The sequence below is a fragment of the Oncorhynchus masou genome, chromosome 12, assembly GCF_036934945.1.
Source record: "Oncorhynchus masou masou isolate Uvic2021 chromosome 12, UVic_Omas_1.1, whole genome shotgun sequence".
Lineage (NCBI taxonomy): Eukaryota > Metazoa > Chordata > Actinopteri > Salmoniformes > Salmonidae > Oncorhynchus > Oncorhynchus masou.
The window spans coordinates 26704025-26776113 of record NC_088223.1 but is presented as its reverse complement, the minus strand read 5'-3'; the positions used below and the strand labels follow the sequence as shown (position 1 = coordinate 26776113).

Below are 72089 nucleotides of genomic sequence, written 5' to 3'. Positions count from 1 at the left end.
CCTGGCTGGGCTTCATCTCAGTACTGGGCTTCCTCTCAGTACTGGGCTTCATCTCAGTACTGGGCTGCCCCTCAGTCCCGAGCTGCCCCTCAGTCCCGAGCTGCCCCTCAGTCCCGAGCTGCTCCTCAGTTCAGTGGGGTTCTGGGTGAGGACTATTCGGCCATGGTCGGCGGCGAGGGTGGATCATCCCAGGACGCGAAGGGGAGGAACTATAACATTTATGGAGTGGGGTCCACGTCCCGAGCCGGAACCGCCACCATGGACAGACGCCCACCCGGACCCTCCCTATGGTTTTGAGGTGCGTCCGGGAGTCCGCACCTTAGGGGGGGGTTCTGTCACGCCTTGGTCTTAGTATTTTGTGTTTTTGTTAATTAGGTGGTCAGGCCAGGGTGTGACATGGGTTTATGTTGTTGTATTTCATAGTGGGGTTTTTTAGTTATTGGGATTGCGGCTGAGTAGGGGTGTTGCATAGGTTTGGCTGCCTGAGGCGGTTCTCAATCAGTCAGGTGATTCTCGTTGTCTCTGATTGGGAACCGTATTTAGGTAGCCTGGGTTTCACTTTGTATTTCGTGGGTGATTGTTCCTGTCTCTGTGTTAGTGTTCACCAGACAGGCTGTATAGGTTTTTTCACGTTCCGTTTGTTGTTTTTGTATTTACAAGTTATTTCATGTATCGTCATTTGTTTCATTAAAGACATGAGTAACCAACACTCTGCATTTCGGTCCAACTTTCTTGCGACAAACGAAGAACGCCGTTACAGAATCACCCACCACACACGGACCGAGCAGCGTGTTAACAGGCAGCTGGAGCAGCGAAGGGAGGACGTTATGGACCGCAGAGGCTTGGAGTATACAACGTGGGAAGAAATAGACAGGTGAGCGAAGCAGAGACTGTGAAGGAGTTAATGGGGAAATTGGAAGAGAGAGTAATGAGGGAGTTGCTAGTTTGGTGCTTTAGGTACAAGATTCGGCCGACGGAGCGTGTAGGGGATTTAATGGCACCTGGGTCAGCGCTCCATACTAGTCCTGAGGTGCGTGTTAGTCGGCTGGTGAAAAATGTGACAGCCTCACGCACTAGGCCTCCTGTGTACCTACCTAGCCTTGCACGTCCTGTGCCAGTCCTGCTCTCAGGCTCTCCAGTACACCTTCACGGTCCAGTCCATCCTGTGCCACCTTCACACACCAGTCCTCCGATGGCAGCTCCCCGCACCAGGTTTCCTGTGCGTGTCCTCGATCCAGTACCACCAGTTCCAGTACCACGCACCAGGCCTTCAGTGCGCCTCGCCTGTTCAGCGCAGCCAGCGCTTTCTCCCTCTCCTGCGCTGTCGGAGTCTCCCGCCTATTCAGCGCTGTCGGAGCCTTTCTTCTCTCCTGTGCTGTTGGAGTCTCCCACCTGTTCAGCGCTATCAGAGCCTTTCTCCTCTCCAGCGCTGCCGGAGCCTCCTGCCTGTTCGGAGCAGCCTGAGCTGCCAGTCTGCAAGGAGCTGCCAGTCTGCAAGGAGCTGCCAGTCTGCAAGGAGCTGCCAGTCTGCATGGAGCTGCCAGTCTGCAAGGAGCTGCCAGTCTGCATGGAGTTTCCAGTCTGCATGGAGTTTCCAGTCTGCATGGAGTTTCCAGTCTGCAAGGAGCTGCCAGTCTGCAAGGAGCTGCCAGTCTGCAAGGAGCTGCCAGTCGCAAGGAGCTGCCAGTCTGCAAGGAGCTGCCAGTCGGCAAGGAGCTGCCAAAGCTGTTAGTCTGCATGGAACAGTCAGAGCTGTCAGTCTGCAAGAAGCCGCCAGAGCTGTCAATCTGCATGGAGCAGCCAGAGCAGCCAGTCAGCATGGAGCAGCCAGAGCCGTCAGTCAGCATGAAGCAGCCAGAGCCGTCAGTCTGCCAGGATCCGCCAGTCAGCCAGACTCTTCCAGATCTGCCAGTCAGCCAGACTCTTCCAGATCTGCCAGTCAGCCAGACTCTTCCAGATCTGCCAGTCAGCCAGACTCTTCCAGATCTGCCAGTCAGCCAGACTCTTCCAGATCTGCCAGTCAGCCAGACTCTTCCAGATCTGCCAGTCAGCCAGACTCTTCCAGATCTGCCAGTCAGCCAGACTCTTCCAGATCTGCCAGTCAGCCAGACTCTTCCAGATCTGCTAGTCAACCAGACTCTTCCAGATCCACCATTCAGCCAGGATCTGCCGGATTCAACTGCCTGGCTGGGCTTCATCTCAGTACTGGGCTTCCTCTCAGTACTGGGCTTCATCTCAGTACTGGGCTGCCCCTCAGTCCCGAGCTGCCCCTCAGTCCCGAGCTGCTCCTCAGTCCCGAGCTGCTCCTCAGTTCAGTGGGGTTCTGGGTGAGGACTATTCGGCCATGGTCGGCGGCGAGGGTGGATCATCCCAGGACGCGAAGGGGAGGAACTATGACATTTATGGAGTGGGGTCCACGTCCCGAGCCGGAACCGCCACCATGGACAGACGCCCACCCGGACCCTCCCTATGGTTTTGAGGTGCGTCCGGGAGTCCGCACCTTAGGGGGGGGGGGGTTCTGTCACGCCTTGGTCTTAGTATTTTGTGTTTTTGTTAATTAGGTGGTCAGGCCAGGGTGTGACATGGGTTTATGTTGTTGTATTTCATAGTGGGGTTTTTTAGTTATTGGGATTGCGGCTGAGTAGGGGTGTTGCATAGGTTTGGCTGCCTGAGGCTGTTCTCAATCAGAGTCAGGTGATTCTCGTTGTCTCTGATTGGGAACCGTATTTAGGTAGCCTGGGTTTCACTGTGTATTTCGTGGGTGATTGTTCCTGTCTCTGTGTTAGTGTTCACCAGACAGGCTGTATAGGTTTTTTCACGTTCCGTTTGTTGTTTTTGTATTTATAAGTTATTTCATGTATCGTCATTTGTTTCATTAAGGACATGAGTAACCAACACGCTGCATTTCGGTCCGACTTTCTTGCGACAAACGAAGAACGCCGTTACAGCCGGAAAGTAGAGCATTGCAGTAGTCGAACCTCGAATGCTGCGTTTCACTTAGCTTTGCGACAGTATCAAAAAGGATTTTGGGATTATTCTTATTTTCCTCAATTAAGTTGGAAAAATAGGATGATCAAGCAGCAGTAAGGGCTCTTCGATACTGCACGGTACTGTCTTTCCAAGCTAGTCGGAAGACTTCCAGTTTGGTGTGGCGCCATTTCCGTTCCAAGTTTCTGGAAGCTTGCTTCAGAGCTCGGTTATTTTCAGTATACCAGGGAGCTAGTTTCTTATGAGAAATGTTTTTAGTTTTTAGGGGTGTTACTGCATCTCGGATATTGCGCAAGGTTAAATTGAGTTCCTCAGTTAGGTGGTTAACTGATTTTTGTCCTCTGACGTCCTTGGGTAGACAGAGGAAGTCTGGAAGGACATCAAGGAATCTTTGTGTTGTCTGTGAATTCATAGCACGACTTTTGATGTTCCTTGGTTGGGGGCTGAGCAGATTATTTGTTGCAATTGCAAACGTAATAAAATGGTGGTCCGATAGTTCAGGACTATGAGGAAAAACATTAAGATCCACAACATTTATTCCATGGGACAAAACTAGGTCCAGAGTATGACTGTGACAGTGAGTAGGTCCAGAGACATGTTGGACAAAACCCACTGAGTCGATGATGGCTCCGAAAGCCTTTTGGAGTGGGTCTGTGGACTTTTCCATGTGAATATTAAAGTCACCAAAGTTAGAATATTATCTGCTATGACTACAAGGTACGATAGGAATTCAGGGAACTCAATGAGGAATGCTGTATATGGCCCAGGAGGCCTGTAAACAGTAGCTATAAAAAGTGATTGAGTAGGCTGCATAGATTTCATGACTAGAAGCTCAAAAGACGAAAACATCATCATTTTTTGGGGGGTGTAAATTTAAATTTGCTATCGTAAGTGTTAGCAACACCTCCGCCTTTGCGGGATGCACGGGGGATATGGTCACTAGTGTAGCCAGGAGGTGAGACCTCATTTTACACAGTAAATTCATCAGGCTTAAGCCATGTTTCAGTCATGCAAATCACATCAAGATTATGATCAGTGATTAGTTCATTGACTATAATTGCCTTTGAAGTAAGGGATCTAACATTAAGTAGCCCTATTTTGAGATGTGAGGTCTCATGATCTCAATAATGACAGGAATGGAGGAGGTCTTTATCCTAGTGAGATTGCTAAGGCGAACACCGCCATGTTTAGTTTTGCCCAACCTAGGTCGAGGCACAGACACGGTCTCAATGGGGATAGCTAAGCTGACTACACTGACTGTGCTAGTAGCAGACTCCACTATGCTGGCAGGCTGGCTAACAGCTTGCTGCCTGGCCTGCACCCTATTTCATTGTGGAGCTAGAGGAGTTAGAGCCCTGTCTGTTGGTAGATAAGATGAAAGCACCCCTCCAGCTAGGATGGAGTCCGTCACTCCTCAGCAGGTCAGGCTTGGTCCTGTTTGTGGGTGAATCCCAGAAAGAGGGCCAATTATCTAGTTGTGAGACTCTGCTGTAGAGCTCATCACTCCCCCTAACTGGGAGGGGGCCAGAGACAATTACGCGATGCAGACACATCTTTCTAGCTGATTTACACGCAGAAGCTATGTTGCGCTTGGTGATCTCTGACTGTTTCATCGTTGGTGCCGACGTGGATAACAATTTCTCTATACTCTGTACACTCGCCAGTTTTAGCTTTAGCTAGCACCATCTTCAGATTAGCCTTAACGTCGGTTGCCCTGCCCCCTGGTAAACAGTGTATGATCGCTGGATGATTCGTTTTAAGTCTAATACTGCAGGTAATGGAGTCGCCAATGACTAGAGTTTTCAATTTGTCAGAGCTAACAGTGGGAAGCTTCGACGTCTCAGACCCCGTAACGGGAGAAGTAGAGACAATAGAAGGCTCGGCCTGACTCGGACTCGTTGCTTAATGGGGAAAAACGATTCAAAGTTTCTGTCGGCTGAATGAGCGACACCGGTTGAGCATTCCTACAGCATTCCCCTCCAGATACCGTGAGAAAGTTGTCCGGCTGCGGGGACCGTGCCAGGGGATTTTTACTACTATCTGTACTTACTGGTGGCACAGACGCTGTTTCATCCTTTCCTACACTGAAATTACCTTTGCCTAACGATTGCGTCTGAAGCTGGGCTTGCAGCACAGCTATCCTCGCCGTAAGGCGATCGTTCTCCTGTATATTATGAGTACAGCGACTGCAATTATGGTCAATGATCTGTTTTAACTCACCACATATGTCCCTGATCATTTTGATGACGTCCTCTCTCTGTGGGAGGAGGAAGAAAACGTTATTAAGATAAAAAAATATGGTTGAGAGACTTAACAAAGGAGCCATTATGAAACAGTATGCATTTTGTGCTCTACACACTGTCAGGCCAGGTTCCCCCTTCTCACCAGATTTCCCCTGCAAGTTTGGACACAGGTTAGCAATCAACATATAAGTGAACCATGAAATAAGTTATTTTATAACCATGATGGGACCAGAAGACAATCATACCATGTGTCCTACAGACCCTGGCTCTCCAAATTCTCCCTTGTCTCCTTTCCGCCCACAGTCTTCACCAATCCCCCTGTGTACAGTAATATGACAGTAATGTTAAGCACATCAACAAGAACATTTATAGTGGACAGCAAATGGTTGTGTGTGTCTATGTTGTCATTGAACCGGTCTGTGTGTGTTTGTTTGGCAGTTTACAGCCCTGTGTGGGTCAGGGTTCATTTTCCGCAGGGATAAAAAGTGTTGGCTAAGTTTGTACATTTTCTCCTGGAAAGCCATCCCCTGGAGGCCCCCGAGGGCCCATTGGCTCCTGGAACCCAGGCTGCCCCTGAAGGTGACAAGAAGACCAGACTAATGATTAGCATGGTTAATCATGGCTAATGTTATAACAGCTCACAACACTGTATACAGCGGCACACAGAATATTGTGCCACGTCAGTGTGATAGTACCAAAACCAATTTCCCTCTGAACATACAGATAACGGGGCGGCAGGTAGCCTAGTGGTTAGAGCGTTGGGCCAGTAACCGAAAGGTTGCTAGTTTGACATCCCTGAGCTGACAAGGTAAAAATCTGTCGTTCTACCTCTGAACAAGGCAGTTAACCCACTGTTCCTAGGCCGTCATTGTAAATAAGAATTTGTTCTTAACATACTTGCCTAGTTACATAAAGGTAAAATAAAATGATGATCATTATCGCACACCCCACCATGCCAGTCCAGTATGATAAAGTGCCCCTACCTTGGGCTCCTGGGATACCTGTTGGACCTGGCTGGCCCACAGAACCCTGCAAAACACGCAAACATTAGTTCAGTTCCACATAATAATTTTCAAAAAGAAAATAATTTGACCTGTTTTTTAAAGGGGTGTTGACAATATGTGTCTGCAAACAGATCTACAGCAAATGAAGGGTCTATGCCAGGTTGTAGGAGCTAGGCGTAGGCGCTAGAGGTAGGAGCTAGGGGGTAGGAGCTAGGCGTAGGAGCCAGGGGCAGGGGCTAGGGCAGGGGTGGGCAAACTTTTTGGCTCGAGGACCACATTCGGATGTTGCAATTCAACGGAGGGACGCATTTTTGGGGGGACCAATTGTTTGTTAAAATCAATTTGCAGGGGCCTCCCGAGTGGCGTAGCGTTGACTGGGAGACCCATGAGGCGGCGCACAATTGGCTCAGTGTCATCCGGGCTAGGAGAGGGTTTGGCTTAGGAGAGGGTTTGGCAGGCCAAGATTTTCTTGTCCCATCGTGCTCTAGCGACTCCTGTGGTGGGCCGGGCTCATGTATGGTGACATGGTCGCCTGGTATACGGTGTTTCTTCCGACACATTGGTGCGGCTGGCTTCCGGGTGGTTTCCAAGAAGCTGTGTGGCTTGGCTGGGTCGTGTTTCGGATGTCGCACGGCTCTCGACCTTCGCCTCTTATTGGAGTTGCAGCGATGGGACAAGACTAACGACCACGAAATGTTCTGCTTTTCATCGGCAGGTTTTCTTGTCATGGTCCTTAATTTCTAAGCATAATTTTTCTCTACACAGATATTATATATGGAATAATCGGGATATATTGTATAAAAATACTTCTTTGTTTTTAGAATTTTGCTTCCAAAATAATATCCTATTGGTGAGCCAACTGGTAAATGCAGAGGGTCTTTTACTCAGTTATAAGGAAATCTTATCACTTTACAAGGTCCCTGTAACACCAAAATATTTTGCAATTGTTTTAGATGCTGTTCCCTCAGGTGTTGCTATGTTATTCAGGAACGTGTCAAGACCTGACCCTCAGAGCATACCTTCCATTGACCCTGTTGACTCATCAGTAGGAAAGATTTGTTTCTCTTTTGGTCCATTCAACAACGGAGCGATTATGAATCTTGTTTCAGCAGGATGTTGTATCTATCTATACCTTATTGGAATGGATTTATTGATAATATCTGTTGGAAAAAAGTTTGGATGCTGCCACACACATACCTACTTGTTAACAAAATTAAGGAAGTTTCCTTTAAAATTATTCATAAATATTATCCTGCCAACCACTATATGAAGAAGTTTAAGGAAAACATCAACTCAAATTGCTCCTTTTGTAATGACCACTCAGAAACAGTGTTGCATCTTTTTTGGCATTGTTTTCATGGAAGAAAACTGTGGCAAGACATCAGTAGATTTATAATTGAACACATTTATGATGATCTTACACTATTGAGGAGAGATGTACTGCTTGGATTCTTTATCTATGACAGAAGTAAGCTGACATTTTTTATGTAATTCATTTCATTATTCTTTTGGCCAAATTTCATATTCACAAATGTAAATTTACAAACAACTAAACACATTTTCTTACCTCACAAAAAGAAATTGAACTGTATTTTAAGACAATTAAATACTCTACTAACAAAAAAGCTGTTCGAATAATGAGTGTATGTATGTCCCTTAAGGTCCTTGTGTAATGTGATATTGTACCCCCCAGCCCAACTGTCCATTGTATATTATTTATATATGTACTTCCTGTATTGATTTGTTAATAAAAAACAGAATAAAAAGATGCGGTGTGGACTTGTCATCACTCACCGCTGCTATCAAATGGACTGATGCTAGCCACAAGTTCTGACTGAGCTCAATTGTCATGAAACGCGTATACAGCGATGAGTTTCTCTCTCTTTCATACAAACTTATAACGAGGAGCGCCCACGATGTGTTTTGTGTGTGGAAGTGCTTAGTAATGCGTCTCTCATAACGAACAAATTAATAAAACGACACGTCCTGAGCAAACATCCACAGCTCATGGATGTGATCAATCCGTTTATTCCAGTTCAGAATAAAAATTATTTCTTGTATTTTAACAGCAACAGTTCCAACCTGGACAGATATGTAAGAGTGTTTTTAATGGGGGAAAATTAACATGAATATATATTTATATGGATATTTAATTTCATTGTTATTTGTTTTTGTCTATATTGCATTTGTTTTAGGCTAAGTGCAATGAAATGTACTGATATTTATATATAGTTGCATATTTTTCTATGCTTGGGTCCCAGGAAAACACAGAATTTCTCATTTGGGTCCCAGGCTGAAAACGTTGAAGAACCCCTGACCCAAACGACTATTAATATACTTAGTCAGATTGTCGTTCTTCTTTCCCCCAGGGCCCAGAATGTTGTTCAGATCACATCGTATCATTTCACTACATCTACCTTGTAGAGATGTACACACTGGAATACTTCACCTATCATCTACGGCCCTATGGATACAAGTACAGGTACAACCCTGATGCTGTAGCAGCTGAAATGGAGAGTAACACCACCACACCTGTCTCTGCTTAACACAGAGATATCACAGACAGACTACTGCACTGAAGAAAGAACTTATTACTGTGTCATGTTTAAATGCCGAAACAACAGCCTGACATTGCCACTTTCTTTGGTAAGCTGAGCAACAAGACTGAGGAAATGGAACCACTCTCAAATTCACTGATATGGTAGTTTTAAACATATTTTGAAGCCATACATTGTTTGTTTGAATAGACAACAAATACATGAACAATAGAGTAATATAGTTTTTTTGTGACAGGGGGAGACAGTTGTACTAAGTTGAGTTCTTTCTGTTGATAGTTTCAACATTTCCTTTTTTCATTTTGTAAAGGTATAATGTAAAAATATATATATTCTTCAGTCAAGTGTATATTTTTTACAACTTACAGTAAAACAGAGGATAACATGATATTTTGTTAAAATTCAAATAGAAGTATGTACTTAATGTGTTCTCCAGATTTCTGGAGGTCTAGTGAAATATTCAATTCAGATTGTTAGCTAAAGATTACATTTTGACTAAGTTCAGTACACAACAGATCATTTTATGTCATGAGACTCCTGACCTGTGAGAATCTGTTCAGTGTTTTTGGTTTGGAAGTTAAGGTGTCTTTTAATGGACCATTATTTGAAGCAACACAATGAGTAAAAACAGGGGTGTGTGAAAAAATAAAGAGGTTGAATATTTGTACAGTACAGGGCGTAGTTCACAGACTACATAAAGAACACAATAGAGAAATAGAGTATACAGGTCCTCTCTGGAGCATCAGTGTAGCAGTGTTGTCGTTCACCTGATCTTTGGTCAAACTGTAACGGATAGAGAGGCTGTGTCCCGATTCTCCACCCTTATCCCAAAGTATGTACTTACACACTCCACATCCTTGGGAGAGTTGGGATGCAGCCATAGATAGATAAGAGCCCATGTCCTCAGTGCATCCCTCTGACATCAACATTGGGAAATGTGCAGGCTTTGCACAAGGCCCAACTCTCTTCAAACAAAGCACAACTGTCTGTTGCGAGAACTGGTTGTGAGAACTGGTTTTGTAACATTATGATGTAATCTGAACAAGGAAACAGATCTGAGCCTACCATAGACAAAACATTTAAAGTGGGTGTATGGAATGTGTGAAGAAATCCATGTACAGATAAGATATACAGCAGCGTACTCTCCAGGGCTGTGCCAAGATACACAGTTTAACACAGACTGTCATCAACCTCAAGCTAATTTCAAGCTATCAAATTATTAAATAGTCATCCAGGGAGTGTCAAAATGTAACTTTTTCCCAAATGTAACTTTAAACAGGCCACGCAGTGAGAATAGTTGGGATGTGATGACATTATCTAGAGCGTTTAAATAGTTTAAGACAGACCGACCGACCGACCGACCGTGTCAAGGATACAGCAGAATGAACACAGGTCTGCTTCAAGAATGTCAAGACATTAGCTCAGAAGGCTAACACAGTTGTGGAATGCAGGAAATGCTGGATTTGAACCCAGTCTGTAACAGGCACTCATCTGCTTTAATACTAATCAAATCACTTTTATTTATATAGCCCTTCGTACATCAGCTGATATCTCTAAGTGCTGTACAGAAACCCAGCATAAAACCGCAAACAGCAAGCTATGCAGGTGTAGAAGCACGGTGGCTAGGAAAAACTCCCTAGAAAGGCCGAAACCTAGAGAGGAACCAGGCTATGTGGTGTGGCCAGTCCTCTTCTGGCTGTGCCGGGTGGAGATTATAACAGAACATGGCCAAGATGTTCAAATGTTCATGAATGACGAGCATGGTCAAATAATAATCATCGCAGGCAGAACAGTTGAAACTGGAGCAGCAGCACGGCCAGGGGGACTGGGGACAGCAAGGAGTCATCATGCCAGCTAGTCCTGAGGCATGGTCCTAGGGCTCAGGTCCTCCAAGAGAGAAAGAGAGAATTTGAGAGAGCATACTTAAATTCACACAAGACACCGGATAGGACAGGAGAAGTACTCTAGATATAACAAACTGACCCTATCCCCCCGACACATAAACTACTGCAGCATAAATACTGGAGGCTGAGACAGGAGGGGCCAGGAGACACTGTGGCCCCATCCGATGATACCCCCGAACAGGAAGGATATAACCCCACCGACTTTGCCAAAGCACAGCCCCCACACCACTAGAGGGATATCTTCAACCACCAACTTACCATCCTGAGACAAGGCCGAGTATAGCCCACAAAGATTTCCGCCACGGCATAACCCAAGAGGGGGGGGGGGCGCCAACCCAGACAGGAAGATCACATCAGTGACTCAACCCACTCAAGTGACGCTCCCCTCCTAAGGACGGCATGAAAGAGCACCAGTCAGCCCCTGTAATAGGGTTAGAGGCAGAGAATCTCAGTGGAAAGAGGGGAACCGGCCAGGCAGAGACAGCAAGGGCGGTTCGTTGCTCCAGAGCCTTTCCGTTCACCTTCACACTCCTGGGCCAGACTACACTCAATCATATGACCAACTGAAGAGATGAGTCTTCATGTCACGTTCTGACCTTTATTTCCTTTGTTTTGTCTTTATTTAGTATGGTCAGGGCGTGAGTTGGGTGGGCAGTCTATGTTTGTTTGTTCTATATTTTGGGTATTTCTATGTTTCGGCCTAGTATGGTTCTCAATCAGAGGCAGGTGTCATTAGTTGTCTCTGATTGAGAATCATACTTAGGTAGCCTGGGTTTGACTGTGTGTTTGTGGGTGATTGTTCCTGTCTCTGTGTTTGCACCAGATAGGACTGTTTGGGGTTTTCACATTTCTTGTTTTTGTAAGTTTGTTCATGTGAAGTGATTTATTAAAGCATGAATCAAAATAACCACGCTGCGCTTTGGTCCGCCTCTCCGTCAATGGAAGAAATCCCTTACACTTCAGTAAAGACTTAAACGTTGAGCCCGAGTTTGCGTCTCTTACATGGGTAGGCAGACCATTCCATAAAAATTGAGCTCTATAGGAGAAAGCCCTGCCTCCAGCTGTTTGCTTCGAAGGGACAATTAGGAGGCCTGCAGTCTTGTGACCGTAGCATACGTGTAGGTATGTACGGCAGGACCAAATCAGAGAGAGAGAGTAATATGATCAACATTTTTGGTTCTAGTCAGGATTCTAGCAGCCGTATTTAGCACTAACTGAAGTGTATTTAGTGCTTTATCCGGGTAGCCGGTGTCACGCCTTGGTCTTAGTATTTTGTGTTTTTGTTAATTAGTTGGTCAGGCCAGGGTGTGACATGGGTTTATGTTGTTGTATTTCATAGTGGGGTTTTTTAGTTATTGGGATTGCGGCTGAGTAGGGGTGTTGCATAGGTTTGGCTGCCTGAGGCGGTTCTCAATCAGAGTCAGGTGATTCTCGTTGTCTCTGATTGGGAACCATATTTAGGTAGCCTGGGTTTCACTTTGTAGTTCGTGGGTGATTGTTCCTGTCTCTGTGTTAGTGTTCACCAGACAGGCTGTATAGGTTTTTTCACGTTCCGTTTGTTGTTTTTGTATTTATAAGTTATTTCATGTATCGTCATTTGTTTCATTAAGGACATGAGTAACCAACACGCTGCATTTCGGTCCGACTTTCTTGCGACAAACGAAGAACGCCGTTACAGCCAGAAAGTAGAGCATTGCAGTAGTCGAACCTCGAATGCTGCGTTTTACTTAGCTTTGCGACAGTATCAAAAAGGATTTTGGGATTATTCTTATTTTCCTCAATTAAGTTGGAAAAATAGGATGATCAAGCAGCAGTAAGGGCTCTTCGATACTGCACGGTACTGTCTTTCCAAGCTAGTCGGAAGACTTCCAGTTTGGTGTGGCGCCATTTCCGTTCCAAGTTTCTGGAAGCTTGCTTCAGAGCTCGGTTATTTTCTGTATACCAGGGAGCTAGTTTCTTATGAGAAATGTTTTTAGTTTTTAGGGGTGTAACTGCATCTCGGATATTGCGCAAGGTTAAATTGAGTTCCTCAGTTAGGTGGTTAACTGATTTTTGTCCTCTGACGTCCTTGGGTAGACAGAGGGAGTCTGGAAGGACATCAAGGAATCTTTGTGTTGTCTGTGAATTCATAGCACGACTTTTGATGTTCCTTGGTTGGGGTCTGAGCAGATTATTTGTTGCAATTGCAAAAGTAATAAAATGGTGGTCCGATAGTTCAGGACTATGAGGAAAAACATTAAGATCCACAACATTTATTCCATGGGACAAAACTAGGTCCAGAGTATGACTGTGACACTGAGTAGGTCCAGAGACATGTTGGACAAAACCCACTGAGTCGATGATGGCTCCGAAAGCCTTTTGGAGTGGGTCTGTGGACTTTTCCATGTGAATATTAAAGTCACCAAAGTTAGAATATTATCTGCTATGACTACAAGGTACGATAGGAATTCAGGGAACTCAATGAGGAATGCTGTATATGGCCCAGGAGGCCTGTAAACAGTAGCTATAAAAAGTGATTGAGTAGGCTGCATAGATTTCATGACTAGAAGCTCAAAAGACGAAAACATCATCATTTTTTGGGGGTGTAAATTTAAATTTGCTATCGTAAGTGTTAGCAACACCTCCGCCTTTGCGGGATGCACGGGGATATGGTCACTAGTGTAGCCAGGAGGTGAGACCTCATTTTACACAGTAAATTCATCAGGCTTAAGCCATGTTTCAGTCATGCAAATCACATCAAGATTATGATCAGTGATTAGTTCATTGACTATAATTGCCTTTGAAGTAAGGGATCTAACATTAAGTAGCCCTATTTTGAGATGTGAGGTCTCATGATCTCTTTCAATAATGACAGGATTGGAGGAGGTCTTTATCCTAGTGAGATTGCTAAGGCGAACACCGCCATGTTTAGTTTTGCCCAACCTAGGTCGAGGCACAGACACGGTCTCAATGGGGATAGCTAAGCTGACTACACTGACTGTGCTAGTAGCAGACTCCACTATGCTGGCAGGCTGGCTAACAGCTTGCTGCCTGGCCTGCACCCTATTTCATTGTGGAGCTAGAGGAGTTAGAGCCCTGTCTGTTGGTAGATAAGATGAAAGCACCCCTCCAGCTAGGATGGAGTCCGTCACTCCTCAGCAGGTCAGGCTTGGTCCTGTTTGTGGGTGAATCCCAGAAAGAGGGCCAATTATCTAGTTGTGAGACTCTGCTGTAGAGCTCATCACTCCCCCTAACTGGGAGGGGGCCAGAGACAATTACGCGATGCAGACACATCTTTCTAGCTGATTTACACGCAGAAGCTATGTTGCGCTTGGTGATCTCTGACTGTTTCATCGTTGGTGCCGACGTGGATAACAATTTCTCTATACTCTGTACACTCGCCAGTTTTAGCTTTAGCTAGCACCATCTTCAGATTAGCCTTAACGTCGGTTGCCCTGCCCCCTGGTAAACAGTGTATGATCGCTGGATGATTCGTTTTAAGTCTAATACTGCAGGTAATGGAGTCGCCAATGACTAGAGTTTTCAATTTGTCAGAGCTAACAGTGGGAAGCTTCGAAGTCTCAGACCCCGTAACGGGAGAAGTAGAGACAATAGAAGGCTCGGCCTGACTCGGACTCGTTGCTTAATGGGGAAAAACGATTCAAAGTTTCTGTCGGCTGAATGAGCGACACCGGTTGAGTATTCCTACAGCATTCCCCTCCAGATACCGTGAGAAAGTTGTCCGGCTGCGGGGACCGTGCCAGGGGATTTATACTACTATCTGTACTTACTGGTGGCACAGACGCTGTTTCATCCTTTCCTACACTGAAATTACCTTTGCCTAACGATTGCGTCTGAAGCTGGGCTTGCAGCACAGCTATCCTCGCCGTAAGGCGATCGTTCTCCTGTATATTATGAGTACAGCGACTGCAATTATGGTCAATGATCTGTTTTAACTCACCACATATGTCCCTGATCATTTTGATGACGTCCTCTCTCTGTGGGAGGAGGAAGAAAACGTTATTAAGATAAAAAAATATGGTTGAGAGACTTAACAAAGGAGCCATTATGAAACAGTATGCATTTTGTGCTCTACTCACTGTCAGGCCAGGTTCCCCCTTCTCACCAGATTTCCCCTGCAAGTTTGGACACAGGTTAGCAATCAACATATAAGTGAACCATGAAATAAGTTATTTTATAACCATGATGGGACCAGAAGACAATCATACCATGTGTCCTACAGACCCTGGCTCTCCAAATTCTCCCTTGTCTCCTTTCCGCCCACAGTCTTCACCAATCCCCCTGTGTACAGTAATATGACAGTAATGTTAAGCACATCAACAAGAACATTTATAGTGGACAGCAAATGGTTGTGTGTGTCTATGTTGTCATTGAACCGGTCTGTGTGTGTTTGTTTGGCAGTTTACAGCCCTGTGTGGGTCAGGGTTCATTTTCCGCAGGGATAAAAAGTGTTGGCTAAGTTTGTACATTTTCTCCTGGAAAGCCATCCCCTGGAGGCCCCCGAGGGCCCATTGGCTCCTGGAACCCAGGCTGCCCCTGAAGGTGACAAGAAGACCAGACTAATGATTAGCATGGTTAATCATGGCTAATGTTATAACAGCTCACAACACTGTATACAGCGGCACACAGAATATTGTGCCACGTCAGTGTGATAGTACCAAAACCAATTTCCCTCTGAACATACAGATAACGGGGGCGGCAGGTAGCCTAGTGGTTAGAGCGTTGGGCCAGTAACCGAAAGGTTGCTAGTTTGACATCCCTGAGCTGACAAGGTAAAAATCTGTCGTTCTACCTCTGAACAAGGCAGTTAACCCACTGTTCCTAGGCCGTCATTGTAAATAAGAATTTGTTCTTAACATACTTGCCTAGTTACATAAAGGTAAAATAAAATGATGATCATTATCGCACACCCCACCATGCCAGTCCAGTATGATAAAGTGCCCCTACCTTGGGCTCCTGGGATACCTGTTGGACCTGGCTGGCCCACAGAACCCTGCAAAACACGCAAACATTAGTTCAGTTCCACATAATAATTTTCAAAAAGAAAATAATTTGACCTGTTTTTTAAAGGGGTGTTGACAATATGTGTCTGCAAACAGATCTACAGCAAATGAAGGGTCTATGCCAGGTTGTAGGAGCTAGGCGTAGGCGCTAGAGGTAGGAGCTAGGGGGTAGGAGCTAGGCGTAGGAGCCAGGGGCAGGGGCTAGGGCAGGGGTGGGCAAACTTTTTGGCTCGAGGACCACATTCGGATGTTGCAATTCAACGGAGGGACGCATTTTGGGGGGACCAATTGTTTGTTAAAATCAATTTGCAGGGGCCTCCCGAGTGGCGTAGCGTTGACTGGGAGACCCATGAGGCGGCGCACAATTGGCTCAGTGTCATCCGGGCTAGGAGAGGGTTTGGCTTAGGAGAGGGTTTGGCAGGCCAAGATTTTCTTGTCCCATCGTGCTCTAGCGACTCCTGTGGTGGGCCGGGCTCATGTATGGTGACATGGTCGCCTGGTATACGGTGTTTCTTCCGACACATTGGTGCGGCTGGCTTCCGGGTGGTTTCCAAGAAGCTGTGTGGCTTGGCTGGGTCGTGTTTCGGATGTCGCACGGCTCTCGACCTTCGCCTCTTATTGGAATTGCAGCGATGGGACAAGACTAACGACCACGAAATGTTCTGCTTTTCATCGGCAGGTTTTCTTGTCATGGTCCTTAATTTCTAAGCATAATTTTTCTCTACACAGATATTATATATGGAATAATCGGGATATATTGTATAAAAATACTTCTTTGTTTTTAGAATATTGCTTCCAAAATAATATCCTATTGGTGAGCCAACTGGTAAATGCAGAGGGTCTTTTACTCAGTTATAAGGAAATCTTATCACTTTACAAGGTCCCTGTAACACCAAAATATTTTGCAATTGTTTTAGATGCTGTTCCCTCAGGTGTTGCTATGTTATTCAGGAACGTGTCAAGACCTGACCCTCAGAGCATACCTTCCATTGACCCTGTTGACTCATCAGTAGGAAAGATTTGTTTCTCTTTTGGTCCATTCAACAACGGAGCGATTATGAATCTTGTTTCAGCAGGATGTTGTATCTATCTATGCCTTATTGGAATGGATTTATTGATAATATCTGTTGGAAAAAAGTTTGGATGCTGCCACACACATACCTACTTGTTAACAAAATTAAGGAAGTTTCCTTTAAAATTATTCATAAATATTATCCTGCCAACCACTATATGAAGAAGTTTAAGGAAAACATCAACTCAAATTGCTCCTTTTGTAATGACCACTCAGAAACAGTGTTGCATCTTTTTTGGCATTGTTTTCATGGAAGAAAACTGTGGCAAGACATCAGTAGATTTATAATTGAACACATTTATGGTGATCTTACACTATTGAGGAGAGATGTACTGCTTGGATTCTTTATCTATGACAGAAGTAAGCTGACATTTTTTATGTAATTCATTTCATTATTCTTTTGGCCAAATTTCATATTCACAAATGTAAATTTACAAACAACTAAACACATTTTCTTACCTCACAAAAAGAAATTGAACTGTATTTTAAGGCAATTAAATACTCTACTAACAAAAAAGCTGTTTGAATAATGAGTGTATGTATGTCCCTTAAGGTCCTTGTGTAATGTGATATTGTACCCCCCAGCCCAACTGTCCATTGTATATTATTTATATATACTTGTGTTCCCACATGTACTTCCTGTATTGATTTGTTAATAAAAAACAGAATAAAAAGATGCGGTGTGGACTTGTCATCACTCACCGCTGCTATCAAATGGACTGATGCTAGCCATAAGTTCTGACTGAGCTCAATTGTCATGAAACGCGTATACAGCGATGAGTTTCTCTCTCTTTCATACAAACTTATAACGAGGAGCGCCCACGATGTGTTTTGTGTGTGGAAGTGCTTAGTAATGCGTCTCTCATAACGAACAAATTAATAAAACGACACGTCCTGAGCAAACATCCACAGCTCATGGATGTGATCAATCCGTTTATTCCAGTTCAGAATGAAAATTATTTCTTGTATTTTAACAGCAACAGTTCCAACCTGGACAGATATGTAAGAGTGTTTTTAATGGGGGAAAATTAACATGAATATATATTTATATGGATATTTAATTTCATTGTTATTTGTTTTTGTCTATATTGCATTTGTTTTAGGCATAAGTGCAATGAAATGTACTGATATTTATATATAGTTGCATATTTTTCTATGCTTGGGTCCCAGGAAAACACAGAATTTCTCATTTGGGTCCCAGGCTGAAAACGTTGAAGAACCCCTGACATAAACGACTATTAATATACTTAGTCAGATTGTCGTTCTTCTTTCCCCCAGGGCCCAGAATGTTGTTCAGATCACATCATATCATTTCACTACATCTACCCTGTAGAGATGTACACACTGGAATACTTCACCTATCATCTACGGCCCTATGGATACAAGTACAGGTACAACCCTGATGCTGTAGCAGCTGAAATGGAGAGTAACACCACCACACCTGTCTCTGCTTAACACAGAGATATCACAGACAGACTACTGCACTGAAGAAAGAACTTATTACTGTGTCATGTTTAAATGCCGAAACAACAGCCTGACATTGCCACTTTCTTTGGTAAGCTGAGCAATGAGACTGAGGAAATGGAACCACTCTTAAATTCACTGACATGGTAGTTTTAAACATATTTTGAAGCTATACATTGTTTGTTTGAATAGACAACAAATACATGAACAATAGAGTAATATAGTTTTTTTGTGACAGGGGGAGACAGTTGTACTAAGTTGAGTTCTTTCTGTTGATAGTTTCACATTTCCTTTTTTCATTTTGTAAAGGTATAATGTAAAAATATATATATTTTTCAGTCAAGTGTATATTTTTTAAAACTTACAGTAAAACAAAGGATAACATGATATTTTGTTAAAATTCAAATAGAAGTATGTACTTAATGTGTTCTCCAGATTTCTGGAGGTCTAGTGAAATATTCAATTCAGATTGTTAGCTAAAGATTACATTTTGACTAAGTTCAGTACACAACAGATCATTTTATGTCATGAGACTCCTGACCTGTGAGAATCTGTTCAGTGTTTTTGGTTTGGAAGTTAAGGTGTCTTTTAATGGACCATTATTTGAAGCAACACAATGAGTAAAAACAAGGGTGTGTGAAAATATAAAAAATATAAAGAGGTTGAATATTTGTACAGTACAGGGGGTAGTTCACAGACGACATAAAGAACACAATAGAGAAATAGAGTATACAGGTCCTCTCTGGAGCATCAGTGTAGCAGGGCTGTCGTTCACCTGATCTTTGGTCAAACTGTAACTGATAGAGAGGCAGTGTCCCGATTCTACACCCTTATCCCAAAGTATGCACTTACACACTCCACATCCTTGGGAGAGTTGGGATGCAGCCATAGATAGATAGGAGCCCATGTCCTCAGTGCATCCCTCTGACATCAACATTGGGAAATGTGCAGGCTTTGCACACGGCCCTACTCTCTTCAAACAAAGCACAACTGTCTGTTACTTGCGAGAACTGGTTGTGAGAACTGGTTGTGAGAACTGGTTTTGTATCATTATGATGTAATCTGAACAAGGAAACAGATCTGAGCCTACCATAGACAAAACATTTATAGTGGGTGTATGGAATGTGTGAAGAAATCCATGTACAGATAAGATATACAGCAGCGTACTCTCCAGGGCTGTGCCAAGATACACAGTTTAACACAGACTATCATCAACCCCAAGCTAATTTCAAGCTATCAAATGATTAAATAGTCATCCAGGGAATGTCAAAATATAACTTTTTCCCAAATGAATGCCAGACTTTGATGACAAAGTTTGATGACAAAATTTTCCCACGAAGGACCGCCGCGCCACCTTCCTGTTCAAGTGAGTACAAATATGTGAGTCCAGAAAATGTACTGTTTGCTGCTGCGTAAAATTTGTAATATGCCAGGGAGATATGTATACTGTAGCTAAGAAAGTAAGACAAAGTGTATGTTGTGTAGTAACCTGTTAGTAGCCCATGTGCCTCACCCTAATCATTTGGTCTATTTACCCCTCTTCATTTTGTCTACTGTTCTGACTTGGTGGTGCACATGTAGCCTATAACCTGTTTTGAGAAATGCAATCATCAAATATTTGTTTCGGTTTTCTTCTGTCGAAAGAGAGGAGGACAAAACTGCAGCGTGGTTATTTATAAACATCTTTAATAAACATGAAAATACGAACAATATACAAAAACAATAAACGTGAAAAACCGAAACAGCCCTATCGGGTGCAACAAACACAGAGACAGGAACAATCACCCACGAAATACCTAAAGAATATGGCTGCCTAAATATGGTTCCCAATCAGAGACAACGATAAACACCTGCCTCTGATTGAGAACCACTCTAGGCAACCATAGACTTACCTAGACTACTTCACTAACCACTATCCCATAACCTTCACTATCCCATAACCTACAAAAAACTCCTAGACAAAACACACCATATAAATACCCATGTCACATCCTGGCCTGACCAAAATAATAAAGAAAAGACAAAATACTAAGGCGAGGGTGTGACAATATTGTAAGAGCTTTCATTGTCTGCTTATATGCCCCCTTTATTTATCCGACTGTTCTAACTTGGAGTACAGGGAGAACACTGTAAGAACGGCCCATGTTCTCAATTATGTTGCTGTCCATTTAAAAAGTGCTGAACAAATAGTTATATTGACTACAACCGTCGCAGCTCGCTTATTAATGTCTTAATCGAAATTACGGATTGCCTCTTATCCGCTTGTCGTCCTCTTATGCCATAGTTTGTACATCTCAATTGTCAGTAGAAACCACATTTGTTTAAGCAAATCAGCCATATCAGCTATGTTTTTTTAAAAGGCAGTAAATATGGCTGAATGAACTATTTTGCTGCCAGACAAGGCTCCGCTGATAGCCAGGTGTAGCAGTGGTAAGGTGTTGGGACTGCTCAAATCAAATCAAATTTTATTGGTCACATACACGTGTTTAGCAGATGTTATTGCTGGTGTAGTGAAATGTTTGTGCTTCTAGTTCCGAAAGTGCAGCAATATCTAACAAGTAATATCTATCAATTTCACAACATATACCCAATACTCACAAATCTAAGTAGAGGAATGGAATTCAGAATATATAAATACGTGGACGAGCAATCTCAGAGCGGCATAGCCTAAGATAGGGTAGAATAGTATAGAATGCAGTATATAATATACCTGTACATGAGGAGTAATGCAAGATATGTAAACATTAAAGTGACATTACTTAAGTGGCTCGTTTTCCATTTATTAAAGAGATCAATGATTTCAAGTCTGTGTATATAGGCAGCAGCCTCTCTGTGCTAGTGATGGCTATTTAACAGTCTGACGGCATTGAGATAGAAGCTGTTAGTCTCTCTGTCCCCGGGGTGAACAGGTAGTGGCTCGGGTGGTTGCTGTCGATGATCTTTTTGGCCTTCCTGTGACATTGGGTGCTGTAGGTGTCAAAGGAGGGCAGGTAGTTTGCCCCCGGGGAAGGTTTGCGCAGACCGAACCACCCTCTGGAGAGGTCTGCGGTTGTGGGCGGTACAGTTGCCATACCAGGCAGTAATACAGTCCAACAGGATGCTCTCAATTGTGCATCTGTAAAAGTTTGTGAAGGTTTTAGGTGACAAGCCACATTTCTTCAGCCTCCTGAGGTTGAAGAGGCACTGTTGCGCCTTATTCACCATATTGTCTGTGTGGGTGGAGCATTTTAGTTTGTCAGTGATGTGTACGCCGAGGAACTTAAAACTTTCCACCTTCTCCACTGCTGTCCTTTTGATGTGGATAGGGGGCTGCTCCCTCTGCTGTTTCCTGAAGTCCACGATCATCTCCTTCGTTTTGTTGACGTTGAGTGAGAGGTTATTTTACTGGCCCCAAACTCCCAGAGCCCTCACCTCCTCCCTGAGGCTGTCTCGTAGTTGGTAATCAATACTGTTGGGACAAACTAACAGTTTGTGGGCTAACAATTTGTCACCGTTATCGGTGCAATTAATGTATTTTTTAGTGTCGTATTGCGTAGTGGCTTTGCTGGCATGCATCCCAACATAGATTTTTCCCCAACCAAGATTTCCATGCTAAAATCACCACTGGTTATGTCTAGTCTATGATACCAGGCTGTAAAATGCAGTGAAGGAAAACAGTGTTTGCTGGCTTCTTGTCACTGCTTATGGGAACCCTGGGGGAAACAGTGCACATATTTGTAATATTGGGCAGGTGTTTGCATAGAAGGCCTGATTGAAAATGTAGATAGGCACAACTTAGACTTCCTTGATGTCAATGGGAGACTTGCTTAAAAATGTTGTGTGAAGAGCTCAAGTCCGAAAACCAACCAGACTGAAAAAGTTGAAGAATTCCAAGTGGCCTTCCACACATGTAACTTGACTAAGAACCTCAGATGACACTCGTAACATCCATATAATCGAACCCTAAACTTAGCCCCTAGAATTCCCTTCAAAAAACACTTAAAACCAAACCCAGGCATAAATCCTAATGCCTCCTCTATTAAAGATGACCCGCCTTAAACCCTAACGTTCTCTAACATCTACAGCAGGGATGGGCAACTTTGATGGGGGTGGGGGCCACTAAAAATCCGAACTCATCATAAGGGGCCCCAGTGGCTCATGGGTCTGTGTACCCACATCCATACCCCTCCACCTTGCGAGTAAAACATTTTAGCGGCCCCCTCGTAATAGCAAAGGGGAAAAAAAAACTGTTTTAAAGTTAATTTACTGCAATTCTGCACATTTTGCCATGGGTTGAAGGCAAATGTTTGCAGTTTTTAACATGATAGCTGATGATCAATGGGCCCCACCCCGGTCGGTAATTCGACCATGCTTACTACAAATTTAGATAGCTGGCCACTGGACTAACTTACTGTTAGAGGAATTCTAAATTCCTATATGTTTTGTAGCCAAAACCAAATTCACACTATCTATTTCTTAATAAGTTGTAAGTTTATTATTTGACATGAAATAGAGCGAGACCAGTCTTAAAAGTCAGGTAGTAGCGTTTAATTCAAGTGAGTACTGACCCAAAATACAAAGAACATTACATTTTAAGGAGAGAACATAAATTGACATCATCAGTTTCTCACACTCTCTCCGATCCACACAATAGCGCAGTGTCTTCAGTTCTGGAGACCCTCTTCTACTCCCCTCATAAAACAAACATTCCAATCTGTCTAAAAGATATCATTTATTCTCCACAAATGGAACATAAAACAAACATTCTTATCTGTCTGAAAGGACATCTGCCCTCCTTCTCCCTTTCCCGCACGGTACAGACAATTCATTTGTTTTACCTACATTTTCGGTCCTAGTTTAACCAAGAACCCACACATTTCATACCATAACATAATAGTATTAAAACTTAATGGTTCTAAAAGAAATGTATACATAATTAATCATTTCAACTATAATTTCCTCCAACAAATACCAACCTAATGACATGGGCTAATTGAGTGACTGGCGACGCACAACCAAATCTCCAAATTGCATCTTGTGTAGTCTATTATTCTAACTATCAACAGTAAGTTGAGACTGAGTTTTTTTTGGGGGGGGGGGGGAATTGGTCCGTGGGCCTATAAAATGGGACTCCAGTCTCCAGCAACAGTCAGGGAGTCCAGTTGTAATGGATATATATTGACTTTGTGTTCAGGAAATGTTTATTCAGCCAGTCTGACATAAGGCATGTCCAATATTTTGTCACCCGGGAGAGGGTGACTGGTAAACTCACTCAATTAAGTTGTGTAAGGCCCAGCACAATATTTGTCCATCCTGTACTTCTAAGGTAGACTATTCAGGATATCCTCTCTTGTATTGCTTAAGTTTGAGTTAATCAGTATGACTCTTATACTGGAAGCAGACAATGCTGTGTTTAACGTAGGTGTATGCAGGTAGGCCAGAACTAACAAAGGATTCTATAGGATTGTGGGTGGTTGTCTGGCTAAACATTCTAGATCCCAAACCTTCAAAAATAGAACTCTACCTTTTCTCCAGGAATTCCTTTCCCACGCACCCTTTGTCCCTCGCAGTCCCGGCATACAAGACCATGGTGCTTGCCTACGGAGCTGTGAGGGGAACGGCACCGCAGTACCTCCAGGCTCTGATCAGGCCCTACACCCAAACAAGGGCACTGCGTTCATCCACCTCTGGCCTGCTCGCCTCCCTACCACTGAGGAAGTACAGTTCCCGCTCAGCCCAGTCAAAACTGTTCGCTGCTCTGGCCCCCCAATGGTGGAACAAACTCCCTCACGACGCCAGGACAGCGGAGTCAATCACCACCTTCCGGAGACACCTGAAACCCCACCTCTTCAAGGAATACCTAGGATAGGATAAGTAATCCTTCTCACCCCCCCTTAAATGATTTAGATGCACTATTGTAAAGTGGCTGTTCCACTGGATGTCAGAAGGTGAATTCACCAATTTGTAAGTCGCTCTGGATAAGAGCGTCTGCTAAATGACTTAAATGTAAATGTATACCAATCTCACCATTACCCCACTTTGAGAACCCCTGCATTACCCCACTTTGAGAACCCCTGCCTTACTGTACGCCATGTTTTCATGACCATCATCACCACAGACACACAGCATTTCAATACTTCACATCTTGAGGTGTTTTAGGTTAACATCAGGGTTAGGGTCAAAATACCTTGTCACCTTTAACCTTGAACCCATGTCATCCTGAAACACATAAAACACTGAGACATTATCTAGGTACATACTTCACTGTATGAGTATGAGAATACTCCAGTACATGTCATATCTCACATACAGCATAGCATACACATACAGTACATATCCAAGCTAGACTAATCAGTGGGTGGAACAGCTAGTGATGGCATCTCACCTTAGGCCCTGGTAGATCCTCTCCTGAGAACCCTTGTGTTAGGCCTATGGGACTCCCAATCACAGCCAGTCTGGATCTTAAATAATTTGAGCCCAGGTGACTCCAATGACTAGAAGAAAAAGAAACACACACCTATTAAGACGCAGTGCTGGCTAGCGGAGTAGAACTTGAAAATAAAAGAGAGCCGCACACTCTTGGAGCTCAGATGCAAAAATTTAATACCAACGTTTCGACAGCCAAGCTGTCTTCATCAGGGTATAATCACAAACACTGCGAGATGACTCGTTTATATAGTGTCAAAGGACACAGGTGTCTGTAATCATGTCCAGAAAAAATTATGTAGGTAAAACAAAGCGCGAATTAAAAGTACGTATCTCAGAGCACCGTAGCACCATTAGGTGTAAAAACTTGACTTATCCAGTTGCGGCCCACTTCTTGGAGGCAGGCCACTCGATTTCGTCTCTGCGTTATATTGGCATCGAACATGTCACCCTCCCTAGGAGAGGGGGTGACCTTGATAATTTATTGTTAAAACGAGAGGCTGCCTGGATCTTTAATTTAAAGACCCTTGTGCCCTTCGGTCTCAATGTAGACTTTGATCTGAAGCCATTCTTGTGATTATTGTGACTTTGCCATTGTAATTGTGTGTAAACTTGTATAGTCAAATTAATCTATGATCGTATGCTATCCATTTGTTTGTATGCTGTTCTTTGTATGACATTTTAATATTTGATTATTAACCAATGATATTAGGCCACTCCTGGCCATGATTACAGACACCTGTGTCCTTTGACACTATATAAACAAGTCATCTCGCAGTGTTTGTGATTATACCCTGATGAAGACAGCTTGGCTGTCGAAACGTTGGTATTACATTTTTGCATCTGAGCTCCAAGAGTGTGCGGCTCTTTTATTTTCAAGACTCCAATGACTAAACAGAATACTACTATGTTACTGTATGGATGTATGAATCTTATTATAATCATAATACTGAATGTAATGTGTGTAGTTTTCATCCAGAATTAGAAGGACTGTCTGTTCCTTGTTAGAAACGAATGGAGCTATCGTCAGACTGGCTGGAATGCTGTGTTCCTTACGAGACATCTTATCTCTCTCTACACAGGGAGAGAAGAGACCTTGGGCTAGTAGTAAATTATTTAACAGGTGGTGGACGATGTGGGAAGGCTTGTGAACTATACTGCCATTGTATCGGAGTGGAGAAAGGATAGTTTAAAACCTATGATGTCATGTTTAGTTTATAACCTGTTGTAAATTGTACCATGATCAGTACTCTCGAGAATAAACACTTTTGATTGATTTTGAGACAGGTCTCTGTCTATTTTATGCAAATCAGTATCTTACAAATTCTTATAAATGGGCAGAGTGTTTTAACTGAATTGGTTGATAATCATATAGGAATCTAATTCCTTTAACAATTGGTCGTTCGAGAGCCGGATCTAAATACCTGTCCCTGTCATCTGAAGGTAATAACCCGAGAACCACGCACGGACGTCCCGTATAACAAAGTCCTGTCCCCTGACATTGAGGCTCTATAACAGGCCGGTATACACCCCAGACCGATAGGGACGGTGACTAGATCCAACGAACATTGCTTTTCCCAGTCGGCGACAAGGTCAGTAGCCTTTATTCTCGAATTTGGGGGGGAATGATGAAAGTTATCTTTGAATAAATGTTCTACATTTTTTAAGAATTTATCAATTATAGGAGCTTCATTACTCCAAACAGATTAACAAGGTTTTGTATGACCAATATACACAGGGTTTTGTATACACAGTAGGAATAGGTCCGCGAAGACCTACGGTCAGGTGCGCTACCAGAAATAAACTAAACTTAATAACAGAGGTCCGTTTGCCCGAGTTATTAAGCCGGGATACTAAATGGGTGTTGTTAGGTAGGACGGATGGCTTGTACGAATAATAACTAACAGGATAGTTTAACCTAATCAACATTTGGATAGTGTCCAACGGGGAGGAGAGGGAAGTCCAAAATAGTGAAGTGAGATACGAGATATTAGAGTACTTCAAAAATCCTCCGAAATGACCCGAAATAAGAGTTAACTAGGGATTTACGACCCCTGGGTAATGGCTTATAGTTGTATAGGTAAGACCTAATATCCGACCGATAGTCAACGCTTTAGATAAAGTTTCCAGGAAAGAGAAATCATAAAAATACATACACATAGATATTGATAAATACCATAGCTACTAGTAACGGCAAGGATTTATCAAACATGGGTAGTAAATCCTCAAAGGAGGTCCCGGTATTTACGGGAGACTAGCGTTTTATGGAGCAGAAATATAAGAGAAACATAGAATTCTGTCCAAAATGGAGTAAGAGGTATGAATTTGATGGGAGTCTGAATGTTGAAAAACTAGAATTGCTTATAAAACAGATACATAGGGAATGCGATGCTCCATGTGGATATTATTTCAAAAAAGGACATCAGCGCCGCGATTGTAAACAGAAACCACAGGGAAAGGTGGGTAAAAAGGAAAAGGAAGAGAGGCGCCCAAAGCCTGACTCAGACAATGACGATGATGAACCCTGACTAGAAACTGATACTGCTAAAATAGTCAGGAAGGAGTTAAATTAGGACTATTTTCTGGGAATTGTCTCGGTGCCGGAGTTTGCGACTACAGACAATTATAATAATAGAGTTATTGATGGTGGTTCAGTGTTTAAATAGCTGCCTTCCAAGCTTGAGACCTCAGTTCGCTTCCCGGTAAATGCTTTTGACTAAAATGTGAGTTTTTGATTGTAATTCAACTATTTGTATGTTTTGCCTGGAAAGATACGGGCGCTAGTGTTTGTATAAGATATGAACTGAACGTTTTAATAGTTTGTTTAGGTTGAATTGAGAGACTAATTAATTCAAAATAATGGCGAGGCCATTTCGATGTAATACGTTGTGTTGCCCAAATGATCTGCTGGAATAATGTATTGAGACTGGAGTCTTATTTAAATTAATGTATCATAGAAGAGAAAGTTACCTAAACCTGATGAATAACGGATACAATACAATAAAGTTGTGCCCATCAGAATGTTTTTATTTTTTATGAATCGACTGACATGCGATATAAATTTAGCGAAGTACATGGTACGTTTAAATTTTGGGGTAGAGAAAGTTGGAAAGTTCGGTTGGTTTTACTTTTTCGATAGAATTGAAAGCAGAACTCAATCTGAGTAGGGGGTATATCTTTGACTAGAGGCAGGTTGATTTGCTGCGTCATTACGTTGAATACACAATAACGTTCCTCAAATTGTGACAGAGAAAATTGTTTGTGTCATTTAGAAGGAAAATGCATGCATTATAGCTTTGAGTCACTTTTCAAAAGTGGCTAAAAGTTCCAAATACATTTTTAAAAGTAGCTGAATATCGTCAGGATAGTCTGAAAAGATGCTAAAACTAGCAACAAAATTGCTAGGTGGCGATCACGGATTGGTGGCGTTCACTGGGCTATATTTGGCCATAAGATAGGAAGGTCAGAATAGTTGAAATCGTAAAAAGTTCTGGTAGTTCCCGGTTATTGATTTTTGGTTTGATTGTTTAGGCAACAGCAGTGAATTCGAACAAGAAGTTAACGTGTTCTAAACATGATCTGTTTTCATTACAGGGAACAATGAAAAGTCTGCAAGTTGTATTGCTGGCTGAGTTGGTTCTATTGTAAAGGGACAGTGCATGTTTATCACAGTTGTGTGAGTCTAATGGCAGGGTATAGGGATTTTGGGGGAGACAATTTGGAGAAAAACTGAATGAGTTTCATGAAACATAGAGGACATATAAAACGAATGATTTGAGGGTATTATCATAATTATTAGGTTTTGTTTTGTAAGTAAACGTTTGGGCTGAAGGTGATTTCCATGTTCCCAGAGACAGGATATCTTAAAGGGGTACACTCACATATGGAATATTAAGAGTTTTATTTTCTGAGTTTTAATTAAACAAGTGAATTGTTTTAGATAAAGGGTTATTGAATATGTCTAATATGGTATGGAACACGAATGTAAAAGGGTGGTGTAGCCTTTGACCTGTTTTCATGGCTTTCCCTGGTGGTCTGATCAGCCACAGGGTGGGGGGTGCATTTGAGTAATGAATTTGTGGTCATAGGTGATACTGGTTTTTAAAGTAAATTAATTATAATGGAGTTTATAGCTCATGGACATAATTATAGTTTGAACCACAGAGGAGAAAGTGGAATTGAGGCAGGACAAATTATGGGGAGCTGGGAAATAAACTCTAGTGAGAAAAGAGGAAGTGGTTCAGGATTCTGTTTTAAAACATTGGCTGTGAAGTTTTTGAATTGGCTACTATTGATTTGGTATTACAACAGCAAAAAAACCTATTTGTCATCAATAATAAATAGGGGGAGATATGATACATTTAGGTTTGGACAGGAGATATTTTAAGCCAATAGGGCAGGAAAATACATAGAAAAATAGTGATTTTATAAGCATTAAAATTATTAATGAAAATAAATACGTTTCAGTTCTTAGGGATGGTAAATTACTGTAGATAAGGTATCCCACACTATGTAACATATATTAAACTATTGATGAAACTGATTTTAAGGATAACTCATGTTATTGTTAGATAAAATACTGTGGCCTCCTGAAGTAAAGAGCTTATTAGTATAGGGAGGATTTGATATGGTTAGAATTTGTTTTGGCTTTATTTGACCATTAGAAGTTGTTTTATTTAAATAGTATTGAATTTAACAGGGATATATGACATCTGTGATGATTTAGGATTATTGATAGGATCGAGATAGATTGATTAAGGATATGTAAGGACTTTAGAGATTGCCACGCATAGACATGTTTTTTCGAAAATCAATGATTTTAGATGAAGTCAAACAGTGGGACATTTAGTTAAAATTGGGAAACAACATATAGTTGTTACAGACAGATGGGGGAAAGGGCAGACAGAGGAGTCCTCCCCGCACTGCTGAGACCTTGAAGGCTTGCGAGCAGAGAGAAGAAGGGGGGTCAGGAAATGAGCACAGATACCTCTTAAAGTAGATAAGACACTTGACAGAGAATTGGTACAGGATAGATATGAATGGACGCCCAAGGGAGAATTGGACATGTGGAGAATGAAAGGGGCGCTCCTACATGATAATGTCAGAACATAAGGATATTTTACTAATCTTTACCTAAGTCATTGTTTAGAGGAGGCAAGGTTGTTACCTGGGCAGAGCCAGGTATCAAAGGAGGGATGGGTAAGTTGTGGTCTAGCATAGGATGGGGCCTATCGGATAATAAACTAATAAAATAAAAAATCTAGCTAACAAATAGGCATAGAAGTTAAATATAATAATAATATATATAATCAGATAGAACAAATAAGAAACTGTTTGTTAACCAAACCTGTATGTCCAAGATTTTATGCATTACATGTGAATTACAGGAGAAGGTGATTCACTCAATCCAGTCCCTGAGGAGAATAGATGGAAAGCAGCACGTTGGGAAGGGCCATATCAAGGACTCCTGGTGACAGCCTTTGCTGTGAGAATAGGTGAAAGAGTACCTGGGTTCATGTCACACTGCAAAGGGTTAGGACACACTGTTGAACAATCACAGTGTTAGAGAGGAGAACTGGAATCAACAGGCTCCGGGGGTCATCTCTCAACGAACACTCCCTAACCCCGTCATTTCTTCCCTGTGTTTGTTCATAGAAGCGGAAGTGTGTCTGGCCTCTGGCTGTTGATATATTTTCCCGGGAAAGGGTGGGGCTTTACAGGTGTGCTGACCGTCCTGAGCTGTCTGATTGTCGGAGCCATATTCCTGGTACACCATGAACCCCGAGAAGGCCAAAGAGGGTAACTTGACTCATGTGCTAGACCCGGGGAATTTGATATTACCATAGCATCTTAGCAGGTCACTGGAACTGAATAGTAAGGAAGGGAGAGTGAGATTGGGAAGGATGTCTCAGTTGAGTTTCATGTAGACCAACTGGGGTCATTCACTCCTTGGCAGTCTAGAACCATGGGTCTCTATGGAAGGTATTTGTGTAAATCACTGTGTAATTCATGGAATCAGGTCATAGCTCACACTGAAAGGGATGGCTATGTAAACCCATACACCCAATTTGGGAGCAGATGGAGTATAGTAAGGGTTTGAGTTTCTGACTGTGTTCCCGAGCAGAGGAAGTATTGTATAAAGGTACGAATTAACTTTAAAACGGTAAAGACCCAGGATTCCAGGTTATGGTATGTTGGCTTCGACCAGTTTTCAATTGATACTATGGTACCGTTCCAGGTGGCAGAGGTTAGAATTGGTGAGGAGACTATGGTCGGCCAGAGTTCAATCAATCTCCCTAAAACAACGGACATTCCTAGTGTAATCATCCAGGATAAAGGACCAGTAAGAATAGTTCAGACAAAAGATCTTAAAGAATTTATAGAGGTGGAGACTGGGTTTGGGGATTCCAACTTATGGTTGGAATGGATTAATATACGGCCAGATCAGTAGCTAAATAAGAATGTTATGCCTGTGCCACAGCTAAACCTCAGTTGACAACTATCACTTTTCCACTTAATGGAGTTAATTCACCTAGGGAAACGGCCTGTATGTGTATGGTGATCTGACAGGCTGGTTGAGCTTTTGGAATTTCAATAAGATAAAGTGGCCCAGGGCAGACATCTGGTGGTTGTGTGGGGGAATGATGTTATGGCCAATTTACCTACAGATTGGACAGGCCTATGCGTTCTCGTGCATTTGGGAATGCCTTTCACACTCATTCAACACCATAACATGAAGTTGGCCAAACGGGAGAAAATGTACTCCATCTGGGTCTTTTGACGAGAGAGTATATACTGATAACATTAGGGTTCCACGGGGGGTACCAGACGAGTTCAAAGCAAGAAATCAGATCTTAGCAGGATTAACTTCTTGATACTACCCATCCCGTATCCGGGATCGTGAATACAGCCTCAGGCTCATTAGCATAACGCAACGTTAACGATTTCTGAAAATGGCAAATGAAATGAAAATAATATGCCTGCTCTCAAGCTTAGCCTTTTCTTAACAACACTGTCATCTCAGATTTTCAAAATATGCTTTTGAACCATAGCAAATCAAGCATTTGTGTAAGAGTATTGCAAGCTAGCTTAGCATTTTGCGTAGCATTTAGCACGCAACATTTTCACAAAAACCAGATAACCAAATAAATAAAATTGTTTACCTTTAAAGAACTTCGGATGTTTTCAATGAGGAGATTCTCAGTTACATAGCAAATGTTCAGTTTTTCCTAAAAGAATCTTTGTGTAGGACAAATCGCTCCGTTTTGTACATCACATTTGGCTACCGAAACGAACCGAAAATTCAGTCACCAAAACGTCAAACTTTTTCCAAATTAACTCCATAATATCGACCGAAACATGGCAAACGTTGTTTAGAATCAATCCTCAAGGTGTTTTTTCACATATCTCTTCATTGATATACCGTTCGTGGAAGCCTGCTTTCGTCTCAGAATCCCATGGAAAAATACCAGCAGCTGAAAATGACGCACCAATTTCGACGGAGGACACCGGGCGGACACCTGGCAAATGTAGTCTCTTATGGTCAATCTTCCAATGATATGCCTACAAATACGTCACAATGCTGCAGACACCTTGGGGAAACGATAGATAGGGCAGGCTCATTCCTGTCGCATTCACAACCATATAAGGAGACAATGGAAAACAGAGCCTCAAAAATCCTCCTCAAAATTTCATGATCACTGTATTATGGGCTACCTTCACCTGTGTGACTGTGTTAGTTTTGTGCGGATGATTCCGGGGTGAAAGGTTCTCATTTCCAGGACTCTGGAGAAATCAATGAGACAACAGATGGTGAGATACGGACTGATTCCAAGCTCTGACCAGTGGAATGATGAATACATACCTCAAACCTAGTAGATGAATGAATCCGGATCCTTCACATGTTTGATAAGACCATTTTTGATGTTTAGAGATTTTAGGTTGTATCTTGTTTTGATGTTAGACTTTCTTTGATGAAGATTGTAACAAAAATCCTGATAAGAAGAGTTATGATTCCGATGTAGGCCTAAAACAGTCAGTGTGAATGCAAGTATTGGTTTCTGTTAGGTGGTATTTTGATAACAATATATATTTCTAATAAAAATAGATGTATGCCTTTTAATATTTTTAATAAAATTAGATGTGTGATTGGATGTATAATATTTAATCATAGGGTGGATATGTTAAGAGATTTTTATGAATAATGACTAAATTATGTATACATTTCAATCAGAACTATGACTAAACAGAATACTACTATGTTACTGTATGGATGTATGAATCTTATTATAATCATAATACTGAATGTAATGTGTGTAGTTTTCATCCAGAATTAGAAGGACTGTCTGTTCCTTGTTAGAAACTAATGGAGCTATCATCAGACTGGGTGGAATGCTGTGTTCCTTACGAGACATCTTATCTCTCTCTACACAGGGAGAGAAGAGACCTTGGGCTAGTAGTAAATTATTTAACAGGTGGTGGACGATGTGGGAAGGCTTGTGAAATATACTGCCATTGTATCAGAGTGGAGGAAGGACAGTTTAAAACCTATGATGTCACTTTTAGTTAATAACCTGTTGTAAATTGTACCATGATCGGTACTCTTGAGAATAAACGCTATTGATTGATTTTTAGACTGGTCTCTGTCTATTTTATGCAAATAAGTATCTTACAAATTCTTAGAAATGGGCAGAGTGTTTTAACTAAATTGGTTGATAATCATATAGGAATCTAATTCCTTTAACACTACTGCAGAGTAAACCTCTGTCAACCTGGACACCTCAACACACCAGATCTGACACACAGACACAACACTGGGAAATATGAAGGTTTGAGGTCAATTTCATGTAAATTCAGTCAAATCAGTCATTGATTTTCAGGAGAAAACTGGAATTGAAATTTCAGTGTACTTCCTGAACTGACCGTTATTGTGTATGACGTTAACTGGCTACTAGAGGATGCTTTTGATGAATTAAGGCCACCAATTTGTAAATAACTCCTTTCACCTTTCACCTGGTACTAATTGAAAGGAGAAAACAAAAACTAGCAGACACTAGGATTTCTGTGGAATGAGTTTGACACCATCTAGGTTAGCTGATGAGACATATAAGAAAGTGGACTCACTAGGCTTCCAGGGGGACCTCTCTCTCCTATATCACATAGACAAGACTTTGGCTGTGGGCACTGAAACCAAGATAATTATTTTATTGATTTTTTATTGAACCTTTATTTAACTAGTCAGTTAAAAACAAACTCTTATTTAAAATGAAGGCCAACCAAGAGGCAAAAGTTATTCTACGCGGACGGGGGCTGGGATTGTAAGCATTTCACTGTAAGGTGTTGTATTCGGCGCATGTGACAAATACAATTTGATTTGATTCAAAATACAAATGTAGAACAAAACACACATCACGACAAGAGACACCGCAAAACTACATAAAGAGACCTAACACAACAACACAGAATGGTAGCAACACAACATGACAACAACACGGTAGCAACACAACATGGCAGCAGCACAAACATGGTACAAACATTGTTGGGCACAGACAACAGCACAAAGGGCAAAAAGGTAGAGATCAATACATCACGCGATGCAAGAGAAGCAACATTTAAATATACACCTCAGAGATAATTGTCTTTACATTCCCAATGGATGATTACAGAAAAAAGGACTTACCCCTGTGTTGACAAGCACATTCTAAAAAATAATAGCTCACACTCAGTGCTCAGTAATGTATGTTCCAATTTATCCTCCAGCAGGTTGTCTGTGAGGCTGAGGACGTGCTGCTGTGGCGGGGTGCTGCGATGGAACGTAGCCTGGTGGGCCAGTCCCTGCCTGGGCAGTCCGACAGCCTGATGGTGAACAGACAAATGTTGTGGTTCTTGGCCTCGGCACTGGGGCTGCAGGGATGGTCCACGTTGTTGGTCATCAGCAACGTCACCCTCAGGCTGTCAGCCGCTGTCTCACGGCTAAACACTTGGGTTTTATTATTATGTCAATGGACATTGGTGTTGGGTCTCATACTTGTTTTTTGTTTTGGAGCACTTTGTTCTCAATTGGTTCTACTTTCTTGGAATAGTCCCCTATAGATGGTCAAACTATCAACAGACGTTTATCTGCAACCCTGTTGGCTTGGGGCTAGAGCTTGGGTTAGGTTTAGTGGATAGTTCGTTAAAAGTTAGTTGAAGGTTAGTTTAACATCCATCAATCATCTGTAGGGGACCAAATAAAGATATGCTGACCTGTGTAGCGTTAATGATGGCGTAGGATCTGTGTCCGATGTAGGCCATGGACGCCACTCTGCTCTGGAACAGAAGAAGATGGAGAGCAGTTAGGGTTAAGTGCATTGCTTGTGGGCACAAGGGCAGAAGATTACATCTACAGTGGGATACTAATAACAGCAACAAACTGATTGCCAGCCCACCACCAACCAGATGTTTGTCCTGTCTGTCATGGGATAGAACCCTTGTCTCTCTTGTTGCTAGCTCATCCCTCTAACCTCTACAGTACCAACCTGCCGTAATGCAGCGCAGCTAGCATCATCCTCAGTCTCCAACCTGCCACGTGCTGAAACGCAGGACCAAGTTCTTCTGATTCTCAAACAGCAGCACCTTGGCCTTCTCTGAGCTGTCCAGGATGAACATGATCTCCACGGGGCAGATCACAACTATTGGGGAGGGGGGGAGAAAGATGGAGAGAAGACGGGTGGAGAGAAGAGAGAGGGGTGGAAAGAGAGACGGGGAGAGGATGGAAAGTGAATGAATACCTTAAGGAATTAATGAATGGATTGATGGATGGAGAAAGTCTGCTTTCTGGAACCCACTAACTTATTCCTTCATTTTGGAGGACCTGGTTGTCATCTGGCCAGCAGCATTACCACCCTGCATACTACTGCTGGCTTGCTTCTGAAGCTAAGTAGGGTTGGGGTCCTGGTCAGTTCCTGGATGGGAGACCAGATACTGCTCGAAGTGGTGTTGGAGGGCCAGTAGGAGGCACTCTTTCCTCTGGTCCCAACAATATCCCAATGCCCCAGGTCAATGATTGGGGACACTGCCCTGCGTAGGGTGCCGTCTTTCTGATGGGACGTTAAATGGGTGTCCTGACTCTCTGAGGTCATTAAAGATCCCATGGCACTTATCGTAAGAGTAGGGGTGTTAACCCTGGTGTCCTGGCTAAATTCCCAATCTGGCCCTCAAACCTTCATGGTCACCTAATAATCCCCAGTGTTCAATTGGCTCATTCATCCCCTGTAACTGTTCCCCAGGTTGTTGCTGCAAATGATAATGTGTTCTCAGTCAACTTACCTGGTAAAATAACAGATAAAAAATTAAATCTATCTGGCCCATCCTCTTCCTGTATATATACACTGCTCAAAAAATAAAGGGAACACTAAAATAACACATCCTAGATCTGAATGAATGATATATTCTTATTAAATACTTTTTTCTTTACATAGTTGAATGTGCTGACAACAAAATCACACAAAAATGATCAATGGAAATCAAATTTATCAACCCATGGAGGTCTGGATTTGGAGTCACACTCAAAATTAAAGTGGAAAACCACACTACGGGCTGATCCAACTTTGATGTAAAGTCTTCTTTAAAACAAGTCAAAATGAGGCTCAGTAGTGTGTGTTTGGCCTCCACGTGCCTGTATGACCTCCCTACAACTCCTGGGCATGCTCCTGCCAACTCCTGGACAGTCTGTGGTCAACGTGGTTTTGGTGGATGGAGTGAGACGTGATATCCCAGATGTGCTCAATTGGATTCAGGTCTGGGGAATGGGCGGGCCAGTCCATAGCATCAATGCCTTCCTCTTGCAGGAACTGCTGACACACTCCAGCCACATGAGGTCTATCATTGTCTTACATTTAGAGGAACCCAGGGCCAACCCCACCAGCATATGGTCTCACAAGGGGTCTGAGGATCTCATCTCGGTACCTAATGGCAGTCAGGCTACCTCTGCCGAGCACATGGAGGGCTGTGCGGCCCCCCAAATGCCACCCTACACCATGACTCACCCACCGCCAAACCGGTCATGCTGAAGGATGTGGAAGGCAGCAGAACGTTCTCCACGGCGTCTCCAGACTCTGTCACGTCTGTCACATGTGCTCAGTGTGAACCTGCTTTCATCTGTGAAGAGCGCAGGACGCCAGTGGCGAATTTGCCAATCTTGGTGTTCTCTGGCAAATGCCAAACGTCCTGCACGGTGTTGGGCTGTAAAGCACAACCCCCACCTGTGGACGTCGAGCCCTCATACAACCCTAATGGAGTCTGTTTCTGACCATTTGAGCAGACACATGAACATTTGTGGCCTGCTGGAGGTCGTTTTGCAGGGCTCTGGCAGTGCTCCTCCTGCTCCTCCTTGCACAAAGGCGGAGGTAGCGGTCCTGCTGCTGGGTTTTTGCCCTCCTATGGCCTCCTCCACGTCTCCTGATGTACTGGCCTGTCTCCTGGTAGCGCCTCCATGCTCTGGACACTACGCTGACAGACACAGCAAACCTTCTTGCCACAGCTCGCATTGATGTGCCATCCTGGATGAGCTGCACTACCTGAGCCACTTGTGTGGGTTGTAGACTCCGTCTCATGCTACCACTAGAGTGAAAGCACCGCCAGCATTCAAAAGTGACCAAAACATCAGCCAGGAAGCATAGGAACTGAGAAGTGGTCTGTGGTCACCACCTTCAGAACCACTCCTTTATAGGGGGTGTCTTGCTTATTGCCTATAATTTCCACCTTTTGTTTATTTCATTTGCACAACAGCATGTGAAATGTATTGTCAATCAGTGTTGCTTCCTAAGTGCACAGTTTGATTTCACAGAAGTGTGATTGACTTGGAGTTACATTGTGTTGTTTAAGTGTTCCCTTTATTTTTTTGAGCAGTGTATATATATATATATATATATATATACACACACATATATATGACTTATGTACACACTAGATGGGCGCCAACACCAGAATACAAAACATTAATTAATGCCAGATCAATTTGGGCCAGTGTAATAGTTTATAGGAACAGGTTGCACATGAAGTCTCCAGTGAGGGATTAACTGCAGGTGTAACATAATGACTACCCAGGGAAGCAGAACTACTGCTCTCTGTCAGATCCTCTGTTTCATTCACCCGATAGAACGGATTCTGATGCCAAGTTATTCTGTTACCTTTTGCCTCCATAGCAGTAATTTGCAGGATATGGTCAAACACCATTTTTTCTTCTGAAATTTTCCCCATTTAATTCCAAAAAAGTTTTACATTTCTTGAATTCCATTTCAAGTGATTTATTTCATATCAAATATTTCATTGTAAATATGTTATTATAAATGTGTAATTCCTGAGAATTATTCTGAGAACCAGTTAATGCTCCCAGATCAATGGATTGATTAATTTAAAAGCACAAACAACCCTGAGCTCATCATCAAAATGACAGGGTTACCCAACATCATTTAAAAAAAAAATAGAATTTCCATCTGCAACACAACATACAACACATGCGATTTTCACTTGCCTACAACAAATTTCTCTCTGGAAATGACTTGATGTTTAATAGCCTACAGTGCACTTGACACGAATGTTACATAACATAGTTTCAAATCAATTAAACCGTCCCTTGATTCTTATTTAAATACAATGAATCACAGTAATAGTCAGCTAATTTGCTCTGAAATACATAGTCCGGTGGGAAACCTTTTTAATCCCGGGTTTAGTCCTAAAGCAGGAGAGATCAACCGTGATCAACCTGCTTGAATCGATTCAAACCTGCACAAGGGGCTGCACTGGGAACACTGAATTTTTATGAAGCGCACCGACAATCACACTGTTGTCAAACGGATTGATGGAAAGAAATATGAGTATAGGTTATTGCAATTACCAACCTATATTGACAATATGACACATGTTGGTGGCATTAGTAGCCTCATATATTTGTCTTTCACAGTACTTAAAATGTCATCCTGAGGAATCGACCAGAAGCTTCCCTAGTTGAAGGGTGCTCATTAGCTGGAGGGGGACAGTGATCTACATCTACACTGTGACAGGGACCATGCTGCTTCTTCTTCCACACATTATAAAGATGTCAAACCACAGAACATGTCTGCCAAAAAGTTCTACTTCTGAGAATGTTCAAGGAATGTTGCTTGATAACTGCATGGCTGGAATTGAAGTACTGTGTTGCTCTATTGGTAAGAGCAGGACACTATCCAAATCCAAGGTTGTGTGTTCAATTCCCACAGGGATTACAAAGGCCTACACAAAATGTAAGAACTGTCCTATGCTGTAAGTCAATTTGGATGAAAGTGTCTGTACAGTGGCATATAGTGTTATTATTATTCAGTGTGGCTGTTGTGAAAGCCATGCTCTGGCACTGAGAGAGTGAGAACTGGGTCGGTAGCTGGGTTTAGGCTGGGTGTCTGGACCAGGCTATGTTAAACCAACAGAGCCGGGCGGCAGGACCGATGCCAGCCCTGCCACCACCGGCCAGGGAGTTTGAAGGGCGGCTTCCTGACATCTCTCGGGATGCAGCGACTAAACATGAGACTGGGATAACAAAGAAACAAAACTATAGACAGCAGGCTCTGATGGAGAATAGAGGACTCCAACCCAGGTTGTATTGTCTCTCCATCAGTTGGGAGTTTGCACAGTCTGTCATCCAAGAGGCAAGAACACCAAATAGTGTCATGACTAATCAAATCAAATCAAATGTATTTATATAGCCCTTCGTACATCAGCTGATATCTCAAAGTGCTGTACAGAAAGGCCAAAACTTAGGAAGAAACCTAGAGAGGAACCAGGCTATGAGGTATGGCCAGTCTTCTTCTGGCTGTGCCGGGTGGAGATTATTACAGAACATGGCCAAGATGTTCAAATGTTCATAAATGACCAGCATGGTCAAATAATAATAATAATCACAGTAGTTGTCGAGGTTGCAACAGGTCAGCACCTCAGGACTAAATGTCAGTTGCCTTTTCATAACCAATCATTAAAAGTATCTCTACCACTCCTGCTGTCTCTAGAGAGTTGAAAACAGTAGGTCTGGGACAGGTAGCACGTCCGGTGAACAGGTCAGGATTCCATAGCCGCAGGCAGAACAGTTGAAACTGGAGCAGCAGCACGGCCAGGTGGACTGGGGACAGCAAGCAGTCATCATACCAGGTAGTCCTGAGGCATGGTCCTAGAGCTCGGGTCATCCGAGAGAGAGAAAGAAAGAGAGAAAGAGAGAGCATACTTAAATTCACACAGGACACCGGATAAGACAGGAAAAGTACTCTAGATATAACAAACTGATCCTAGCCCTCCGACACAAGCTACTGCAGCATAAATACTGTAGGCTGAGACAGGAGGGGTCAGGAGACACTGTGGCCCCATCCGATGATACCCCCGGACAGGGCCAAACAGGAAGGATATAACCCCACCCACTAGACATGACATGTTGTTCAACAGATATTCAGAGCGTTGCTGCAGATATAAATATGGCAACATTCTAAAGGTTCCATGTTCTATCTGCAACATTCTAAAGGTTCCATGTTCAATCTGCAACATTCTAAAGGTCTGTGCACCATCAGACACATTCTAAAGGTTCCATGTTCTATTAGACACATTCTAAAGGTTCCATGTTCTATCAGACACATTCTAAAGGTTCCATGTTCTATCAGACACATTCTAAAGGTCCGTGTACCATCAGACACATTCTAAAGGTTTCATGTTTTTATTTTTTTATTTCACCTTTATTTGACCAGGTAGGCAAGTTGAGAACAAGTTCTCATTTACAATTGCGACCTGGCCAAGTTAAAGCAAAGCAGTTTGACACATACAACAACACAGAGTTACACATGGAGTAAAACAAACATACAGTCAATAATACAGTAGAAAAATAAGTCTATATACAATGTGAGCAAATGAGGTGAGATAAAGGCAAAAAAGACACAAAAAAAGGCCATGGTGGCAAAGTAAATACAGTATAGCAAGTAAAACACTGGAATGGTAGATTTGCAGTGGAAGAATGTGCAAAGTAGAAATAATGGGGTGCAAAGGAGCAAAATAAATAAATACAGTAGGGGAAGAGGTAGTTGTTTGGGCTAATTTATAGATGGGCTATGTACAGGTGCAGTAATCTGTGAGCTAAGACCTCGGGCAGGACTAGCAGTGGCATCCATGGTATTGCACTAAATACATTCTACAGAGCTCTTTGGCCAAGGCCCGTCATTTAGAGAGACATGAAGCTGCAGAGAATCTGGTGTGTGACCTTTTTCATTTTTTTCAGCATTTCCATTGCAGCTTGTGTACAAGCACCACAGAGGCTAGAATTTAACATGTAATATAATAAAAAAGAAGTGTTCAAACTGTACGAAATGTGACTTCAAAGTGTTACATGCCCTTACCCAGGTGGTAAAGGTAGGTAACAGCACATCCACAACACTGATCCTCAACATGGGGACCCCTCAGAGGTGTGTGCTCAGCCCCCTCCTGTACTCCCTGTTCACTCATGACTGCATGGCCAGGCATGACTCCAACACCATCATTAAGTCTGCTGATGACACAACAGTGGTAGGTAGGCCTGATCACCGACAATGATGAGACAGCCTTTTGGAAGGTCAGAGACCTGGCCGTGTGGTGCCAGGACAATAACTTCTCCCTCAACATGATCAAGAGAAAGGAGATGATTGTGGACCCCAGGAAAAGGAGGACCGAGCACGCTCCATTCTCATTGACGGGGCTGTAGCGGAGCAGGTTGAGAGCTTCAAGTTCCTTGGTGTCCACATCACCAACAAACTAACATGGTCCAAGCTGTTGTCGATGTGTTCCTGGTTCGAGCCCAGGGAGGAGCGAATAGAGGGGCAGAAGCTATATTGTTACACTGGCAATACTAAAGTGCCTATAAGAACATCCAATAGTCAAAGGTTAATGAAATACAAATGGTATAGAGAGAAATAGTCCTAATAATTCCTATAATAACTACAACCTAAAACTTCTTACCTGGGAATATTGAAGACTCATGTTAAAATGAACCAACAGCTTTCATATGATCTCATGTTCTGAGCAAGGAATTTAAATGTTAGCTTTCTTACATGGCACATATTGCACTTTTACTTTCTTCTCCAACAGTTTTTTTTTGTTGCATTATTTAAACCAAATTGAACATGTTTCATTATTTATTTGAGGCTAAATAGATTTTATTGATGTATTTTATTAAGTTAAAATAAGTGTTCATTCAGTATTGTTGTAATTGTCATTATTACAAATAAAAAATGTTTTTAAATTGGCCGATTAATCGGTATCAGATTTTTTTTGGGTCCTCCAATAATCGGTATCGGCATTGAAAAATCACAATCGGTCGACCTTTAACAGAGGGTAGTGCGTATGGCCCAGTACATCACCGGGGCCAAGCTTCTTGCCATCCAGGACGTCTATACCAGGCGGTATCAGAGGAAGGCACGGCAAGTGGTACCAGAGCGCCATGTCTAGGTCCAAGAGGCTCCTAAATAGCTTCTAACCCAAGCCATAAGACACCTGAACAACTAAGAGGAGGAGAAGAGAAGCGAGGAGAAGAGAATATCATAGAATCATAAGCAGCAGCTCCATCCACCATGGATCCCTATCCTCAGTCAATCAGGCAGTTAAGGCCACCCTGGTGACAGACAAAAGGACTACATTCTCCCTGCTCTGGTATCCAGCTGCCATTCCATCATCACTTCATTTGACTCATTAATGCAGGACGATGGACTCCCTTCCTCTCTAATTCATCATTACACTGGAAAAACACTCTGTTGGTTCCTCACAGACAGTCATTGTAGTACTGGGCCATATCTGGCTTCAGTTTACCCCCATATCATATGAAGCATATTGAGCACCTGGTAGAAAGCACTAGGCAAAATCAATCCTATAAATTATGATTATTTCATGAATAAGGATAATTCATTAAGGATGACCCCCTGTATGACAAATGAGATACAGAATTATTGGTTAGATATATTATACATAAATTAATAAATGGTTTGCTAAACAAATCCTCAGAGGCTATCAGGACACAGGCCTATGCCAGTCTGCCTGTAAGGCAATTTTAATAAAATTCTGACTACGAGACCCATACTGAATGTCAGAATAAGCAGTCTAGTCTCACTCCAGATACAGACAGAGCCAGTACCTGTCACAAAATACCTGTTGGATGAGTGTGTGTGTGGGTCTAACAACATCATTACTGTTGTTGAGACCCAACGTCTTAGAGCAGGGGTCCCTAAACACTGGGCTGCGGACCGATACCGGGCCGCACGGAAAAGATAAATACATTTTTAGCCAAAAGAGAAACCTGTGCAATCATTTTAGCTGCAGCCTCTCCTAAGAGTTCACAACAAATGTCCTTTGCAGCAGGTAGAATCAACTCCTCGACAATAGTGAAAGGCTACTTGGCCTTTAGCAATACAGCTAGCCACTAAGTATGACGCTCTCAGTGCTGCCACGTTTGTTGATGTGGTGGCTTTCAAGACTTACTTCTGTCCTTCATGTTCACGTTTTCTTCGCTCAAAGAATTCAACAGGTTTGTCTTTAAGTGTAGGGTGCTTGGATTAGATGTGCCAAAGCAGATTTGAGGGCTTCATTGCCTCGTTAGATAGCCTATCTCCACATACTACGCACAGGGGGCTTGGAACATGCAAGTCAACTGTCACAATAAAGCCATATTTTAGGTAGAACATCATATTTTCCATTGAATGAGGCTATTTTTTTTTTTGCAGTCTTGGGCTCCGCTGTCTGCATTATCAACAACGTCGTTGGGCCTTTTATCTCCCTTACACCTTCTGAAGAAGCTCTCCAGCTATGTTTGTTTGTTTTTATTCATGTCAGCTAACATAGTATAAAGTTGGCGTGCAACACAGCTCACGTAGACCGTGATGAACTCGCTGCACACACATTACTCAAGTTCAAAGTCTGTAAACTGTTGTGGCCCTGACAGAGATATTAGAGTGGTGAGAAAGGGACCAACAGACTGCACCAAGGTCAATGTAATTACTGCACAAATAGCCTATAATTGTATAGAATTATTATTTTACCCCCCAAAAATAAAGAAAAATATGTATATTTATCCTTTCCGTGTGGCCCGGTAGCGAATGTCCGTGGCCCGGTGGTTTGGGACCGCTGCTATAGACTACAATATTATGCAACGCTAGTTCTTACTCAGCACTGTCAACACTTTTTATTCAACACTTTTATAAGCCATAAAATGTGCATTCTTCCTACTTCCACTCCTGCTACAACCAACTGTAATGAAGGAGTAGGAAAGTGTATCATGAATTTGTGCATGAGGCGACTCGAGTTTCACCATCAGCTGGAAGACAGTGTCAGTGGAGGAAAGGGAGAGCGGAGGGACGTTGCGAGGTGGACCCTGTGACTGACCATCAGTATAATGTTTTTAAATGGTTTGAACAACAATACATGTGAGCGGTAGATCTCGGCTTGCATTTTGACTCAGAAAAGGTTGGTGACCACTGCTTTAAGCTCACCTGAGAAGAATTACAAACTGACAAAAATGGTATCTATGTATAACAATACAATGTTCATTTAACAGTAAAATAAGACTAAATGCATTTCAAAATGTAAGCTGTGAATGCCTGAAATCTATTATCTTGTAGAAGTTAACCAAATGATGCTGCTATTGTGTGACTGTGACATACAGGCTCAATAACTAGTATGAAAAATATTTTCAATTGGTAAGAAATAGTCATTAATGCCCATGCCATGTGCTTTCCTGTGCATATAATATTTTAATTGTACATAAAGTATGATCTGAGAAGATACAAAACATATTTGAAAAATGTGTTTATCTGGGGGTCCCCTCAACACCAACGTTTTTTTACAGCTTTGAAAGTGGTCACTAGTGGGTACTTACACAGCTGTCAATAACCTAAAAATAAAACATCTGAATGGCTTAAAATAAAAACGGTCATGGATACAACAACCAGATAAATGGGTTGAACCCAAAGATTGACGTGGGCTTAATGGCTACGTGGGCTTAATAGATACGCTGCATGTACTACAATACTGATGATAGATAACATATGTTCATTGTGTGCTGTGCTAAAATTTTGAATCAGAGATGCAGAGATATTGTCTAGGCTCTGGAATTAAGGTAAACACCGCCATTGTGCGGCGAGAGATTAAACGGCACATGTTCTTCTAGAAAAAAGTGACCACCGATATTTGTTAAATCTCCTGTCCCTTCAAATATCCTCTATTCAAGGCAATAACTAGCATGACCATAAGTGTAAGTACGTGCGTATCAATTTCATTTATTAGCTACACATGTATATGTATTGACCGTGCACATGCAATGACAAGCAGTTCTGTAGTGTTGCCAATTTACCCCCCATTCCCTCATGAAGACAGTGACCTCCTCGGGCGCCGCCGTTTTGTTCCTTCTGAATTCATCTTTGACATACTGGTCTCCCAGCGCTCTCAAATCAATGGGCAGGAACCGGTGCAACAGTAGAATCCTCTTGTACAAAGAGAAAACTCTTGATACATGGGAAGGATTCGCCATGAAGTTGTTGGCAAGAGAAACACGCAAAAACAAATAAATCTAGTAAGATCGCTAGCCAACTATGTATGACGGTTAGCTACTTGACTTTCCCTCAAAGACAATTTGGTGGCTGATTGAATGGCAGGTGAATGTTAACTAAACAAGCTGTACGAATCTGTGACTGCTGGCTCGAACTCACAACTTTCAGGTTTCAAGCGAAACATCGCGTTCACAAGTCCTTTCGTGACAAATGTGAAAGCAAATACCTTTGTAGAAAGTTATTCACGTGAATTTCATATGTTCCAGTTATTGGAAATGACGTGAACCAAATGATATATGCATTGCAGCACTAAGCAGTAGCCTAAACGACAAAAACCAAATCAGTCAGGGGATTCTCAATGTCCATCGTAACCTGAGACAAGTATTATAAAGAGTGGTTATGAACATGTTATAGAACTGTTACAAAGTTATTTATATAAAAAAATACATTTTTATTTGAGTTCCCTCCCCCAAAGATAAAGAGAAAAAAATAGGGGCGACACTGACTAAATCGATTTTTGTTTCCTAGAACATTCTTGTGATTGCAGGTAAATGGATGAAAGGACGATCCGTATACCTTTCGTTCAATATCCGAATTTAAACAACAAATACGGATACCATTTGTATCAGTGGATATAACCATGCACAGACTGAAAATGTGTCAATTATAGCCTACTAGTGTACATACATACTCGCAGTCTCATCATCAGATGTATCAGACATGGCAAAATTAAGACAAACTGCTTGGTAACATTCCAAGGAATGAGTATAGGAGGTACCTGATAAACCATGAGTTCACCTGCCTATAAAACTCACTCCCACCGCTATGTGCTCTTACTGTTGAAAATCCATGCTTCTATGCGTTATCCACAATCAGAGGAGAATAATTTTGTTAAACATTTTTGTGTGATCAGGTAAGCCCGTTTTCTTCCGGTAAAAATGACCAACGATAATATCAAAATATTTTGAATATCAAAATGTTGCAAAATGTGTTATTGTAACTTTAAAAGTAACAGTAACTTTGATTGAGAGTCATTATTACAATCCTTTATTTTAAATACATCCCCACTTGTAAAGTGATCTTGAACATGATAGCACAATCAACGTCAGTTGTATACTGTATATAGCATATTTGCAAATGATTTTTGACAGGTTGGAAGTAACAAGTGTTTGTTCACCTGCCCTAACTCACTTATTTTTTTGTATCACTCACAGGGTTTGGTCTGAAAGAGGGGAATTATGATCACTCTTTCACTGGTACCCTTTGTGTCTGGGCTGTGTATAGGATTTCTGTCTATTCAATACTTTGTTTACTCAGACACAGGCACTGCAAAACCAGCTGTTTTCTCACTGGGCAACTCCAGTGGAGTTCATAATGACAAAAGGGTTCCAAGACACATACACTCAGGTAATTGACTTCTGAATATCCATTCACTGCCCTTTATTTGTGGCTTTCTTAATCCCAATATTGTAGTAAAATGTTATTCATCAAAAACGAATGTAATGTAAACAAATGCGTTTTGAGGTTTTCTCCACTTGCTATGACGATGTAAGGTCTAAGTAGAAAGCTTTTTTTTGTGTGTGAGAGAATCTTCTAACATCTGTGATTCCTGAAATAATTCTGGTTCCAAGAGGCCAGTGGATTTGAGCACAGTGCTGGGAACACCACTGTTCCGGGTTTGATTCCTGCATAGGCCAAATGCAGTTGTTTCAATGACAACCAAATACTTTGGATAAAGTACAGTTTCCCAAACTCGGTCCTGGCCCCCCAACAAAAAAACGTTGGTGCCCTATCACTACACAGCTAATTCAAATACAGTGCCTCCAGAAAGTAATCAACCCCTTTGACTTTTTCCACATTTTGTTGTGTCACAGCCTGATTTAAAATGGATTAAATTGAGATTTTGTGTCACTGCCCAACACACAATACCCCATAATATCACAGAGGAATTATGCTTTTAGACATTTTTACAAATGTATAAAAAATGAAAAGCTGAAATGTCTTGACAAATTTAAATGTGCTTAAGAAGTCACAAAATAAATTAATGGACTCACTCTGTGTGCAATGTGTTTGACATGATTTTTGGTACCTCAGTCGAGCAGTGAAGTTCAAACATAGATTCAACCACAAAGGCCAGGGAGGTTTTCCAATGCCTATCAAAGAAGGAAAACCCACCTATTGGTAGATGGGTAAAAACTCAAATCTGACATTGAATATCCCTTTGAGCATTGAGAAGTTATTAATTACACATTGGATTGTGTATCAATACACCCAGTCACTACAAAGATACAGGCGTCCTTCCGAACTCAGCTGCCAGAGAAGAAGGAAACCGCTAAATGTTGGAATATTGCTGTGGAGACTTGCTTCCATTAAGCCACAAGAGCATTAGTGAGGTCGGCACTGATGTTGGGCGATTAGGCCTGGTTTACAGTCGGTGTTCCAATTTATCCCATAGGCGTTGAGGTCAGGGCTCTGTGCAGGCCAGTCAAGTTCTTCCACACCGGTCTCAACAAACCATTTCTGTATGGACCTTGCTTTGTTCACGGGGGCAATGTCATGCTGAAACAGGAAAGGGCCTTACCCAAACTGTTGCCACAAAGTTGAACACACAGAATCATTTAGATTGTCATTGTACAGAATGTACATATAGGTAAGGATAAAGTAACGAGTCAAGAAGATAGATAATTAACAGTAACAGCTGTAATGTCTGCTTCCAACTCACATGCTCTGTCATGCCCTGATCTGTTTCACCTGTCCTTGTGATTGTCTTCACCCCCTCCAGGTGTCGTTTATTTTCCCCAGTGTATTTATCCCTGTTTCCGGTCTCTCTGTGCCAGTTCGTCTTGTCTTTCCAAGTCAACCAGCATTTTTCCTGTTCTCGTGCTATTTGCATTTCTCTTTTTTCTAGTCCTCCAGGTTTTGACCCTTACCTCTTTCTGGACTTTGTACCCGCCTGCCTGACCATTCTGCCTGCCTTAACCACGAGCCTGTCTGCCACTCTTTACCTCCTGGACTCTGATCTGGTTTTGACCTTTTGCCTGTCTACAACCTCTCTTGCGTACTCCTTTTGGATTAATAAACACTGTAAATGTCACGACTTTTGCCGAAGTCGTTGCCTCTCCTTGTTCGGGCGGTGCTCGGCGTTCGACGTCACCGGTCTTCTAGCCATCATTGATCCTTTTTTCATTTTCCATTGGTTTTGTCTTGTCTTCCCACACACCTGTTTTCAATCCCATTCATTACTTGTTGTGTATTTAACCCTCTGTTTCCCCTCATGTCTTTGTCAGAGATTGTTTTATTGTCAGTGTAGTGTGATGGTGTATAGGTGCGCGTCGGGTCCTCGTACCCATGTTGTTTATGTACATTTAGTGTTATGGAGCATACTCCGTGAACTTTATTAAAAGACTCCATTTTACACTCTATTTGACTCTCCTGCGCCTGACTTCCCTGCCACCTATTACACCTATGCATGACAGTAAAGCTCCAACAATCTGCCTCTTGTGACTGCATCTGGATCTCACCTTGTTTCATGATATGCTCAAACAGCACATAGATCCCCTGAACGCAGCTCTCTCTCCAGATCCCAATCACCTGAATTCTGATCACCTGTTCGCACACCTGTATGTCATTATCACACTATTTAGTTCAGTTTGAGGCACCCCATCATTGTGAGGTATTGTTTTTTTTGTGACACACTTCTATTCGGAGCTCTGTTTCCCCCGTAATTTAATCCTCCCGTGTATGATAGTTTTTGCCTGCCTCACTAAAAACGCATTTTGAAAATTCTCTGCCTGTACCTTAGCCTATCGGATATTTAGCAGTCTTACTTCCAGCGCAGACAGAGATAGCCGCCTCGCTTCGCTATCCTAGGAAACTATGCAGTATTTTGTTTTTTTATGTGTTATTTCTTACATTGTTACCCCAGGAAATATTAGGTTTTATTACATACAGTCGGAAGGAACTATTGGATATAAGAGCAACGTCAACTCACCAACATTACGACCAGGAATACGACTTTCCCGAAGCGGATCCTCTGTTTGGTCCACCACCCAGGACATGGATCGGATCCCAGCCGGTGACCCAAAACAACGGCGCCGCAGAAGGGGCAGCCGGAGTGGTCTTCTGGTCAGGCTCCGTAGACGGGCACATCGCGCACCGCTCCCGAGCATACTACTCGCCAATGTCCAGTCTCTTGACAACAAGGTAGACGAAATCCGAGCAAGGGTTGCCTTCCAGAGAGACATCAGAGATTGTAAAGTTCTTTGTTTCACAGAAACATGGCTCACGTCAGAGTCGGTACAGCCACCCAGCTTCTTCACGCATCACGCCGTCAGAAACAGACATCTCTCTGGTAAGAAGAAGGGCGGGGGTGTATGCCTTATGATTAACGAGACGTGGTGTGATCATAACAACATACAGGAACTCAAGTCCTTTTGTTCACCCGACTTAGAATTCCCCATAATCAAATGCCGACCACAATATCTACCAAGAGAATTCTCTTCGATCATAATCACAGTCGTGTATATCCCGCCCAAATCAAACACATCGACTGCCCTGAAAGTACTACATTAAACTCTATGTAAACTGCAAACCACATATCCTGAGGATGCATTTATTGTAGCTGGGGCTAATCTGAAAACAAGGCTCACAAAATTTTATCAGCATATCAAATGCGTGACCCGGGCTGGCAACCCTGAATCATTGTTATTTTAACTTCCGCGACGCATATAAAGCCCTCCCCCACCCTCCTTTCGGAAAATCTGACCACGATTCCATTTAGTTGCTCCCAGCTTATAGACAGAAACTAAAAAAGGTAGCGCCCGTGCTCAGATCTGTTCAACGCTGGTCCGAACAATCAGATTCCACGGTTCAAGATTTCTTCTATCACGTGGACTGGGATATGTTCCGCATAGTGTCGGACAATAACATTGATGAATATGCTGATTCGGTGAGCGAGTTTATTAGCAATTGCATCGGTGATATTGTACCCACAGCGTCTATCAAAACATTACCCAACTAGGAACCGTGGATTGATGGCAGCATTCGCTCAAAACTGAAAGTGTGAACCACTGCTTTTAATCAGGGCAAGGTGACCGGAAACATGACCAAATGCAAACAGTGTAGCTATTCCCTCCGCAAGGCAATCAAACAAGTGAAGCGTCAGTATAGAGACAAAGTAGAGTCGCAATTCAACGGCTCAGACACGAGAGGTATGTTGCAGGGTCTACAGTCAATCACGGACTACAAAAGGAAAACCAGCCCCGTCACGGACCCCGATGTCTTGCTCCCAGACAAACTAAACAACTTCTTCGCTCGCTTTGAGGACAACACATTGCCACTGACACAGCCCGCAACCAAAACCTGCGGGCTCTTCTTCACTGCAGGCAATGTGAGTAAACATTTAAACGTGATAACCCTCGCAAGGCTGCCGGCCCAGACGGCATCCCCAGCCGTGTCCTCAGAGCATGCGCAGACCAGCTGGCTGGTGCATTTACGGACATATTCAATCAATCCCTATCCCAGTCTGCTGTTCCCACACGCTTCAAGAGGGCCACCATTGTTCCTGTTCCCAAGAAAGCGAAGGTAACTGAGCTAAATGACTATCACCCCGTAGCACTCACTTCTGTCATCATGAAGTGCTTTGAGAGACTGGTCAAGGACCATATCACCTCCACCCTACCAGATACCCTAGACCTACTCCAATTTGCTTACCACCTCAATAGGTCCACAGATGACGCAATCACACTGAACACTGCCCTAACCCATCTGGACAAGAGGAATACCTATGTAAGAAAGTTGTTCATCGACTACAGCCTCCTGAGGCGGAAGAGGTGTTGTCATGCTCTCTTCATGACTCGTTGGTGTGTGTGTGAACCATGATAATTTCTTAGTGATGTGGGCACAGAGGAACTTGAAGCTCTCAACCTGCTCCACTACAGCCCTGTCGATGTGGAAGGGTGCAGGCTTGGTCCTCTGTTTCCTGTAGTCCACGATCAGCTCCTTTGTCTTGCTGATGTTGAGGGAGAGGTTGTAGTCCTGGCACCACACTGCTAGGTCTCTGACCTCTTCCCTGTAGGCTGACTCATCATTGTCGGCGATCAGGCCAACCACCGTTGTGTCGTCAGCAAACTTAATGATGGTGTTGAAACTGTGCGCGGCCACGCAGACGTGGGCGAACAGGGAGTACAGGAGGTGTCTAAGCACGCACCCCAGGACCAAGTTTGGGACACCCTATTCATTATTTTTAAATGATCTCTTTCAGATGAGGACAGGAGTGTTGCAGCCAGCCTGTCCCAAAATGTACGAGTACTATGTTGGATCATGACTGGGCCTAAGAACCTGGAGTCCAGAACCAAACACATCCGGGCCACCTGGGGCAAACGATGCAACAAAGTCCTCTACATGAGCTCAGTGGAGACAGAATTCCCCACGGTGGGGCTCAACGTAACTGAGGGACGAGACCAGCTCTACTGGAAGACCATCAGAGCCTTCCAATACATCTACCAACACCACCGCAACGACTACGACTGGGTCCTCAAAGCCGACGATGACACGTTCGTGGTCATCGAGAACCTCCGACACACATTGTCTAAACAGGACCCGGAGAAGCCTGTATACTTTGGGAGAAGGTTCCGACCGTTCGTCCAGCAGGGTTACATGAGTGGTGGAGCCGGCTATGTCCTCAGTAAAGAAGCCGTCAGAAGGTTCATCAAGGGATTCGACACTGGGAAATGTTCCCACTTCTCCACCATTGAAGACATGGCTCTAGGGAAGTGTATGGAGACTATGGGTGTGGAGCCGGGGGACTCCAGAGATGTGAAGGGAAGGCAGACGTTTCATCCCTACCCACCACAGAAGTACCTGGTCAAAGAGCCACCCAGAAAACTGCCCTGGTATCTCTTATACGACCACTACAAACCAAGAGAGGTAAGCATAGCCTAACCCTAATGAAGTGGACACTTACATCAAGTATGATCATACATATCACTCTATTCAATTATATTTTCAGGTCTGTATGTGGGTGTGATGCTGTCCCCATGCGTAATCTAATCAAATCAAATTTTATTAGTCACATGTGCCACATACAACAGGTGTAGACCTTACAGTGAATTGCTTACTTACGAGACCCTAACCGACAGTGCAGTTTTAAAAAATACAGATTAAAAATAAGAGATAAAAGTAACAAGTAACTAAAGAGGAGCAGTAAAAAATAACATATACAGGGGGTGCCGGTACACAGTCAATGTGCGGATGCACCGGTTAGTTGAGGTAGTATGTACATGTAGGTAGAGTTAATTAAAGTGAGTATGCATAGATGACAACAGAGAGTGGTGTGGGGAGGGGGGGGGGGTCAATGTGAATAGTCTGGGTAGCCATTTGATTAGCTGTTCAGGAGTCTTATGGCTTGGGGGTAGAAGCTGTTTAGAAGCCTCTTGGACCTAGACTTGGCGCTCCGGTACCACTTGCCGTGCAATAGCAGAGAGAACAGTCTATGACTAGGGTGGCTGGGGTCTTTGACAATTTTCAGGGCCTTCCTCTGACACCGCCTGGTATAGAGGTCCTGGATGACAGGAAGCTTGGCCCCAGTGATGTACTGGGCCGTTTGCACTACCCTCTGTCGTGCCTTGCGGTCGGAGGCCGAGCAGTTGCCATACCAGGCAGTGATGCAACCAGTCAGGATTCCCTCGATGGTGCAGCTGTAGAATCTTTTGAGGATCTGAGGACCCATGCCAAATCTTTTCAATCGCCTGAGGGGGAATAGGTTTTGTTGTGCCCGCTTTACGACTGTCATGGTGTGCTTGGACCAGTTTGGTGGTGATGTGGACACCAAGGAACTTGAAGCTCTCAACCTGCTCCACTGCTGCCCTGTCAATGAGAATGGGAGCGTGCTCTGTCCTCTTTTTCTTGTAGTCCACAATCATCTCCTTTGTCTTGATCATGTTGAGTCAGAGGTTTTTGTCATGGCACCACAAGGCCAGGTCTCTGACCTCCTCCCTATAGTTTGTCTCGTTGTTGTCTGTGATCAGGCCTTCCACTGTTGTGTCATCGGCAAATGTAATGATGGTGTTGGAGTCGTGCCTGGCCGTGAAGTCATGAGTGAACATGGAGTACAGGAGGGGTCTGAGCACGCACCCCTGAGGGGCCCCTGTGTTGAACAGCGTGGCGGATGTGTTGTTACCTACCCTTACCACCTGTGGGCGGCCCGTCAGGAAGTCCAAGATCCAGTTGCAGAGGGAGGTGTTTAGTCCCAGGGTCCTTAGCTTATTGATGAGCTTTGAGGGAAATATGGTGTTGAACGCTGAGCTGTAGTCAATGTACAGCATTCTCACATAGGTGTTCCTTTTGTCCAGGTGGGAAAGGGCAGTGTGGAGTCCAATAGAGACTGCATCATCTGTGGATATGTTGTAGTAGTATGCAAATTAGAGTGGGTCCAGGATTCTTGGGATGATGGTGTTGATGTGAGCCATGACCAGCCTTTCACAGCACTTCATGGCTACAGACGTGAGTGCTACAGGTCGATAGTCATTTAGGCAGGTTACCTTAGTGTTCTTGGGCACAGGCACTATGGTAGTCTGCTTAAAACATGTGTCACGAACCTCAAAATGAGCGGACCAAGCTGCAGCGTCCATTGAGTTCCACATCTTTTTAATACAAAGTGAAACTAGAAACAAAACCACAAAACTTACAAAGAACGTGAAGACGTAGTGCACAAACACACAAACACTATCCCACAAAGCAGGTGGGAGATAGGGCTTCCTAAATATGATCCCCAATTAGAGGCAACGATTACCAGCTGCCTCTAATTGGGAACCATACAAAACCACCAACATAGAAATACACATTCTAGAACACCCCCCTAGTCACACCCTGACCTAAACCACTATAGAGCATCAAAAGGCTCTCTATGGCCAGGGTGTGACAACATGTTGGTATTACAGACTCGGACAGAGGTTGAAAATGTCAGTGAAGACACTTGCCAGTTGGTCAGTGCATGCTCGCAGTACACGTCCTGGTAATCCGTCTGGCCCTGCATCTCTGTGTGTGGAGTAAAGGTGGTCTAGAGTTCTTTTCCCTATGGTTGCACATTGAATATGTTGATAGAAATGAGGTAAAACAGATGTAAGTTTCCCTGCATTAAAGTCCCTGGCTACGAGGAGCGCCGTCTCTGGGTGAGCGTTTTCTTTATTGCTTATGACAGAATACAGCTCATTCAATGCTATCTTGGTGCCAGCCTCTGACTGTAGTGGTATCTAAACAGCTACAAAGAAATGTATTGCGTGTAATGTATTGTGAAAGGTGTCATAGATGCTTTGGGATTAGAATTCAGTGTGTCATGATTATGGCTTATGAGTAGCTACAGTAAATATTTACTCATGGCTTTGTACTTTGTATTATAAGTAAGTAGCCAAGGTTCGTGCGAGCAGGAAAGGCTCATAAGACAAAAGCCTATATCTTGTTTCTGTAGCGTGAGGTAGCATGATGTCTATCGCAGGGCCTTATATAAACACTTGTATAATGTTTTATACAGGCTTAATAAAGCATTTGGCATACTACCTAAACCACCATTAATACACTTAATCAGACTGTCGTTCTTCTTTCCCCCAGGGCCCAGAATGTTGTTCAGATCACATCGTATCATTTCACTACATCTACCCTGTAGAGATGCACACACTGGAATACTTCACCTATCATCTACGGCCCTATGGATACAAGTACAGGTACAACCCTGATGCTCTAGCAGCTGAAATGGAGAGTAACACCACCACACCTGTCTCTGCTTAACACAGAGATATCACAGACAGACTACTGCACTGAAGAAAGAACTTATTACTGTGTCATGTTTAAATGCCGAAACAACAGCCTGACATTGCCACTTTCTTTGGTAAGCTGAGCAACGAGACTGAGGAAATTGAACCACTCTCAAATTCATTGACATGGTAGTTTTTTTGAAGCTATACATTATTTACATAGACAACAAATACATGAACAATAGAGTAATATTGTTTATTTTTGTGACAGGGTGAGACTGTTGAACTAAGCTCATAAGGCATTTGCATATCATTAATCAAATTTGCATTGAGAAGCAAGGAATCTTCCAGACTTTGCCTTTAACTGTAGGCTTGCACTATCGACCACAACTGTTAATCGTATAATCTGCGTAGGTCTTATCTGTACATATGATATTTATTTAAGGTTCTTATGTTTCGGGCATTCTATATTTTGTGTATATTTTATTATATATTTATTCAAACAAACAGCTAAGTTCATTCTGTTTGAGTTTCACATTTCCTTCTTTGCTTTTGTTGTACAATGTAAATATATATATTTTACAACTTACAGTAAAACATAGGTTAATATGATATTTTGTTCAAATGAAAATAGAATGTATGTATGTATGTATGTATGTATGTATGTATGTATGTATGTATGTATGTATGTATGTATGTATGTATGTATGTATGTATATATGTATATATGTATGTATGTATGTATGTATGTATGTATGTATGTATGTATGTATGTATGTATGTATGTATGTATGTGTTCTATAGATTTCTGAAGGTCTAACGCAATATTACATTCAGATTGTTAGCTAAAGACGTGTACTGAACTTGTCAAGATTTCAACATAAAATTATATTTCTATTTCTATGGGACTCCTAACCTGTGAGAATCTGTTCAGTGTTTTTGGTTTGGAAGTTAAGGTGTCTTTTAATGGACAATTATTTGAAGCAACACAATGAGTAAAAACAAAGGTGTATGAAAATATAAAAAATATAAAGAGGTTGAATATTTGTACAGTACAGGGGGTAATTCACAGACTACATAAAGAACACAATAGAGAAATAGAGTATACAGGTCCTCTCTGGAGCATCAGTGTAGCAGTGTTGTCGTTCACCTGATCTTTGGTCAAACTGTAACGGATAGAGAGGCTGTGTCCCGATTCTCCACCCTTATCCCAAAGTATGTACTTACACACTCCACATCCTTGGGAGAGTTGGGATGCAGCCATAGATAGATAAGAGCCCATGTCCTCAGTGCATCCCTCTGACATCAACATTGGGAAATGTGCAGGCTTTGCACACAGCCCTCCTCTCTTTAAACAAAGCACAACTGTCTGTTACGTGTGGACGCAGGTGCTCCTGAACCTGGCTTCCGACTCAAACTGATTTCCGTTGCCCTGGCAACCTCCGTACCAGAACTGGGCACGGCCCAGGGTCCAAGATGGCCCAGGGTCCAACATGGCCCAGGGTCCAACAGCTGTCTGCACCCCACCACTGGAACAGACAAGAGGTTTTTGTAAGACTTTATAATGTCTTTTACATCATTATAACAAGTTATAAAGCATTACACTTGTTTTATAAATGCTTATATTATATGACTTTCTATTTTAACTGACTTACAGAGAGACAAATGGGTTAATACCATCTGTTTGCTGAAGATGTGACAACTGGTTTTGTAATATTATGATGTAATCTGAACAAGGAAACAGATCTGAGCCTACCGTAGACAAAACATTTATAGTGGGTGTATGGAAATGTGTGAAGAAATCCATGTACAGATAAGACAACCTAGCTTGATAAGCCACGCAAAGACAAACAATACACACAGACCCCTGCAAAAAACAAACATTAGTTCAGTTCCACATGCCAATTTTCAAAAAGAAAAACATTTTACCTTTTTAAAAAAGGACACTGGTATTGAAAAGAAACAAGAGATGTTGAAAATATGTGTCTGCAAACAGATCTACAGCAAATGAAGGGTCTATGCCAGGGTGTAGGAGCTAGGGGCAGGAGCTAGAGGTAGGAGCTAGAGGTAGGAGCTAGGGGGTAGGAGTTAGGCGTAGGAGCCAGGGGTAGGAGCCAGAGGGTAGGAGTTAGGCGTAGGAGCCAGGGGTAGGGGCTAGGGAAGGGGTGGGCAAACTTTTTGGCTCGAGGGCCACATTGGGATTTTGCAATTTAACGGAGGGACACATTTCTGGGGGGACCAATTGTTTGTTAAAATCCATTTGCGGGGGCCTCCTGAGTGGCACAGTGGTCTAAGGCACTGCATCGATCCCAGGCTGTATCACAGTTGGCCATGACTGGGAGACCAATGAGGCGGTGCACAATTGGCCCAGCATCCGGGTTAGGAGAGGGTTTGGCAGGCTGAGATTTCCTTGTCCCATCGCGCTCGAGCGACCCCTGTGGTGGGCCGGGCACATGCACGCTGACACCGTTGCCAGGTGTACAGTGTTTCTTCAGACACATTGGTGTGGCTGGCTTCCAGGTTAAGCGGACATTATGTCAAGAAGCAGTGTGGCTTGTCTGGGTCGTGTTTCGGAAGGTTGCACGGCTCTCAACCTTCGTCTCTCCGTACGGGAGTTTCAGCAATGGGACAAGACTGTAACTACCAATTGGATACCACGAAATTGGGGGGGGGGGGGTTAAAAATATATAATAATAAGGAGCTAAGGGAGCTAAGGGGTAGGGGCTAGGGTTAGAAGCTAGGGGGTAGGGGCAGGAGCTAGGAGGTAGGGGCTAGAGGGAAAGACTAGAAGCTAGGGAGTAGGGGTAGAAGCTAGTGGGTAGGGTCTACGTGTAGGAGCTAGGGAGTAGGGGCTACAGGTTCAGGGGTACAGGGTAGGAGCTGGGCGGTAGGGCTAGGAGTTAGGGGGTACAGTGGAATGGGTTAGAGGCTATTGGGTAGGGGCTATGAGTAGGGGTTACGGATACAGGGTAGGGGCTATGGGGTAGGGCTACGGGGTAGGAAATAGGGGGTAGGTACTACGGGTAGGAATGAGGAGGTAGGGGGTAGGGGCTAGGGGTAGGAGCTAGGGGTAGGAGAAAAGGCCTAGGGGGTAGGAGCTAGGGTGTAGGGGCTACGCGTTAGGGGCTACAAGGTAGGAGCTAGGAGGTAGGGGTAACAGGGTAGGTGTAACGGGATAGAGGATACAGGGGAATGGGGTAGGGCCAAGGGGTAGGAGGTATGTGGTACGATCTAGAAGTAGGGGCTAGGCCTGGGGGTAGGGACTAGGGGTAGCAGCTAGGAGGTAGGGGATAGGGACTAGGGGTAAGAGATAGGGGCTATGGGTTAGCAAACACACACAACCTGTTCTACTGATATGTTGAACTAGCTGTCAAAAGCCACATTTCATATTATGAACCAAATCTACTGTAAAAGAGGGTAATGGGAGTTTACTGGTATTGTCATAAACATGTAGTTAAAAAGACCTCTCATAAGATTAACAACACTAAAAGAGATGTAACATACAATCATGGGTGGGAGAGCTTACTGGTATTGTTATAAAGCATATTGTTCATCTGTCTTTATCCCTAATCAAACAACCTCATATCACACAATAGCCAATGAAATAGTCTGTAAAGTAATAGAAGCAATACTTATGTCTTTTGAAATCGGTGGCTTATGGTATGAAGGCAAATACGGATAGTAAAAACAAACATTGCATTGTAGTGAAGTAATTTGATAAGAATTGATCACACTAAAATGCAACCTGGTTTAGAGCATTTCATATTATTGTGTATGTAAATCTGTGACAATCCATTTTGTATGATATGTTAGGTTTTGTATGTTATGTATTCATTTGTGGATGTCCATCTGGCATTTTGAATGATATGCTACGAGTAACAATTTGTATATGTTACACATTTGCAAAATGTACAATATGTTAGGAATTTGCTAACTGTATAATATGAAGCAAATTTGCAAAAACGTATGCTGTTACGAATTCCAATTTGATGCGATTAACATTAGCTGGGTGGCTAATGCAAACTTTAGCTAGCTGGCTAACAATAGCTCGGTTAGGGTTAAGGTAAGGAATTTGTATAAAATGTTAAGTTTAGGGTTAGTTAAATGGGTTAAGTTTAGGGTTAGGGTTAGCTAACATGCTAAGTAGTTGCAAAGTAGCAAGTAGTTAAAAAATTGCTAATTAGCTAAAATGCTAAATGCGATTTGAACACGCAACCTTTGGGTTGTTAGATGTTCGTGTTATATAGCCAAGCCATCCACCCCGACCAACCACCCTCCTTTCGTTTTTGCCTTGAGTAACATTCTGTCTCATGAAACCATACCAAATGTAACATGTCACACTAATTTGAGTGTCCAGGATTTAGATTTACTATGTTATGTCCAGTGGTGACCCGTATTTCAGGGCAGGTGGGGCCCCAAATCATTTTTTTTTGGGGGGGGGGCTTTTCTGTTTTGCATGTTATTTTGGCATTAATACGCGTCACATATCAATTTGCAAACAATGTAAAATAATATATATCATTGAGATAATAAAGCCGCATAGAAACGTGGTCTCTTTTCTGTTTTTTTTTGAGTAAATCAGCTCCAAAATGCAGGTGTTTCAGCGTAGCTCAGTGTTTTCTGTGGTAGTGTTGCACCGTGATTGTCTCAGTGTACTGTCACTCATGAGGACACATCATCATCACCAAGTCTAAGGGTAGAGCTAGAAAATTCCAGCCCCTTGGGTGCTGCCATAGAGTTACAATAGAAGTGCCCATCCAAGAAGGCTCAAGGTCATTGGCCACTGATAAAATGTCAAATCACATTACATCTACAATAGCTTCAATTGCACTGATCATGTCAACATCATACTTTCAAAATCTTAGCTAACAGTCATCATCATGAATCAAGTCGACAATCTACTGGCAAATCCTTTTTGATCCTTGTCATATGAAGAGAAATAATGAAGAGAAATTATAGATAAAACTTATTGGTGTTCATCGGCCAAAAACATTACACAACAAGTTGGAAATTGCAAATTCAACAATGAGTGGTTTGGAAGGAATCAGTGTGGCTAACAATCAATCAGTGTGGCTAACAATCAATCAGTGTGGCTAACAATCAATCAGTGTGGCTAGCAATTATTAGCCTGTGATTCAGTGGAGTGGCTGTGTAGTCCAAAGTCTAAGATTAAGAGTCTCTTTTCCTAGTTTAAAACTATAAACATTCAACATTGGCCATACTGTCAATGAAGCATGATTTGTGCCGTGCTCAAAACAACTGTTAACTCGGAACTGCAAAATCTGACTTTAGTGAGTTCAAGACAATTGGGAACTCGGGAAAAACGAGTTATGACTGGGAAAATACATTTTGAACTTTCATCCAACTCGGAATTGTAAATTCGGAACACGGGCCTCTTTCAAAAGCTACGACCTGAAGATCACTGACATCATCATGATTCAACCACCCCCACCCCAGGGTTCCCAGGTCTCTTGAAAGCACCCTAAATCCAGAGAATGCCAGACTTGGATGACAAAGTTTGATGACAAAATCTTCCCACGAAGGACCGCCGCACCACCTTCCTGTTCAAGTACAACAAGGTGAGTCCAAAAAATGTATTGTATCCTGTTGCATAAATTATGTAATATGCCAGGGAGATACAGTTGAAGTTGGAAGTTTACATACACATAGGTTGGAGTCATTAAAACTCATTTCTCAACCACTCCACGAAATTCTTGTTAAAAAACTATAGTCTTGGCAAGTCGGTTAGGACATCTACTTCGTGCAAGACAGAAATATTTTTTTACAGACAGACTATTTAATTTATAATTCACTGTATCACAATTCCAGTGGGTCATAAGTTTACATACACTAAGTTGACTGTGCCTTAAAACAGCTTGGGAAATTCCAGAAAATGATGTCATGGCTTTAGAAGCTTCTGATAGGCTAACTGACATCATTTGAGTCAATTGCAGGTATACCTGTGAATGTATTTCAAGGCCTACCTTCAAACTCAGTGCCTCTTTGCTTGACATCGTGGGAAAATCAAAAGAAATCAGCCAAAAAGAAGGTGTGAAAAGTGAAAATCAATCCCAGAACAACAGCAAAGGACCTTGTGAAGATGCTGGTACAAAATATCTATATCCACAGTAAAACGAGTCCTATATCGACATATTCTGAAAGGCCGCTCAGCAAGGAAGAAGCCATTGCTCCATTAAAAAAGCCAGACTACGGTTTGCAACTTTACATGGGGACAAAGAAATGTCCTCTGGTCTGATGAAACAAAAATAGAACTGTTTGGCCATAATGACCATCGTTATGTTTGGAGGAAAAAGCGGGAGGCTTTCAAGGTGAACAACGGTGTTATACACTTGAGTGAAGACCCAAAAGCGGTTTAACAGAAACAGAGTTCTTTAATGAGAAAACAGGAATGGCATAGATCCTCTTCCGACGTTGACAATGGCACAATAGACTACCCGCAGAGAGGGCGACAAATGAAACATAAAGTCCCTCTGATGAATAGCAGGTTAGCGGCGACAGGCTGCAGGTCGCTCTGGGTCGGTGCGGGTCACAGAGGAACGGTGGTACCTGATCACACGTAGCATCAGATGAACTGGACACAGTGCAAACAAAAGACAGTTAGAAGTGTACAGGATGCACCTGCCAGGCAGACTCCGACAGGATAGGATAAGGAGGAAGCAAACGAGACGATAGCTTGCTTCTGGCATGAGAAACACAAACGGGAATCTGACACCGAAAGTAGCAGGAACAGAGAGAGAAATAGAGACCTAATCAGAGGGAAAAAAGGGAACAGGTGGGGAAAGGGTGAACGAGGTAGTTAGGGGAGATGAGGAACAGCTGGAGAAGGAGAGAAAGAGAAGGTAACCTAATAAGACCAGCAGAGAGAGACAGAGTGAAGAGAAAGGACAGGAACAGACATAATAAGACATGACAAACGGTGGTGGTAGCATCATGTTGTGGGGGTGCTTTGCTGCAGGAGGGACTAGTGCACTTCACAAAATAGATGGCATCATGAGAGAGGAAAATTATGTGGATATATTGAAGCAACATCTCAGTCAGGAAGTTAAAGATTGATCGGAAATGTACGATGACCTCAAGCATACTTCCAAAGTTGTGGCAAAATGGCTTAAGGATAACAAAGTCAAGGTATTGGAGTGGCCATCATAAAGCTCTGACCTCAATCCAATAGAAAATGTGTGGGCAGAACTGAAAAAGTGTGTGCGAGCAACTAGTACTAAAAACCTGACTCAGTTACTCCAGCTCTATCAGGAGGAATGGGCCAAAATTCACCCAACTTATTGTGGGAAGCTTGTGGAAGGCTACCCGGAAAGTTTGACCCAAGTAAAACAATTTCAAGGCAATGTTACCAAATACTAATTGAGTGCATCTAAACTTCTGACCCACTGGGAACATGATGAAAGAAATAAAAGCTGAAATAAATCATTCTCTCTACTATTATTCTGACATTTCACATTCTTAAAATAAAGTGGTGATTCTAACTGACCTAAAACAAGGAATTTCTACTAGGATTAAATGTCAGGAATTGTGAAAAACTGAGTTTAAATGTATTTGGCTAAGGTGAAGGTAAACTTCTGACTTCAACTGTATATCTCTCTCTCCCATCTTACCTTTGTAAGGGTACAACAATGACAGGTAGCAGTCACCAATGCAGGCAGAAATCCATAGCCTTCGCGTGAGAAAGGCTGGAGAAAACTTGCTTTAAAAGATTGATACTAAGAAAACACACATTATTTTTCTTATATTTAGTTGTTTTTGAAGTCTTTTTGAAATTAGGTGAAGAATGCTGAAGGGAGGGAGTACAGAAATATTGATTACAGAGTAAGCCTATAAAAGATTCAGTATCCCTTTCAAATCGCTTAATGAACAAATGGTATGGATTTTTTTTCTTCTATTGTACATCTATGCTTGGAACCATGGTTACCACAAACAAAGACTGTGGATTTAATCAAACACTAATTAATGAAACATATATTCTGCCCTCAACTCAATGGTTGAATGTGTTGAAGATTTTTGTTGACACTACCTAACCCCCCAACAGGTGTATATAAATGTCCGACTTCAACTGTACGTATACTGTAGCTAAGAAAGTAAGACGAAGTGTATGTTGTATAGTAAGCTGTTAGTAGCCCATGTGCCTCACCCTAATAATTTGGTCTATTTACCCCTCTTCATTTTGTCTACTGTTCTGACTTGGTGGTGCACATGTAGCCTATAACCTGTTTTGAGAAATGCAATCATCAAATATTGTAAGAGCTTTCATTGTCTGCTTTTTTGCCCCCTTTATTTATCCTACTGTTCTGACTTGGTGTACAGGGAGAACATTTTAAGAACAGCCCATGTTCTCAATTCTGTTGTTTTACATTTCAAAAGTGCTGAACAAATAGTTATATTGACTTCATCCGTCGCAGCTCGCTCATTAACCTCTTGAAACTCCCCATCCCGGATCCGGGATTGTGACTAAGCCTCAGGCTCATTAGCATAACGCAACGTTAACGATTTCTGAAAATCGCAAATAAAATTAAAATAATGCGTTTGCTCTCAAGCTTAGCCTTTTCTTAACAACACTGTCATCTCAGATTTTCAAAATATGCTTTTGAACCATAGAAATTGACTAATTTGTGTAAGAGTATGCAAAGCTAGCATAGCATTTTGTGTAGCATGTAGCACGCAACATTTTCACAAAAGCCAGATAACCAAATAAATAAAATCATTTACCTTTGAAGAGCTTCTGATGTTTTCAATGAGGAGACTCCCAGCCACATATCAAATGCGCAGTGTTTCCTGAAAGCGTCTGTGTGTAGGAGAAATCGTTCCGTTTTCTACATTGCGCCTGGCTACCGAAACGAACCGAAAATGCAGTCACCTACAACGTGAAACTTTTTCCGGATTAACTACATAATATCGACCGAAACATGGTAAACGTTGTTTGGAATCAATCCTCAAGGTGTTTTTTCACATATCTCTTCATTGACATGCAGTTCATGGAAGCTTGCTTCTCTCTCTGTGCCCCATGGAAAAATACTGGCAGGTGACTTTTGCGCACCAATTTCGGCGCAGGACACCGGGCGGACACGTGGTAAATGTGGTCTCTTATGGTCAATCTTCCAACGATCTGCCTACAAATACGTCACAATGCTGCAGACACCTTGGGGAAACGACAGAAAGGGCAGACTCATTCCTCTTGCGTTCACAGCCATATAAGGAGATCATGAAAGACAGAGCCTCAAAAATCCTTGTAATTTCCTGGATGCCAAGTCATCTTGGTTTTGCCTGAAGCTCACGTTAAAGGGCACGCACAGAGAATATATTTGTATTTCTGGACACGTCAGAGTGTTTTCTTTCGAACAGTAGCAATTATATGCATAGTCGAGCATCTTTTTGTGACAAAATATCTTGTTTAAAACGGGAACGTTTTTCTTCCAAAAATGAAATAGCGCCACCATAAGTGTAAGAGGTTAATGTCTTAATCGAAATTACGGATTGCCTCTTATCTGCTTGTCGTCCTCTTATGCCATAGTTTGTACATCTCAATTGTCAGTAGAAACCACATTTGTTTAAGCAAATCAGCCATATCAGCTATGTTTCTTTTTAAAAAGGCAGTAAATGAGGCTGAATGAACTGTTTCACTGCCAGACAAGGCTCCACTGATAGCCAGGTGTAGCAGTGCTAAGGTTTTGGGACTGCTCAAATCAAATACTATTTTTTTGGTCACATACACGTGTTTAGAAGATGTTATTGCGGGTGTAGCAAAATGTTTATGCTTCTAGTTCCGACAGTGCGGCAATATCTAACAAGTAATGTCTAACAATTTCACAACATATACCCAATACACACAAATCTAAGTAGAGGAATGGAATTCAGAATATATAAATATGTGGACGAGCAATCTCAGAGCGGCATAGCCTAAGATACAGTAGAATAGTATAGAATGCAGTATATAATACACCTGTACATGAGGAGTAATGCAAGATATGTAAACATTATTAAAGTGACATTAACAAATGGAAAAGAAGTCACTTTACTAAAGTGGCCAATGATTTCAAGTCTGTGTATATAGGCAGCAGCCTCTCTGTGCTAGAGATGGCTATTTAACAGTCTGACGGCCTTGAGATAGAAGCGGGTGCACCTCAGCCACGCTCAAGGTACTAAACGATATCATAACCGCCATCGATAAAAGACAGTACTGTGCAGCCGTCTTCATCGACCTGGCCAAGGCTTTCGACAATCACCATATTCTTATCGGCAGACTCAGTAGCCTCGGTTTTTCGGATGACTGCCTTGCCTGGTTCACCAACTACTTTGCAGACAGAGTTCAGTGTGTCAAATCGGAGGGCATGTTGTCCGGTCCTCTGGCAGTCTCTTTGGGGGTGCCACAGGGTTCAATTCTCGGGCCGACTCTTTTCTCTGTATATATCAATGATGTTGCTCTTGCTGCGGGCGATTCCCTGATCCACCTCTACGCAGACGACACCATCCTGTATACTTCCGGCCCTTCCTTGGACACTGTGCTATCTAACCTCCAAACGAGCTTCAACGCCATACAACCTCCTTCCGTGGCCTCCAACTGCTCTTAAACGCTAGTAAAACCAAATGCATGCTTTTCAACCATTCGCTGACTGCACCCGCACGCCCGACTAGCATCACCATTCTGGATGGTTCCGACCTAGAATATGTGGACATCTATAAGTACCTAGTTGTCTGACTAGACTGTAAACTCTCCTTCCAGAGTCATATCAAACATCTCCAATCTAAAATCAAATCTAGAGTCGGCTTTCTATTCCGCAACAAAGCGTCCTTCACTCACGCCGCCAAACTTACCCTAGTAAAACTGACTATCCTACCCATCCTTGACTTCGGCGATGTCATCTACAAAATAGCTTCCAATACTCTACTCAGCAAACTGGATGCAGTTTATCACAGTGGCATCCATTTTGTTACTAAAGCACCCTATACCACCCACCACTGCGACCTGTATGCTCTAGTCGGCTGGCACTCGCTACATATTTGTCACCAGACCCACTGGCTCCAGGTCATCTACAAGTCCATGCTAGGTAAAGCTCTGCCTTATCTCAGTTCACTGGTCACGATGGCAACACCCACTTGTAGCACACGCTCCAGCAGGTGAATCTCACTGATCATCCCTAAAGCCAACACCTCATTTGGCCGCCTTTCGTTCCAGTTCTCTGGTACCTGTGACTGGAACGAATTGCAAAAATCGCTGAAGTTGGAGACTTTTATCTCCCTCACCAACTTCAAACATCTGCTATCTGAGCAGCTAACCGATCGCTGCAGCTGTACATAGTCTATTGGTAAATAGCCCACCCAATTTACCTACCTCATCCCCATACTGTTTATATTGATTTACTTTTCTGCTCTTTTGCACACCAGTATCTCTACCTGTACATGACCATCTGATAATTTATCACTCCAGTGTTAATCTGCAAAATTGTAATTATTTGCCTACCTCCTCATGCCTTTTGCACACAATGTATATAGACTCTCTCTTTTTTTCTTTTTTTTCTACTGTGTTATTGACTTGTTAATTGTTTACTCCATGTGTAACTCTGTGTTGTCTGTTCACACTGCTATGCTTTATCTTGGCCAGGTCGCAGTTGTAAATGAGAACTTGTTCTCAACTAGACTACCTGGTTAAATAAAGGTGGAAAAAAATAATAAATTGAACAGAGCATGCTTATCTACGATGGTGAGGAAGTTACTTTTAAAGAATGACCAGGCATCCTCAACTGACGGGATGAGGTCAATATCCTTCCAGGACACCCGGGCCAGGTCGATTAGAAATGCCTGCTCGCAGAAGTGTTTTAGGGAGCGTTTGACAGTAATGAGGGGTGGTCGTTTGACCGCGGACCCGTAGTGGATACAGGCAATGAATTCTCTACAGCAGTTGTGACCAACTAGCAGTTAACCCTAACATTCCCATATTACCTGCTCAGGTAGCTAGCCTATAACTAAGACCTGAACAAATTCTTGACCATTTTGGTCGTCATTGTCAAATGTTTCACTGCAGAAGTCATAGAAAGGACCCAGTTCCACGAGAGTGCAGTGGACCACACTTTAAGGGTATAAGATGCTATTTGGGACACCCAACACTGTCTGGATTCTCTGAAAGCACTACTACTGTGTTTAAGCTTCCGTTATCAATACAGGTGCCATTCATAACTTATCATATTTCATTATGACGCATAATATTGCTTGGAATTGCCTTTTGAAGGTACAGCTACAGTCAGGGAGTCTAGTTGTAATGGATATATATTGACTTTGTGTTCAGGAAATGTTTATTCAGTCTGACGTATAAGGCATGTTCAATATTTTGTCACCCGGGAGAGGGCGACTGGTAAACTCACTCAATTAAGTTGTGTAAGGCCCAGCACAATATTTGTCCATCCTGTACTTCTAAGGTAGACTATTCAGGATATCCTCTCTTGTATTGCTTAAGTTTGAATTAATCAGTATGACTCTTATACTGGAAGCAGACAATGCTGTGTTTAATGTAGGTGTGTGCATGTAGGCCAGAACTAACAAAGGATTCTATAGGACTGTGGTGGGTTGTCTGGGTAAACATTCTAGATCCCAAACCTTCAAAAATAGAACTCTACCTTTTTTCCAGGAATTCCTTTCCCAGGCGCACCCTCTGTCCCTCGCAGTCCTGGCAAACCAATCTCACCCTGTTTCAAGACACAAAGAAAATGAAGACTATAAACAAGTTAACAAGTTATGGAATAACTACTTCAAATGTCTGTGCTCTTTAAACTCTATAGTACATGTACAATGGGGCCTAATGAACTATGACCTCTAAATTAACTTTGACACCTTGCTTACCTTAGATTCGACCACTCCATCTTCCCCAAGTATACCAGGTATCCCAGAGGATCCGTCAGGTCCTGGTTCACCCTGGAGATGACCACAGATCAGACACACACCTCCACATTCAACACCTGCTCATCTCAGCTGTATATTGTATGCTGCATTGGAGACCTTTGCCATCCACTCATCTTTGGCCCTGGCTCCACGACTCCTCTCTCTCCCTGTGTGTTCCATGCTGCCCTGGGAAGCCCTGGTCACCCTGTGGAAAAGACAACTGAATCAGTCCCTGATTAGAGGACCTGGACCCTCTCTTTCTAAAATTATCCGCCGCAATTGTTGCGACCCCTATTACTAGCCTTTTCAACCTCTTTTTCGTATCGTCTGAAAACCCCAAAGATTGGAAAGCTGCCGTGGTCATCCCCCTCTTCAAAGGGGGAGACACTCTAGATCCAAACTGTTACAGACCTATACCTATCCTACCCTGACTCACTAACTTTAAACATCAGCTGTCAGAGCAGCTCACAGATCATTGCACCTGTACATAGCCCATCTGTAAATAGCCCATCCAACTACCTCATCCCCATATTGTTTATTGTTTTGCTCCTTTGCACCCCAGTATCTCTACTTGCACATTAATCTTCTGCACATCTATCGCTCCAGTGTTTAATTGCTAAATTGTAATTACTTCGCCACTACGGCGTATTTATTGCCTTACCTCCCTAATCTTACCTCATTTGCACACACTGTATATAGACTTTTTTCTATTGTGCTATTGGCTGTATGTTTGTTTATCCTATGTGTAACTCTGTGTTGTTTGTGTCGCACTGCTTTGCTTTATCTTGGCCAGGTTGCAGTTGTAAATTAGCACTTGTTCTCAACTGGCCTACCTTAAATAAAGGTGAAATAAACTAAAAAATAAATAGAGGTGAAGAATGAAAACCAGCAGTACTGAGGAAAACCCATCAATCCTGGGAACCCTGGGGCACCTGTGTTTCCCTGGAGGTCAGAAGTTAGAGGATCAGGGGATAGGAGGTAATCCCTTAGTGCAGGGGTTCCCAAACATTTTTTGCATTGGGACCCCATTTATGATAGCAACCTCATCAAGTACCCTGTCCTAATATCAGAACACAACTCCTACTACAGTGTGATAAAAATGGCATACAAGAGGTTTTACTGACTTCTGCAGTGCATGGCCGGACTTATCAAGTCTCGGCCCCCGGGACTGAACATTTAAAAGGCCCCCCTCTTGGCATCAGAGAGACCATTTTCACATTTTAAAGCACATTTCCTGCTATTATACAAATTTAGACTTGGGGCAGAGAGACAATTCTGTTGCCGGACCCCTGCATTACCCCACTTTGAGAACCCCTGCCTTACCCCACTTTGAGAACCCCTGCCTTACTGTACGCCATGTTTTCATGACCATCATCACCACAGACACACAGCATTTCAATACCTCACATCTTGAGGTGTTTTAGGTTAACATCAGGGTTAGGGTCAACATACCTTGTCACCTTTGAACCCATGTATCTAGGTACATACTTCACTGTATGAGTATGAGAATACTCCAGTACATGTCATATCTCACATACAGCATAGCGTACACATACAGTACATATCCAAGCTAGACTAATCAGTGGGTGGAACAGCTAGTGATGGTGTCTCACCTTAGGCCCTGGTAGATCCTCTCCTGGGAACCCTTGTGTTCCCTGAAGCCCTGGAGGACCAATCAGACTCTAGTAGACATACTAAAGAAGATAAAAAATAATTAATATCCGTCAGCAAAGAGCAAAGCTCAATTATTTACAATATGTCTCCGCCTAGTGTACATCCTGACACACTGCAGGATAATTCTACAAGAGGGCTATGTCAAGCATTGAGGTAAGGAAGATATCTAGTCATAAAACCTAAGGAATGCTGTGAACTTACCGGCAGTCCTGGTTCACTCATACCCATGGGACTGGTGGGTCCAGGTCTTCCCTGGTTTCATTTATCACCCTAGGACACAGGATAAATTAGGATTAGAGTCTGACATATTACTAGAGAGATTGCTAGAGAGGTTGTATGACAGAAAAGAGGTAGAAGTCACCCCTAACAACAGATTTAAACTGGCCGTAGGTGTAGGAAACCTAATGCCAGTATCTCCTGGAGGTTCCGTCACTCCACTAGGTCACCCTGGGAAAGAGGGGCATCATTCACCTTTCCCCAACGTTCTCTGTACATTTTAGCTGTATCTTTATCTAGAACATTTCTGGAGGTATAGGAAGTTCAGCATCATCCTTACTTTGTGTCCTACAAGTCCTTCAGGGCCCTGGTCCCCAGGACCTCCACTAAGTGGTGCAGCGGTCTAAGGCATTGCATCTCAGTGCTCGAGGAGTCACTACAGACCCTGGTTCGATTACAGGCTGTATCACAATCGGCCGTGATTGGGAGTCCCATAGGGCGGCGCACAATTGGCCTAAAGTTGTTAGGATCTGGCCGGGTTAGTGTGCAAAACACTAATCCTGCTGGACAATAGTCTGGTGGGAGATAAAGACAGTGCACTGCAGGCTTGGATTGACAGCTTTAGATAGGCTCCACTAGGACAAGGATAAGAACTTAGCCAGGACTCACATTTCACAAGTGCAGACTGGGAGAAGAGCTTCATACTCAGTGCGCATGTCCATGAGATACTGATGGTTCCAGGGGAGGGTCAGATGTGGGGGTGTAGACACAGGAATTGTTCAATTTGACCCCTCACTCATTTACACACAGGTATGAATGGGCAGAGTGTTGTGTGGCTGTACGGATGCATTCACTGTGGGGAGTGGGATTTATGGCCATAAAAGTTGCATAAAAGTTGTATTGTATTATATCGAGTCACCTGCTCTCCTCTGGGTCCTGGAGGTCCGTAGTAGTAGTGTAGAACAATTACTACTGTTTGTTGTCAGGGTAGAATTGGGACCTTGACCAGCTGCTTCTCTATGATTCAGCATCCAACCAATCAGGCGTCAGTTGTTTTGGCACATGTACTGTAATGAATTTAAGATCACCAAGTAGTACTGGTATCTCACCTTATCCCCTCTAGTGCCGGGCAGACCCTAAAACAACAGGAGAGAGCTCAATAAAAATCTTTACATCAGCTATAAGTCAAGTCAACAATATACCTGTGTAGATGGGTTTAGTCATGCATGCTACAGTACCTCGATACCCTCCATCCCAGGCCTTCCGTTGATGCCAGGTTCCCCCTACAGAGACACCAGAGATCAGACAGTGAATGCATCCGTACAGCCATCAACCTATGTAAAAACATTCCAACAAACATCAACGCATGTAAAAACACTGCTTCTGTCACTACAGATTATCTCAGGACAAAACAAAGAATTTACACAAAATCCTTCAGGACTTGGAGTACCGTCAGATCCAGACTGGCCTGTTCTCCCATGCAAATTACACAGGAATGGCGATATCATTCCATCAGAGGACAGATCATTGAAAATAATATATTTTTGGGGCCCTTTTTCATCCCTGGTTGTTCCCATAACATCCCCATGGTGTTTGTTTGTGTGTGTGTAGCTGACTGTGATCGTTCAGTGCGTAAATCCCCTGTCTATGCTCTTTCTGTGACCTCTGTATATGATCAGCCTCTAACCCTGAGTAGAAGCCTATACAGTCTCAGTCAACTCAATAGTGTCAGGGGCCTCTGTGCCGAATAACCTCAGTCAACTCAATAGTGTCAGGGGCCTCTGTGCCGAATAACCTCAGTCAACTTAATAGTGTCAAATCAAATTGTATTGGTCACATACACATGGTTAGCAGATGTTAAAGCGAGTGTTGTGAAATGCTTGTGCATCTAGTTCCGACAGTGCAGTAAAATCTAACAAGTAATCTAAAAATTCTCAGATAACTACCTAATACACACAAATCTAAAGGGGTGAATGAGAATATGTATGTATAAATATATGGATGACCGATGGTCGTGCGGCATAGGCAAGGTGCAATAGATGGTATAAAATACAGTATATACAGTTGAAGTCGGAAGGTTACATACACATAGGCTGGAGAATTTCAACCACTCCATTGTTTTGGCAAGTTGGTTAGGACATCTACAAAAATAGTTTACAGACAGGTTATTTCACTTATAATTCACTGTATCACAATTCCAGTGGGTCAGAAGTTTACATGCACTAAGTTGACTGTGCCTATAAACAGCTTGGAAAATTCCAGAAAATGATGTCATGGCTTTAGAAGCTTCTGAGAGGCTAATTGACATCATGTGAGTCAATTGGAGGTGTACCTGTGGATGTATTTCAAGGCCTACCTTCAAA

The 72089-nt window shown here is 42.8% G+C and overlaps 1 protein-coding gene across 3 annotated transcripts; it reads left to right on the top strand.

The window, feature by feature from the left end:
* Positions 1–46018: 46018 nt before the first annotated feature.
* On the top strand, positions 46019–55840 carry c1galt1a (core 1 synthase, glycoprotein-N-acetylgalactosamine 3-beta-galactosyltransferase 1a). Of its 3 annotated transcripts, none has more exons than XM_064980060.1 (4): positions 46019–46103; positions 46508–46597; positions 51453–52117; positions 54797–55840. In XM_064980060.1, the coding sequence occupies exons 3-4, from the start codon at positions 51512–51514 to the stop codon at positions 54971–54973; spliced, it is 783 nt and encodes a 260-aa protein (XP_064836132.1). In that variant the 5' UTR covers positions 46019–46103; positions 46508–46597; positions 51453–51511; the 3' UTR covers positions 54974–55840. The 3 variants fall into 3 exon arrangements, with proteins under 3 accessions (XP_064836132.1, XP_064836131.1, XP_064836133.1); XM_064980059.1 differs by having other exon boundaries at positions 46405–46597; XM_064980061.1 differs by lacking the exon at positions 46508–46597 and having other exon boundaries at positions 46034–46103.
* The last annotated feature ends 16249 nt before the right edge of the window (positions 55841–72089 follow it).

Excerpts from the sequence above, each read along its gene's own strand:
- c1galt1a (XM_064980059.1), top strand. The coding sequence starts at position 46,429 with ATGATCACTCTTTCACTGGTACCCTTTGTGTCTGGGCTGTGTATAGGA. Across the intron at positions 46,598-51,452 it reads TCCAAGACACATACACTCAG|ATGAGGACAGGAGTGTTGCA; the intron begins GTAATTGACTTC and ends GATCTCTTTCAG. Across the intron at positions 52,118-54,796 it reads ACCACTACAAACCAAGAGAG|GGCCCAGAATGTTGTTCAGA; the intron begins GTAAGCATAGCC and ends TCTTTCCCCCAG.